The sequence below is a fragment of the Bufo gargarizans genome, chromosome 1 (assembly GCF_014858855.1).
Source record: "Bufo gargarizans isolate SCDJY-AF-19 chromosome 1, ASM1485885v1, whole genome shotgun sequence".
In the NCBI taxonomy this organism is placed as follows: domain Eukaryota; kingdom Metazoa; phylum Chordata; class Amphibia; order Anura; family Bufonidae; genus Bufo; species Bufo gargarizans.
Window position 1 is genome coordinate 695,780,080 of NC_058080.1, and position 72,089 is coordinate 695,852,168.

At 43.7% G+C, this 72,089-nt stretch overlaps 1 protein-coding gene across 2 annotated transcripts; it reads right to left on the reverse strand.

The window, feature by feature from the left end:
- Positions 1-11,289: 11,289 nt before the first annotated feature.
- Positions 11,290-31,143, reverse strand: LOC122936408 (granzyme A-like). Of its 2 annotated transcripts, none has more exons than XM_044292587.1 (5): positions 30,947-31,143; positions 20,301-20,439; positions 13,459-13,603; positions 13,105-13,371; positions 11,290-12,105 (listed from the first exon to the last, which is right to left on the reverse strand). In XM_044292587.1, the coding sequence occupies exons 1-5, from the start codon at positions 30,999-31,001 to the stop codon at positions 11,947-11,949; spliced, it is 765 nt and encodes a 254-aa protein (XP_044148522.1). In that variant the 5' UTR covers positions 31,002-31,143; the 3' UTR covers positions 11,290-11,946. The 2 variants fall into 2 exon arrangements, with proteins under 2 accessions (XP_044148522.1, XP_044148523.1); XM_044292588.1 differs by having other exon boundaries at positions 20,301-20,418; positions 30,947-31,092.
- Positions 31,144-72,089: the final 40,946 nt, after the last annotated feature.

The following is a 72,089-nucleotide window of genomic DNA, read 5'->3' on the forward strand; positions in this document are numbered from 1 at the left end:
ATATTCGATGAATAGTCTACAAAATATTCGCAAAATATTGCAAATTCGAATATAAACCCTGCCGCTCATCACTAGTCATCTGCAAAAATTGATACTTTACTATGCAAGCCTTCTACAATATCACTAATAACTATATTGAAGAGAATAGAGCCCAATACTGACCCCTGAGGTACCCCACTAGTGACAGTGACCCAATCTGAGTGTGTACTGTTAATAACCACCCTCTGTTTTCTATAATTGAGCCAGTTACTTACCCACATACAGACGTTTTCTCCCAGTCCTAGCATTCTCATTTTATATACTAACCTTTTGTGTGGTACAGTGTCAAATGCTTTGGAGAAGTCCAGATACACAACATCCATTGATTCGCTGCTGTCAAGTCTAGAACTTACCTCCTCATAGAAACTGATTAAATTATTTTGGCATGACCGATTCCTCATGAAGCCATGCTGATATGGCGTTATCAGTTTACCCACAACAGATGATAAACTTACCGGCCTATAGTTTCCAGGCTCTGTTTTTGGACCCTTTTTAAATATTTGCACCACATTTGCCATGAGCCAATGTGGGACATTCCCTGTCAGTATAGAGTCCGCAAATATCAGAAATAAGGGTCTGGCTATGACATTACTTAATTCTCTATTGATACGGGGGTGTATGCCATCCGGTCCTGGCGATTTGTCTATTTTAATCTTTTTAAGTCGCTGATGTACTTCTTCCTGGGTCAGACAGGACACTTTTAATGGGAAATTTATTTTTACATTCTGCATGTCATCTGACAGTTTATTTTTCTCAGTGAATACATTGGAGAAAGAAATATTTAACAGCTTTGCTTTCTCCTCATCGCTCTCTGCGACTCTCCCCTCATTACTCTTTAACCCCTTACGGACACATGACGTACCGTTACGGCATGTTTCACGAGTCCTTAAGGACACATGACGTACCGGTACGTCATGTGTTGTTCCGACACCGCCGCTCGGCCGCTCGGTGGGTGACCATATTTTTTATGGTCACCCACCAAATTGGCTGACAGACGCGCAATTTTATTTCTGTGTCACAGGTGCCAAGAAAGTGTTTTGCACGGCAAAAAATGGTTATAGGTCACCGACACAATAAACAGACAAATTTCCTCTCCTAATACAGTTAGACGGATGAAAAAGCAGTGCTCTTAATTTTAAAAAATTGGCTTAGTGTCACCGACACAATTAACAGATGGATTAACTATAGTATTTCTGTGTCAGAGGGGTACTTTAACCCCTTACGGACCCATGACGTACCGGTACGGCATGAATCCCGAGTCCTTAAGGACCCATGACGTACCGGTACGTCATGTATAGTTTCGATCACCACCGCCCGGCGGGCGGTGATCGGAACCTGGTGCCTGCTCAAATCATTGAGCAGGCACCTAGGCTAAATGCGCGAGGGGGTCCTGTGACCCTGTGACCCCCCCGTGACGGCGATCACCGTAAACCACAGCTCAATTCAGACCTGCGGTTTGCGGCTCTTTATTGTGCGGGCTGTGGGGGAGACCCGATGGCATGGAAGGCAGCGCGATGCCTAAGGAAGGCATCGCGCTGCCTTCCGGTGAAGAGCCTATGAGATCCAGCCCCCTGGATCTCACAGGCCGGAAGCTGTATGAGTAATACACACAGTATTACTCATACAGCCAATGCATTCCAATACAGAAGTATTGGAATGCATTGTAAAGGATTAGACCCCCAAAAGTTCAAGTCCCAAAGTGGGACAAAAATTTAAGTGAAAAAAAGTTTAAAAAATAAATTTCCCCCCCCCAAAAATTTAAAGTTTCAAGTAAAAATAAACTAAAACTTCATTTTCCCCAAATAAAGTAAAAAAAAATTGGTAAGAAATAGGGGGAAAAACAAAGTATACATATTAGGTATCGCCGTGTCCGTATCGACCGGCTCTATAAACATAGCACATGACCTAAGCCCTCAGATGAACACTGTGAAAAATAAAAAATAAAAACTGTGATAAATAAACCATTTTTTTGTCACAAAAAGTACAACAGCAAGCGATCAAAAAGGCGTTTGCCCACCAAAATAGTACCAATCTAACCTTCACCACATCCCGCAAAAAATTAGCCCCTACCTGAGACAATCGCCCAAAAAATAAAAAAAACTATGGCTCAGAATATGGAGACACTATAACACTTAATTTTTTTTGTTTTAAAAAAGCTGTTATTGTGTAAAACTTACATAAATAAATAAAAAGTATACATATTTGGTATCGCCGCGTTCGTATCGACCGGCTATATAAAACTATCACATGACCTAACCCTTCAAATGAACACCGTAAAAAATAAAAAATAAAAACTGTGCTAAACCATTTTTTGTCACCTTACATCACAAAAAGTGTAATTGCAAGCGATCAAAAAGTCACACGCACCCCAAAATAGTGCCAATAAAACCATCATCTCAACCTGCAAAAATCATATCCTACCCAAGGTAATCGCCCAAAAACTGAAAAAATTATGGCTCTCAGACTATGGAAACACTAAAACATGATTTTTTTTTTGCTTCAAAAAAGAAATCATTGTGTAAAACTTACATAAATAAAAAAAAGTACACATATTAGGTATAGCCGCATCCGTGACAACCTGGTCTATAAAAATATCACAAGATCTAACCTGGCAGATGAACGTTGTAAATAACAAAAATAAAAACAGTGCCAAAACAGCTATTTCTTGTTATCTTGCCTCACAAAATATAGATTAATATAGAGAAACCAAAAATCATATGTACCCTAAACTAGTACCAACAATACTGCCACCCTATCCTGTAGTTTCTAAAATGGGGCAATTTTTTTGGAGTTTCTTCTCTAGGGGTGCATCGGGGGGCTTCAAATGGGACATGGTGTCAAAAAAAAAACTGTCCAGCAAAATCTGCCTTACAAAAACCTTATGGCATTCCTTTCCTTCTGCACCCTGCCGTGTGCCCATACAGCTGTTTATGACCACATATGGGGTGTTTCTGTAAACTACAGAATCAGGGCCATAAATATTGATTTTTGTTTGGCTGTAAACTCTTGCTTTGTTACTGGGAAAAATGGATTAAAATGGAACATTTTCCCAAAAATTTAAATTCTGAAATTTCATCTCCATTTGCCAATAACTCTTGTGGAACACCTAAAGGGTTAACGACGTTTGAAAAATCTGTTTTGAATATCTTGAGGAGTGTAGTTTCTTAGATGGGGTCACTTTCATGGAGTTTCTACTCTAGGGTTGCATCAGGGGGGCTTCAAATGGGACATGGTGTCAAAAAAAAACAGTCCAGCAAAATTTGCCTTCCAAAAACCTTATGGCATTCCTTTCCTTCTGCGCCCTGCCGTTTGCCCGTACAGTAGTTTATGAGCACATATGGGGTGTTTCTGTAAACTACAGAATAAGGGCCATAAATATTGAGTTTGGTTTGGCTGTTAACCCTTGCTTTGTAACTGGAAAAAAAATATTAAAATGGAAAATCTGCCAGAAAAGTGAAATTTTGAAATTGTATCTCTATTTTCCATTAATTCTTGTGGAACACATAAAGGGTTAACAACGTTTGTAAAATCTGTTTAAATATCTTGAGGGGTGTAGTTTCTTAGATGGGGTCACTTTTATGGAGTTTCTACTCTAGGGTTGCATCAGGGGGGCTTCAAATGGGACATGGTGTCAAAAAAAAACAGTCCAGCAAAATCTGCCTTCCAAAAACCTTATGGCATTCCTTTCCTTCTGCGCCCTGCCGTTTTCCCGTACAGTAGTTTATGTCCACATATGGGGTGTTTCTGTAAACTACAGAATCAGGGCCATAAATATTGAGTTTGGTTTGGCTGTTAACCCTTGCTTTGTAACTGGAAAAAAAAATATTAAAATGGAAAATCTGCCAAAAAAGTGAAATTTTGAAATTGTATCTCTATTTTCCATTAATTCTTGTGGAACACCTAAAGGGTTAACAACGTTTGTAAAATCAGTTTTGAATACCTTGAGGGGTGTAGTTTATAGAATGGGGTCATTTTTGGGTGGTTTCTATTATGTAAGCCTCGCAAAGTGACTTCAGACCTGAACTGGTCCCTAAAAATTGGGTTTTTGAAAATTCCTGAAAAATTTCAAGATTTGCTTCTAAACTTCTAAGCCTTGTAACATCCCCAAAAAATAAAATATCATTCCCAAAATGATCCAAACATGAAGACATATGGGGAATGTAAAGTAATAACTATGTTTGCAGGTATTACTATGTATTATAGAAGTTGAGAAATTAAAACTTGGAAATTTGCAATTTGGTAAATTTTGTATTTTTTTATAAATAAAAATGAATTTTTTACTTCATTTTAACAGTGTCATGAAGTACAATATGTGACGAAAAAACAATCTCAGAATGCCCTGGATAAGTCAAAGCGTTTTAAAGTTATCAGCACAAAAAATGGCCAGGTCCGTAAGGTGAAATAGGGCCGAGTCCTTGAGGGGTTAAGTGTTTTGCACCTAATATATAGTTATGTGTCACCGACACAAATAACAGACGGATAAACTATTGTATTTCCGTGTCAGAGGGGTATTTTAAGTGTTTTGCAGCCAAAAAATAGACATGTGTCACTGACACAATTAACAGACGGATAAATTATTGTATTTCCGTGTCACAGGGGTAATAAAAGGGTTTTGCAGCTAAAAAAATTGCTATGTGTCACTGACATAATTAACAGACAAATTAACTTTAGTATTTCCATGTCACAGGGGTACTTTAAGTGTTTTGCACCTAAAATATAGCTATGTGTCACCAACACAATTAACAGATGGCTTAACTATAGCATTTCCCTGTCACAGGGGCAATGAAAGGGTTTTGACCCCCAAAAAATTGCGATGTGTCACTGACAAAATAAAAAGATGAATTAACTTTTGTATTTCCATGTCACAGGGGCAATAAAAGTGTTTTGCCCTCAGAAAAATAGCTTTGTGTCACCGACACAAATTAACAGATGGATTAACTATTGTATTTCCGTGCCAGAGGGGCAATTTAAAGAGGACCTTTCATCAGTTTTGACATAGGACTGCACACAGCCAGGGAGAAGGAGCTCAAGTTCTCGCGAGATTCTTTTCCTTTTTGTACTGAAAAAGGCCAGTAAACGCTTTTAGCAGTAATAAATGCACCAGTGAAGTGCGTATATTTTTTTCCTTTTTGTACTGAAATAGGCCACTAAACGCTTTCAACACAAATAACCGCCAAAGTGAACTGAGAATATATTTTTCTTTTTGTACTGAAATACAAAATAACACATATTTCTGCCGCACTGACTGACTGCTACTGCCACTACTTCCATGAACCCCTGCACCACTACTTCCCGGGCAGGTAGGCTGTTGCGAAGCAGGTGGTCTACCCTGGGCACGTTTGGCTCCTGATCTCCCACTGTTGCCACCCTGCTGATTCCCAGCCCTGCTTTCGACACGTATAACCACCGACATGAACTGAGAATATATTATTCTTTTTGTACTGAAATAGGCCAGTAAACGCTTTCAGCAGAAATAAATGCACCAGTGAAGCGCGTATATATTTTTCTTTCTGTACTGAAATAGGCCACTAAACCCTTTTTCCACAAATAAGTGTACCAGTGAAGTCCGTATATTTTTTTCTTTCTGTACTAAAATAGGCAACTAAACGCTTTTGCCACAAATAAGTGCACCAGTGAAGTGTGTATTTTTTTTCTTTCTATAATGAAATAGGCCACTAAACCCTTTTACCACAAATAAGTGCACCAGTGAAGTGTGCATTTTTTTCTTTCAATAGTGAAATAGGCCACTAAACTCTTTTGCCACAAATAAGTGCACCAGTGAAGTGCGTATATTTTTTATTTCTATAATGGAATAGGCCACTAAACCCTTTTGCCACAAATAAGTGAAACCAGTGAAGTGTATATATTTTTTTCTTTCTATAAATTTTTCTTTCTATAAATTTTTTTCTTTGTATAAATATATCAGGGGTCAGTACAGAGATCTATCCAATCATCTATTCATTCCCAGGACGATGACTGTGACGAGGGGACATCCTTTGCGTCTGGAGGAAAGAAGGTTTGTACACAAACATAGAAGAGGATTCTTTACGGTAAGAGCAGTGAGACTATGGAACTCTCTGCCTGAGGAGGTGGTGATGGTGAGTACAATAAAGGAATTCAAGAGGGGCCTGGATGTATTTCTGGAGCGTAATAATATTACAGGCTATAGCTACTAGAGAGAGATCGATGATCCAGGGATTTATTCTGATTGCCTGATTGGAGTTGGGAAGGAATTTTTATTCCCCTAAAGTGAGGAAAATTGGCTTCTACCTCACAGGGTTTTTTTGCCTTCCTCTGGATCAACTTGCAGGATGACAGGCCGAACTGGATGGACAAATGTCTTTTTTCGGCCTTATGTACTATGTTACTATGTACAGGGAGTGCAGAATTATTAGGCAAGTTGTATTTTTGAGGATTAATTTTATTATTGAACAACAACCATGTTCTCAATGAACCCAAAAAACTCATTAATATCAAAGCTGAATATTTTTGGAAGTAGTTTTTAGTTTGTTTTTAGTTTTAGCTATTTTAGGGGGATATCTGTGTGTGCAGGTGACTATTACTGTGCATAATTATTAGGCAACTTAACAAAAAACTAATATATACCCATTTCAATTATTTATTTTTACCAGTGAAACCAATATAACATCTCAACATTCACAAATATACATTTCTGACATTCAAAAACAAAACAAAAACAAATCAGTGACCAATATAGCCACCTTTCTTTGCAAGGACACTCAAAAGCTTGCCATCCATGGATTCTGTCAGTGTTTTGATTTGTTCACCATCAACATTGCGTGCAGCAGCAACCACAGCCTCCCAGACACAGTTCAGAGAGGTGTACTGTTTTCCCTCCTTGTAAATCTCACATTTGATGATGGACCACAGGTTCTCAATGGGGTTCAGATCAGGTGAACAAGGAGGCCATGTCATTAGATTTTCTTCTTTTATACCCTTTCTTGCCAGCCACGCTGTGGAGTACTTGGACGCGTGTGATGGAGCATTGTCCTGCATGAAAATCATGTTTTTCTTGAAGGATGCAGACTTCTTCCTGTACCACTGCTTGAAGAAGGTGTCTTCCAGAAACTGGCAGTAGGACTGGGAGTTGAGCTTGACTCCATCCTCAACCCGAAAAGGCCCCACAAGCTCATCTTTGATGATACCAGCCCAAACCAGTACTCCACCTCCACCTTGCTGGCGTCTGAGTCGGACTGGAGCTCTCTGCCCTTTACCAATCCAGCCACGGGCCCATCCATCTGGCCCATCAAGACTCACTCTCATTTCATCAGTCCATAAAACCTTAGAAAAATCAGTCTTGAGATATTTCTTGGCCCAGTCTTGACGTTTCATCTTGTGTGTCTTGCTCAGTGGTGGTCGTCTTTCAGCCTTTCTTACCTTGGCCATGTCTCTGAGTATTGCACACCTTGTGCTTTTGGGCACTCCAGTGATGTTGCAGCTCTGAAATATGGCCAAACTGGTGGCAAGTGGCATCTTGGCAGCTGCACGCTTGACTTTTCTCAGTTCATGGGCAGTTATTTTGCGCCTTGGTTTTTCCACACGCTTCTTGCGACCCTGTTGACTATTTTGAATGAAACGCTTAATTGTTCGATGATCACGCTTCAGAAGCTTTGCAATTTTAAGAGTGCTGCATCCCTCTGCAAGATATCTCACTATTTTTGACTTTTCTGAGCCTGTCAAGTCCTTCTTTTGACCCATTTTGCCAAAGGAAAGGAAGTTGCCTAATAATTATGCACACCTGATATAGGGTGTTGATGTCATTAGACCACACCCCTTCTCATTACAGAGATGCACATCACCTAATATGCTTAATTGGTAGTAGGCTTTCGAGCCTATACAGCTTGGAGTAAGACAACATGCATAAAGAGGATGATGTGGTCAAAATACTCATTTGCCTAATAATTCTGCACTCCCTGTATAATGAAATGGGCCACTAAACGCTTTTGCCACGAATAAGTGCATTAGTAAAGTGCATATATTTTTTTCTATCTATAGTGAAATAGGCCACTAAACCCTTTTGCCACTAATAATTGCACCAGTGAAGTGCATATATATATATTTTTTATATTGAAATAGGGCGCTAGACCCTTTTACCACAAATAAGTGCACCAGTGAAGTGTGTATATTATTTTCTCTCTATAATTATATAGGCCACTAAACGCTTTTGCCACAAATAAGTGCACCAGTGAAGTGCATATATTTTTTTCTTTCTGTACGCTTTCAACACATATAACCGCTGACGTGAACTGAGAATATATTTTTCTTTTTGTACTGAAATAGGCCAGTAAACGCTTTCACCAGAATGAACTGCAGAAATGCAGAGAGAATATATTTTTCTTGTTGTACCGAAACACAACCCTATACGCTTTGAGCAGGAAAAAGTTAAAGAGTGAAGTGAGTATATATTTTTCTTGTAGTACTGAAATATGCCCCTATACGCTTTCACCAGAAATAACTGCAACAGTGCAGTGCGTATATTTTTTCTTTTTTTACTGAAATACGCCCCTATACGCTTTCAACAGAAATAACTGCAGAAGTGAACTGAGAATATATTTTTCTTGTAGTACTAAAATAGTACTAAAATACGACACTATACGCTTTCACCAGAAATAACTGCAACAGTGCAGTGCATATATATTTTCCTTTTTTACTGTAATACGACCCTATACGCTTTCAACAGAAATAACTCCAGAAGTAAAATGCGTATATATATTTTTCTTGTACTACTTTTATAACATACTAAAGATATAAGCCACCGAAGGCTTTTGAACATAGCACTTGCAGATAGATAACAAATAGCTGGAATGACAGAGCTGTCTAATAGCTATTTGGATGCCCAAATAATAATTTCCTGCACTTGCAAATCGCTTTCCTATCAATGTCCCTAGCGACTTCAGACGTCTCTCCCTGCACTAAGATGCTGTGAAATTATTCCTCCCTATCCTTTCTCTGCACTTGTAAATCGCTTTTTTGCACTGTCCCTTGCGCCTTCTCACATCTCTCCCTGCACTAAGATGCTGTGAAATGATTCCTCCCTATCATTTCCCTGCACTTGTAAATTGCTTTTCTAGCACTGTCCATAGAGCCTTCTGACGTCTCTCCCTGCACTAAGATGCTGTGAAATGATTCCTCCCTATCCTTTCCCTGCACTTGTAAATTGCTTTTCTAGCACTGTCCATAGAGCCTTCTGACGTCTCTCCCTGCACTAAGATGCTGTGAAATTATTCCTCCCCAGTCTTTCCCTGCACTTATAAATAGTTTTTTTCTACAATAAGGTTCTCCAATTGCTGTCCCTAGTGCCTTCACACGTCTGTTACTGCACTCTGAATGCTGGAAAATGTCTGACTGTAAGATAGCCACCATATTTATTGGGATGTGACATCACAGGGCTGGCTGCTGATTGGCTGCATGCAGGCATGTTAATCTGGGTGATCCCGCCTTCCCAGAGTTCCTTGCCCCATGTCCTCAGTCCTCACATGTGTAGCCGCCATCTTAGGAAAATTGCGATTCGTTACCACGAAGCGCAAGGAAATTCGCATTCATTGTGAATCAAAATTTTTCCTAAATTCAGATTAAATTCCACTTCGTCATCTATCACAGATGGTCTAATTGTGGCTGCACAGGTCTAGCCTGATATCTCACATACAGATTGACTGATAAAAGAAACCCATGTAATTGGCAAACAGTAGAAGTAGAGTCTGGAAGAGGAAGTAGGAGGAGCTAGGCTGCACGGGATCTGCCTTTGATACACTTAACTGCTCATTTGCATGTGAATTAAAAGATATCATTACATTCAGCTAGTCCAACAAGGGATTGTGCTTGGTTTATCAGTGAATTTCCTGGTGACAGACCCTCTTAAAAAGTTTTTTTAAATGCCTGAATTATAATTTTTTTAATCGGCCCCCAGAAAAAGTTTAAAAAAATTCCATCCCACAAAAATCAAGATCCTATATAGCTACATCGAAGGAAAAATAAAAATAAAATGTATAGCTTTCAGAATCAAATGGATACACCACTTATTTGTTTTGGTGCAAGTTGTAGCATTTTAAGACATGCCTCTTTTCCACTAAACCACGCCCTTTCCCCTCTAAACCACACCCCCTATAAATTAAGGCACAAAAACTTTCTGAAACACATACTAAACATAATGGAAGGCCTGAATTCTGTCTGTAAATCATTGTCTTGTGCATGTTGGGCTCTTCTGTAACTACCTACTCTAAGTACAGTAACTACCCCAAAGACCAGTGATGGCTAACCTTGGCACTCCAGCTGTGGTAAAACTACAACTCCCAAGATCCCCCCCTTGCTTGGCTGCTCTCAGAACTCTATAGAAATAAATGGAGCATGCTGGGAATCGCAGTTTCACCACAACTGGAGTGCCGAGGTTAGCCATCACTGCCATAGACACTCCTATGTAATTATTTTATTCTCACTGCTAGATGTCTTGCACAACTGTGTAAAATTATGTGTGGTGTCCACAATGGTATGAGTAATTCCATGTGGATCAACTGGGCATCACTAGGTCTACCTCTTAAGGCCTCATGCACACGACCGTTTTTTTTTAAGGTCCGCAAAAACGGGGTCCGTAGGTCTGTGATCCGTGACCGTTTTTTCATCCGTGGGTCTTCCTTGATTTTTGGAGGATCCACGGACATGAAAAATGAAAAAAAAATCTAAGTCAAGTTTGCCATTGAAATGATAGGAAAAAACGGACACGGATCACGGACACTGATCACGGACGCGGATGACAATCTTGTGTGCATCCGTGATTTTCACGGACCCATTGACTTGAATGGGTCCGTGAACCGTTGGCCGTGAAAAAAATAGGCCAGGTCATATTTTTTTCACGGCCAGGAAACACGGATCACGGACGCGGCTGCCAAACGGTGCAGCTTCCGATTTTTCCAGGGACCCATTGAAAGTCAATGGGTCCGCGAAAAAAAACGGAAAACGGCACAACGGCCACGGATGCACACAACGGTCGTGTGCATGAGGCCTAACACTGAAAGCACACAATTGGAGGTTGGTTTAGGGGAGGGTAAGGCCAGTTAAACATGCCTCCATGATTGGGATATTGAATGGTAGCTAAAAATTATTGTGGCTCTCAAGATTGTATGTTGGCCACCATCTCAGCCACCCACCACCAGCGCATCTCAGTAGTTATTGTAGCAGAAGATAACCCCATTTAGAGCCTCTAGGGTTTATTTCTTACAAGATGGGACCAGACAGTTCAACACATTTAATAATTTCTTATTTTATTGCAACAGGAATGCACAGGCATCATCTTCAATGACATAATTAAAGATGATAAAACTAAAGAGTAGAAGAAAACTACTGTAGATGTGAGTAGCATAATCCAAGATAGTTAAAGAGTTATTCTAGTTAGATCAAGTTGTCCCTACTTAATAGGGTACAACTGTTAGAAAAATGGGGATCCGACCAATTGGACTCCATTGTTCACGAGAATGGGGGTTCTTTGCCCCTGTATTAATAGGTGCCACAAGGGTGTCATGAGCTGCACATTCCTGAGAAAAGGGCTTCAGGAATGCCCCTGTATGAATGGATTAATCGGTGAAGCATGCGCACTGCCACTCTATTAATCTCTATGGGACTGCCAGAAAGATAGCCGAGTACAGCCTTTGCCCATCTCCAGTAGTCCCTTACACTTTCAGTGGAGCAGCAATGAGCAAGCTTGACCATCGCTCCATTTAAACAGGAGACACAGGACCTGAGTTCTCATAGTTGGGGGGGAGTCCCAGTAGTTAGACCCCCATCGATCTAACAGGTGTTCTGCATTCAATGGATCAGGGATAGCTTGTTCTAACCTTTGAGGTTCTTAAAACAAGAAAACACTGGTACAGTCTCACATCCCAAAAAAATGAAAAGCTATAGCATTCCCTTGGTCTTTTTTTTAATCCATTTCATGTAGTCTTTAGTAAGACGGGTGTAGACATCAGCTCCACTTGAAGTCCCGCACAGCATGGGTCCAAAAGAAATAATACCTTTTAGGAAGCCTCCGCAGATAATTGGTCCTCCGGCATCACCCTACAGTGTAGAGATTCAGAAACATAAGCTAAAGAATATAACAGATTGTGTGCGTTTTTAAAACAATTAGATCAATTGTAAAAATTTTAGTTTAATCATTTTATGGCCCCGTGTAAAACAAGATGCTGATGGGGATATACAGTATATATATATATATACTCTGTGTTCTGTTTTAGCAGTACCAGTGCAGGATGTGGACTTTATCCACTGCGCCTTCTCATCAATATTGGATCAGTGGGGCCCAAAACCCTGCACCCCCACTGATCAGATGTTTCAGGCAGGCACCAGTGCCAGAAACTATACGATGAAAGGAAATGGAAGCAGACATCTCTGTACAGTGTAGTGGCTGTGCCAGTGTATGTATCCTTCTGCTTCCCCTCCACTGTATAGTTCTGGTGCTGCAACTGCCTGAAACAACTGATTGGTATGAAACAACTGATTGGTAGTGGTGCCGGGTGTTGGACCTCTACCGGTCTGATATTGATCATCTATCAGTATCAGTAGTTTGGTCTCAACTATCAAGACTGCACTGCACCCCTATGCTTGGAAGGCTCTCAGTCACATCAATTAATGTATCCCTGATGATGGAGAACATTTGAGGTTGTCTCGTGTGCCAAAGATCACCTACAATGCTATGGAGGCTCATCCCCGTCGTGGCCTGCTATTGGCTGCCTTCAATCCCCCTCCAAACAACACCCTCCAACATCGCTGGATGTTTTGATCCACACGACGGGGAGATGCAGCCGTGGGGGCAACAGAAGCGACTCAGGTGCAGGGGAGAGGTAGAAGTATGAGGGGCATGGATATTAGGGGGGGCATTATAGTGGTTGAATAACCCCTTTAAGAGCTGGGAACCCAAAACAGAAGCACGCACAGAAAGTTGTACCTGAGTGCCATGCCATTTGTTCCAAGATGGAGTTTGAAATGTTAGGAAGGAATTCCTAGATTGGTATTGAAGTTAACATGAATGATTTACCCACACATAAACCCGACACTTACATTGCAGAAACCCCTTACAGCACCCTTCTCATTGGTGCACATCATGTCCTTTGTAATCTTCACGCTTGGTTTCCACTGGGAAGCACACGTCTTCCTGTCTATGACGGTCACTCTAGCCTCCATCAGCTTGTCGGCAGGGTTGGGTTTTTTATTGTCAGTCCTGCCCCATCCAGCGATGGTACAGACACTGCCCGGCTTAACTTCAGCAAATTTCTCAGGAAAAAGGACCGTGTTGACAGCCTTGGTTATATTCACTTTACCTAAAAGCTGAATTCAGACAAAAGTCATTCTGGTAAATCTGCTCGTTGCAGCATTGTGAAGAATGGACTCAAAAACACTGTACGGAATATTTACCTTCAAAAGCTGGAGGTTATTAACATGCTTTTCTTTATTAAATTTCTCATGTGCGATTATTTTCACAACTTTAAATTGCTGTCTTTGATTGTCTTTTATATTCTTGATAGAGCGAACCCCAAGATCAACAGTTGTCGTCTTATCTCTACATAGATGGAATTGAAATGTTATTAAAGCTAAAGAACGCCATTTGATGATTCAGCGATAGGACATTTACAACTGAAAACCTTCATGTATAGATCTTTAAAGGGGTTTGTCCGTTGGGTAAAAGCTATTCCAGTGCATTGAGGGAGAACAGGAAGGAGAAACCAGCAAAGGATCCAGGAAGCATTGGAATGGGCACCATGGGGGATTAGTGAGGTCAGTATTACGTCTTTAAATTTTTTTGTTAACGCATTCTGAGCCTATTATTTTTGTAACTCATTCTGAAAAAGTGACATATGATGTAAATCAGTATTTACTTAATTTTTGTTGGTGATTTTTTAATGGGAGGATCCACATAAAATATCCTGAGTTTTCACACTGACCACTGGAGTACACACAATAGGCTGATATGTTCTGTGTTTTTGCAGATCATACTTCAGCTTTGTTGTGTAGACTGGTACACATTTAACAGAGAGCAGGTGGGATAATGACAACCCAATTGTACTGCCTATATAGCAGATGACGATGTATGTCTTTTCCACAAATGGATAGAACGTGTCCTCAATAAAGTCAACGGACCGCATCCGTATTTTGTGGATCCGTGATTCGCTGACCGCCAAACAGATACAGTTGTGTTCATGGGGCCTTTATGTGTGTTGTGTATAGAAAAGAGATTTTATAAGGCTAGGGATATAGCTATAGGGATGTGTTACATATATTATAAATAGTATAAGAAGAAAAGTGGCAGCGCAAAAAATCTCACAAAAAGTGAGAGGAAAGAAAAATACTTTATTCACCCATGTGGTCACAACGTTTCAGCTCACCCATAGAGCCTTTCTCAAGGCCTGCTGTGCTGCCATTGTCTTCATAAATATTAGGTAGGGAACTGTTACCTGTTGTCCACCATACATGTCGGGTTCTAATGCAAAGTGTAAATGAAATTTTAGAAAATCTCATTCACTTACACATAACATCTGGAGGTTGAATTTTTTTTCCACTGCACATAAATACAATAGAAAAAGGGCTAAAGTATGTGAACTACAAGTTATGGAATACGGGAGTAATTATGATTATAAAAATATAATTTGCAATTGCTTTATGTGCTTTTCCCTCTATCCCCTGGTGTACAACCATAGGTTTACCTTTTAGTTTCCTGAAAGTGAAGCTACTCACCTCAGTATACAGTATATATGGCTGTAGACCTGTGCACACAAATGTCACTAGCAGGTTGACAAGGTGTAGATGTTCTGGGGGCTGATTTGTTTTTGAGGTGAACATGTTTACTGTGTGGGTGTGAGCTTTTCTTCACACTTGTAGCAGGAAACTTCACACGTACAGTTGTGCTATTATTCTGCTCTACACAAGGCAGTGAAGAGACGTTATTGACCTTGATTACATTTTTACATTTCAGAGGGTAATAGTAAGAGCCTAAGGGTATGGCCACATATTCAGGTATCTTGATGCAGTTTTGGAAGTCAAAATCAGGATCATAAAAGGTATAAAAAGTATAAAAGACTTCTCATTTTTATTTTATTTTTTTATTCACTCCTGGTTTTGGCTTCCAAAAGTGCATCAAGAAACCTGAATATGTGGCCGTGCCCTAAAGATGCTGCTTCTGGTTCATCAGATGATGTCTAGGAGAACTCTAATAGAGTACTATTTATTGGTAAAAGCTTGATTTAGTTTGAAACAACAGGTTTGGACTGGGTTTTCTTTCTCTTGTTCATCATCCTGTGACCCAGAGCCAGCACCTCCATGTTCTTACTTTCATCCTCCAGAATTCTACAGTAAGACAGACCACAAGGAATATTAGGATGGATCCACGGCAGCAGCTTCCATCTAATATGTGACAGTTTTTTTCCCCAAGGATGATGCACTCCCATATGTCAGAACTCAAAAGACCCTAAGTTAGCGGAGTCCATCATGTCCCAGTGGTGTCCATCGTATGACAGATTTGGCATTGCATTGCTGATTCCGTTATAAATGGAATAGATCCTAGTCCTAACTATCAAAACCACTGTATGACCCTGGAGGATGAATAGGGCTAGTAAATGCCTTTATGGCAACAAATACCCTAGTATTAATAAAAGCACCCATCTAATTAAACTTAAAGAGGACCTGTCACCTCTCCTGACATGTCTGTTTTAGCAAGTTCATTCCCCATGGAATACCAAATTTGGACCATCTATTGTTGTGACTTTGATACACCATTCCTTTAATATTCCTTCTAGAAGTTAAGAATAAATTGTCTGTAGTTTGCAATAAGTTCCACATGGGTGTTACCAGTTGGCGGTGTGTCACTGCACAGTCTGACACTATCTGTGAGGCCTCATGCACATGGCCGCAAATCAAGGATCCTGGCTGAGAGCATGCCACCTTCATGCAGAGGTCAGGTCAGGCAGTGAAGGGTCAGAAGGTGCCTTAAAGGGGTTTTCTGAGAGTTTTTTACTGATGACTTATCCTCTGGCACCCGGCACTCCCACTGATCTGCTGTTTGATAAGGCACCAGCGGTCACAGTAGCACTGCGGCCTTCTTTCAGCTTTTCCTTGTCCATGTAACATCACGTTCATTGGTCACAAGGCCTAGGCACAGCTCAGCCCCATAGATGTGAAAGGGGCTGAGCTGCAGTTCCAAGCACAGCCACTGTACAATCTACTGTGCGCACCGATGCCTTCTCAATGACCTATCAGGGGTTATAAGGTCCGTAAGAATAAAGCTGTAGCCTTCTCTCCCTGCATTCATTGGAAGCCACCTGGCAGCAGGAGAGGTATAGAGTGGGCTCAGCATGCATGTTGGTACCTGCATTCCCTGGATGAAATGGGGGCTATTATGGCACAAAAAATGGTAAAAGGCAGAGTGGACCCAGCATGCATGTGGAACCTGCATTCCCTAAATTTTATGGTGGCCTGTATGGCACATAACAGGTAGTATCCAGTGTTAGGTTCCTGTCTTATAGAGATCCCCTTGACGCCGGCAGACGGGCCCAAATAATTTTGTACAAAATTTATTTGCCAAGTAAGCGTAGCATTAGCTCCAGAATATTTTCTATAACTATGGCATTATTGTACGTTATTTGTGTTTGTAGAGTGCTGTTGCATTGTGTGTTTTTTTCTTCATGTTTCTAGCCATGGCGGCATGCACCTGTGCATTGGGATGTGCTGACTGACCCCTTTTTCTTGCAGTTCTATCAGGGGATAGGCCATCAGTAGGAAACTCTCAGAAAAGACCTTTAAGTACCTTGAGGCTGCCATACTTCAGAAATGTTATTACATGGAGAATGCAAGTAGTTATTAAAACAGACAATCAGACATGTCAGGAGAGGTGACGGGACCTCTTTAACTTTTAATGAGCTAAATAAATTCAAATGTAATCATAGTGCAGATAGAAATCAAAGTGAAGTGAAAGCACAAGGGACCTCCCTGAAAGTGTGCAACCTACCTCCTGCAGGGGACAGGGAAAGTAGTATATTTAAGTGACTCTGATTACATAGGCACTAATGGTCACAAGTATATAGAAGTAGAAATTAACTCAAATATGTCACGGGTGGCTGCAGTCCATTCCATCCCTGTTATCATTAAAGGGCATGTGTCAGCAGATTTGTGCCCATGAAGCTGTCTGAACTGTGCATTCTGCACTTTGATAGACGTAATGCCATTTTCACTGCTTGGCTCCAGTGGCGTAGCTATAGGGGTCGCAGAGGTCACAATTGCCAGAGGGGTCCCACCCAACAGACCTATCTATCATGATCAATGGCTGCACACTCTCCCCAGTCAACAAAGCCCGCTGCCTTGGAGTGACCCTAGATTCTGCCCTTTCCTTCCGACCGCACATCCAACCCCTTTTCACCACCTGCCGCCTCCAACTCAAAAACATCTCCTGCATCCGCGCTTTCCTTAACTTTGAATCTGCGAAAATGCTTGTACATGCCCTCATCATCTCCCGCCTAGACTACTGCAACATTCTCCTCTGTGGCCTTCCATCTAGCACTCTCGCACCCCTCCAATTTATCCTCAACTCTGCTGCCCGACTAATCCACCTCTCACCCTATTACTCCTCTGCCTCTCCTCTCTGCCAATCCCTTCACTGGCTCCCCATTGCCCAGCAAATTCACTTCAAAGTACTAACAAATACATACAAGGCCGTCCATAACCTGTCCCCTCCCTACATCTCTGAGCTACTTTCCCGATACACCCCCACACTCACTTTCCGATCCTCACATCGCCTCTTCCCACAATCGACTCCAAGATTTCTCCCGTGCATCCCCCATACTCTGGAACTCGCTACCCCAACATATCAGACTCTCATATACAGTGGAATCCTTCAAAAGAAACCTGAAAACCCACCTCTTCAGACAAGCCTACAACCAGTGACCCTGCTGCCTCTATACCGCCATAACCAACTTCACCCGCACCTACTGTGTCCTTCTCCCATACCATGTAGATTGTAAGCCCTCACAGGCAGAGCCCTCTCTCCTTCTGTACCAGTTTGTAGCTCGTCTTGTTTATGATTAGTGCAATTGTTTGTATTATGTATGTGCACCCCTTATCATATGTACAGCGCTATGGAATGAATAGCGCTTTAATAATAAATAATAATAATGCGTCTTATTAGGCAACTTTCACTCTAGCGTTTTTTGAGGATCTGCAAAAATTTTTCCGTTACAATAATACAACCACATGCATTCGTCATGAACGGATCCGGTTGTATTATGTCTTCTATAGCCAGGCTGGAACACCATTGAAAGTCAATGGGGGACTGATCCGTTTTCTATTGTGCCAGATTGTGTCAGAGAAAACCCCGTCCCCATTGACTTATATTGTGTGCCAGGACGAATTCGTTTGGCTCTGCTTCGTCAGATGGACAGCAAAATGCTGCAGGCAGCGTTTTGGTGTCCGCCTGCAGAGCGGAATAGTGACTAAAGGGAGGCAAACTGATGCATTCTGAGCTTTTGAGAGCCCTGAACAGATCTCACAAACGAAAAGCCAAAACGCTAGTGTGAAAGTGAAGTGAATACTAGTGAGTACTTCTATTATGGTCTGATCTGAGGTCTAAAACTGGATCTGATCTGAGGTCTGATATGGTGGTCTGAGGATCTGATATGGTGGTCCAATAGGAGGTGTAATAAGGGGGGGCAGGGTTGCCAAACAGAATTTTTCTTTTTTCTGGACAACTTATCCCAAAATTAGGGACATCTTTTTACGGACAAATTGGAAAACCATAATGAAAGGTAAAGATTATAAGTAATACATTTCTATAGCTCAATATACTGATAATAAGTAATTACCAGCATTTACTAATTATAATTACCACCAAAATAATAGAGTCAACTACCACCAGCCTCCAAAAAATCACGGACACATCTTTTTTCACGGACACAGGAAAAAAGTTGCCTATTTTTGTGCACTGTCCAGAAATTTCTGGACGGTTGGCAACCCTCATGGGAGGGGTTCTGATTTGAGATCTGATATAGGGGTCTGATCTGAGGATCTGATATGGGGGTCTGATCTGAGGTGTGATATGGGGGGCTGGTCTTAGGATCTGATCTGGGAGGCTGATTGAGCAATGATGGAGAACAATATAAAGGGTGATTTTTTGTACTGATGCACATTATAAGGGGGTATTTTTTGTACTGGCGCACATCATAATGGGGTATATTTTATACTGGTCCACATTATAAGAGGGTATTTTTGTACTGGCACACATTAAAAGGGGGTATTTTTGTACTGCCACACTTTATAAGGAGAAGTATTAGTACTGGGGGCTATGGGGAACATGATTACTATTATGTACTATGCACTTTGGCAGATAATTATTTATATTGGTGGGACTTTGGGGAGCACTATTACTGTGGGGGGCACCCTGGCACAGTATCAGCTTAGCACAATTATTTGTGTGTGGGGGGGGGGGGCATTATGTTTACACTATTAGTGTCAGGGGCCCGATTTGCAGTTATTTATTAGGGCACTGTGTGTTAATTATTGAAGGGGACATTATCTGTGGGGTACTAGTATTTTCAGGGGACTGTTTCTGCAGTATAGAATTGGGGAGCACAGCGGTCACAGTATTGGGGTGGCAGGATGATGGAAACTGAGATGTCTGTTTGTCAAACTCTGCAGAGATGTAGCTGAAAGAAATCATCATTGTGGTCTGGTCTGAATGGAGAAGATGAGGAAGGAGAACATCTATATCAGAGGAGACATCACTGGATGTAAGAGGTGTGCGGTGCTGTATTACCCTGTATGTTTTGTAGTGCAGTATATAATGTTACAAGTAATGTACAAGTTTAGGTACATTACTTGCATGGGGGGGGGGGGGGGGGGGGGGGTGTCACTTTTTACCTGGATTTGTTGCTGCAAAAGCAAATTGAAATTGTTTTTAATCCAAACTATATAGCCATTTTCTATCACTAGACTATGCCCTGTGACTCCAGACTACAGTTTAGTTACAGTGCTTACAGGGACTCTGAGCATAGTCTAAGACACGCCTGCTGCCTCATCATTATTTCAAGCTGCTGTTCTCTCCCTATACCCTGCACAGGATATAAAGGGAACTATCAATGCAGAAAAATCTGGTCTAAATCAAGGGCTGTCTTTTCAAAAAGGTAGATTTCTTAAAACTATCACTGTATATACATATATATCATGGACATTTCTACACCGCCATGCAGAAATCTAATAGTATAAGAAAAGTTACTCACACAAAACACTCTGCAGATGTTAATACCCAGTCAGGCTTAATCAATACGCCTCCACAAAAAGTTTTTCCAGGGGTTCTCACTAAAGCCATATACGGAGTTGAGCGAGCTTCCTCACCTCCTACAATACGAGCACAATCACCTGAAAGTCACAACAGTATGAACATTAATAATTACCTATATAACTGACATGAATATGGCTTAAATTAGTCTTTATGAGCTGTCAGGAGGTCAGGGATAAGTCCAGCCATCACAGCAGTTGCATTTTTTTTTTATAAAAATGATAGAAAAATGATTTTTTAGCACACAATTTGTAAAAGACAATGATAAAAAATAATTGACCCTGAACGTGTTCATAGGGGAGATTTATCAAAACTGGTGTAAAGGAAAACTGTCTTAGTTGCCCATATCAAACAATCAGATTGATCTTTTCATTTTCCACAGGAGCTCTGAAAAATGAAAGGAAGAATCTGATTGGTTGCTAGAGGCAACTAAGACAGTTTTCCTTTTCACCAGTTTTGATAAATCTCCTAATAATACCAATGGCACCCCAACTGCCACCAGGTTGGAGGCCAAACATCTGGCTGTGCCCCAAGGGGTGTGCCCTCCTATCACAACACGGCACTAGGGAACATTAGTGCGAGGCTTGCCACTATGTTCCATGTGCACAACTTTCATTGCGAGAGCCACTACTACTCCCATCCTTCTCTCACTTCTATGCACATAAAAGGTATCCTGTGGCTCATTTTTTTTGGGCTTGGTGGGTGTGCAATGAATATATCAAGGGGAGAAAAACAGAACTGGATCGCACATCCACAATGTTATGCATAGATCTAATTAAACTCGCTTCTCAGCGCAATATTAAAGTGCACAGGCCCCTATACTGCATGCTGTACAAGAGGCATTAGTGTACATTTTGATCAAAAGGCATAAGCCCACTCACCACGCTAAGGTTGCCTCTTTGAGTGGGACCTACTCTGACAAAAAGGCGCAGCACAATGCGGTGACAAAGCGGCACTGCCCTAGTAGGCGGCAGGACCCAGGAGTCAAACAGCAACCCTGCTGTCTGACAATGCCACCCATGGCACTGGGTCCCACCGACCCAAACAGCACAGCGCCACAAAAACAAAGGCCACCGCGCAGTACTGCACCATGTGAACAGTTGTCTAACACAACATGTCCATTGCTATCAGGAACTGCAGGTCAATCACCACTTATATGCAGACAGGGTGTGCAATGAACCTTCATCTTCCCTGAACACCAGTTCCCAATTGATCTAAAAAAAATGTATGTACAAGGGTGGACTCGGAATTTAACCTCTTGGGGACACAGGGCGTACAGGTATCTCAGGATGGCCAAGCGATTAGCAGAGTGTCAACACATTACTGACACTCTGCTTGAAACGGCTGACATCCCTGCTCACAGATGTCAGCTGTTTAACCCCTTCCATGCCGCGGTCCATAGGGACCGCTGTATGGAGGGAGTTAACAGGGAGGGAGCTCCCTCCCTCTCCCATCTGGGGCTGCTGTGCTGTTTCAGCCCCCGATTCTTGACGGGATCACACCCACTGCTCTGTTGTGGCAGTGGGTGATGGTTACCATGGCAACCGGATGCCTTCACAGGCTTCCGGCTTGCCACAGTAAGGCTAAGTCTGATCAGACTTCTGCTAAAGGCAGAAGTCTGATCAGACTAAGTATAAAGTGAAAATACTGTACAGTACACTATATAGTGTACTAAATTGTATTATACAGACATCGGACCCACTGAATCTTCAAGAACTAAGTCGGTCTGGGTCTAAAACACATTTATCACTGATTAAAAATGTAAAAAATAAAATGCACTACACTTATTAGGTATAGCCACGTCCGTAATAACCTGCTCTATAAAAATATCACATTACCTAACCCCTCAAGTGAATACCGTAAAAAAAACGGTGTAAAAAAAGCAATTTTTTGTCACCTTACATCACAAAAAGTGTAATAGCAAGCGATCAAAAAGTCATACGCACCCCAAAATAGTGCCAATCGTCATCTCATACAGCAAAAATCATATCCCACCCAAGATAATCGCCCAAAACCTGAAAAAACTATGTCTCTCAGACTATGGAAACTAGGGCTGCACGATATGGGAATTTTGTGCGATTGCGATTAGGCCCTAAAAATTGCCATAACGATATGCGATGCGATATTTTAAAGGAATTGTGCTAGAGGTCTATTTGCTTGGATTTTCCCATATGAGCCGCTGAGTATGACATAGTTATGGGGATCTGTGGAGGACGCTGTGTTGTGGGGGATCTGTGGATGACGCTGTGTTGTGGGGGATCTGTGGAGGGTGCTGTTATATGGGGGATCTGTGGAGGGTGCTGTTATATGGGGGATCTGTGGAGGACGCTGTGTTGTGGGGGATCTGTGGAGGGTGCTGTTATATGGGGGATCTGTGGAGGGTGCTGTTATATGGGGGATCTGTGGAGGACGCTGTGTTGTGGGGGATCTGTGGAGGACGCTGTGTTGTGGGGGATCTGTGGAGGACGCTGTGTTGTGGGGGATCTGTGGAGGACGCTGTTATATGGGGGATCTGTGGAGGACGCTGTTATATGGGGGATCTGTGGAGGACGCTGTTATGGGGGACCTGTGGAGGACACTTATGGGGGATCTGTGGAGGACGGTGTTATATGGGGGATCTGTGGAGGACGCTGTTATGGGGGACCTGTGGAGGACACTTATGGGGGACCTGTGGATGGCACTGTTATAGGGGATGTGTGGAGGACGCTGTTATATGAGGGATCTGTGGAGGGCACTGTTATATGGGGGATCTGTGGAGGACGCTGTTATACGGGGGATTTCTGGAGGACGCTGTTATATGGGGGATCTGTGGAGGACGCTGTTATATGGGGGATGTGTGGAGGATGCTGTTATATGGGGGATCTGTGGAGGGCGCTGTTATATGGGGGATCTGTGGAGGGCGCTGTTATATGGGGGATCTGTGGAGGGTGCTGTTATGGGGGACCTGTGGAGGACACTTATGGGGGATCTGTGGAGGGCGCTGTTATATGGGGGTTCTGTGGAGGACGCTGTTATGGGGGACCTGTGGAGGATGCTGTTATGGGGGATCTGTGGAGGACGCTGTTATGGGGGACCTGTGGAGGACACTTATGGGGGATCTGTGGAGGACGCTGTTATGGGGGATCCGTGGAGGACGCTGTTATGGGGGATATGTGGAGGACGCTGTTATGGGGGACCTGTGGAGGACACTTATGGGGGACCTGTGGATGGCACTGTTATAGGGGATGTGTGGAGGACGCTGTTATGGGGGATCTGTGGAGGGCGCTGTTATGAGGGACCTGTGGAGGACACTTATGGGGACCTGCGGATGGCACTGTTATAGGGGATGTGTGGAGGACGCTGTTATGGGGGATCCGTGGAGGACGCTGTTATGGGGGATCTGTGGAGGACGCTGTTATGGGGGATCTGTGGAGGACGCTGTTATGGGGGACCTGTGGAGGACACTTATGGGGGATCTGTGGAGGACGCTGTTATGGGGGATCCGTGGAGGACGCTGTTTTGGGGGATATGTGGAGGACGCTGTTATGGGGGACCTGTGGAGGACACGTATGGGGGACCTGTGGATGGCACTGTTATAGGGGATCCGTGGAGGACGCTGTTATGGGGGATCTTATGCTGGTCCTCCTCATGTGTCCTAAACTGGGCACATAACTGCCTTTTGCATGTAAAGTGTTTTACTAGTGTGAGTGGGTGAAACAATCTCTCTCCTAACAGGTCCGGCCTCTGTACTCACTATGAATGCAATGCTCTGCAGCGAGCGGCAGCGAGGTGGCCGGCCGGCGCGTGACTGACGTCGCTTAGTAACGCTCCTGCTTCCTGAAGTGGGAGGAGCGTTACCCACACACACACTAGTAAAACACTTTACATGCAAAAGGCAGTTATGTGCGCGGGGCCCCTTTTATATATAATCACGGCATTTTCGGGTCGGCCAAATCGCCATATCGCATTTGGCGATTATCGCGATTCGATTATTTTTTCGATTTATCGTGCAGCCCTAATGGAAACACTAAAACATGATTTTTTTTTTTATATGTATGGACAATGTAACCTCACAAAGTTGTAACAACTTATAATAAGTGTAACTTGTCAGCTTGGGAGGAATATGCTGGGTGTGGTTCTATTGTCCCATTGTGTGTTTAAATGGTGATGTCTGTCCTGTTGTCTCCACATGTGTATTAGCGATCTCCCCTTTGTCCTGAGAGATAATTGGATTGTCTTCGGTCGTCTCCCAGGTAGAGAGGAGGAAACCATGATGCATTGTGGGGATATGTTGTATCTGTCCTGTGTCGCAGTCTCCCTTCTGGTCCTCTAGGGGGCGGGAACGATTGGTTGCTGTATTTACATTGTGTGTGTTGTGAATTACTGATTGGTTGGATTTCAAAACCCTGTGGGCAGTACTATGTTTGGTTTTTATCAATAAAAGAGGCTGTACTTGAAGTACAGTCAGATCACTGCTGACCCTCAAGACAGAGCCTTGTCTCGTTATTGGGGGGATTCCCTGTATGCTGTTAGAGACTGATTGCCAGGAGTGTAAGCTGATTGGATCCTTTTCCTGTTTGTCTGCTGACAGCTATTTGTGAGGTTCCAGTTTGGAGTGCTATTTTGTATCCAGTTCGGGAGGTTGGTGTTCTGCAGTAGCTGTGCCTGTCTCTCGGAAAGGGGCATATCGCCTAAACAGATTTTAACCCCTTGTCTGCTGAAACGGTCCGTTACATTGGTGGCAAGCGGCGGGATCGTTCCTACAGCCAGAAGGACAGCTACAGGAGACACCATTTCTTTGGATTCTACAATTTAAGGGCAACGCATGTCCCAGTACAGCGACCCTAAAAGCACCAGGATGGAACCAGCAGTGTTATACGAGGAGGAGGACCCGGACTGGAGGGATGCAGACAGAAAGGAAGTCTGGTATGATGCCCTGGAAAATGCCCAGCGGCGGCGAGGTGAGAGTCTCCCCAGTTATGAGCAGCGGCTACAAAAGCGTGTGGCGATGCGGATGGGTCTCTTGGGAGAGCAGCCCCTGGATGACTGGGTAACAGAGCTCCAGAACCTGGTATGTAAGGAGCTTTGGCTAGAGGACGCTTACCAGGCCCTAAGGTGGCATGTCATTCAACATTCCCCCTGGATGGCTGAGCACGACAGACCCGAGGGTGAGGATTATGATGGACCTGGGTTACTATGGGATGCCTTGGAGGAGGACATTGATCTTGGCAGCACGGAGGAGTCTAGGTTTTGGGACATCTACGACTACCGGATGGGCATGCATGATTATGCTGACGAAAGGGAGGTGAGCAAAGACATGATCCACCTGGTAACAAGGGAGTGGGAGCTGGAGCAGACCTACCAACACCTGCTCAGCTCTGTTCATCCCCAACCTACTCGACAAGTAGAGCCAGATCTGCCCTCCTACAACTGGGAAGACTTGCCGGCGATACCCCCTGCTTCCCTACCAACTCCCAAAGTAGGGAACTTCATTGACTGGTTCTGGGAAGACGTCCCGACGGCAGGTAGAGATGGGACCGAAGTCTCTCCACCGGCCCTACAGGGATGCTGGGTAGCCGGCCCAGATCCCCAACTACAACCAGCATTACTAGGAGTGGAGATGGTCGCACCCACTACCCAGCACCAGGCAGCGTTACAGAGAGTTGAGACAGTCGGTCTGACTCCCCAGCAGCAGTGTGTTGTAAAGAGAGAAGAGACAACCGGTCTCTATCCCCAACCACAGGGGGACAGCACCCCTAACTTCGATGGTGCAGATGGGACCGCGGTCTCTGCACCAGGCCTACCAGGATACTGGACGGCCGGTTCAGATACCCCACCAACCCTGCAGGAATGCCTGGAGGAGGAGGTAAGCGATTCCTCCTCTCCACAGCCGATCTGCAACAAGGTCCTGGGGATAGGATTTCCTGATCCCATCCCAGCGGAAGAGCTGGCATCTGGGCAGAGCGCAGTCGGCCTCTGCCCACCAAGTACCTACAGCTCCAAGCTAGAGAACCACAAGGCAGCAAGGAGTCGCAGATGCCCACTCAACAGCTGGGGACATACGGAACAGAGCCAGGCCCCAAAATTCAACAGGTCCAGTATGGGGTTGTGGTTGGACTGCCAGACTAACTCAGGTACTGACCGTGAGGTCAGGTATCTGGTTAGTCTTCCCTGGAAGGGGGAGATGTGTGACGAAACCAACCTCGCCACTGTGTTTTGGAGGGGGCTGGTTGCTAGCCTCTTGCCTCAGGATTATGGCCCATAGTAACTTTTAAACCCCTGAACCTATTCCAGGGAATTTTGGATAGGTTTGTCCCCCAAGTTATACTGTTTAAATTGATGTAAGTTATATGTATGGACAATGTAACCTCACAAAGTTGTAACAACTTATAATAAGTGTAACTTGTCAGCTTGGGAGGAATATGCTGGGTGTGGTTCTATTGTCCCATTGTGTGTTTAAATGGTGATGTCTGTCCTGTTGTCTCCACATGTGTATTAGCGATCTCCCCTTTGTCCTGAGAGATAATTGGATTGTCTTCGGTCGTCTCCCAGGTAGAGAGGAGGAAACCATGATGCATTGTGGGGATATGTTGTATCTGTCCTGTGTCGCAGTCTCCCTTCTGGTCCTCTAGGGGGCGGGAACGATTGGTTGCTGTATTTACATTGTGTGTGTTGTGAATTACTGATTGGTTGGATTTCAAAACCCTGTGGGCAGTACTATGTTTGGTTTTTATCAATAAAAGAGGCTGTACTTGAAGTACAGTCAGATCACTGCTGACCCTCAAGACAGAGCCTTGTCTCGTTATTGGGGGGATTCCCTGTATGCTGTTAGAGACTGATTGCCAGGAGTGTAAGCTGATTGGATCCTTTTCCTGTTCGTCTGCTGACAGCTATTTGTGAGGTTCCAGTTTGGAGTGCTATTTTGTATCCAGTTCGGGAGGTTGGTGTTCTGCAGTAGCTGTGCCTGTCTCTCGGAAAGGGGCATATCGCCTAAACGGATTTTAACCCCTTGTCTGCTGAAACGGTGCCGTTACAGTACCCTAAAATAGTACCAACAAAACTGCCACACTATCCCATAGTTACCAAAATCGGGTCACTTTTTTGGAGTTTCTACTCTAGGGGTGCATCAGGGGGGCTTCAAATGGGACATGGTGTCAAAAAACCAGTCCAGCAAAATTTGCCTTCCAAAAATCGTAAGGCATTTCTTTCCTTCTGCGCCCTGCAGCAGTTTACAACCACATATGGGGTGTTTCTGTAAGCTACAGAATCAGGGCCATAAATATTGAGTTTTGTTTGGCTGTTAACCCTTGCTTTGTAACTGGAAAAAATGGATTCAAATAGAAAATCTGCCAAAAAAGTGAAATTTTGAAATTGTATCTCTATTTTCCAATAATTCTTGTGGAACACATAAAGGGTTAACAAAGTTTGTAAAATCAGTTTTGAATACTTTGAGGGGTGTAGTTTGTAAAATGGGGTCATTTTGGGGTGGTTTCTATTATGTAAGCTTCACAAAGGGACTTCAGACCTGAACTGGTCCTGAAAAAGTGGGTTTTAGAAATGTTCTGAAAAAATTTCAAGATTTGCTTCTAAACTTCTAATCCTTCTAACGTCCCGAAAAAATAAAATGGCATTCACAAAATGATCCAAACATGAAGTAGACATATGGGAAATGTAAATTAATAACTATTGTTGGAGGTATTACTATGTATTATAGAAGTAGAGAAATTGAAATTTAGAAATTAGCTAATTTTTCTAAATTATGGGTACATTTGGAATTTTTTTATAAATAAAAATTTTGTTTTTTGACTCCATTTTACCAGTGTCATGAAGTATAATATGTGCCTAAAAAACAATCTCACAATGGCCTGGATAAGTAAAAGCGTTTTAAAGTTATTCATGGCCTGGTCCTTAAGGTACAAATGAGCCCGGTCCTTAAGGGGTTAAAGTGGTCATGGAATTTTTTTTTTATAGGGGCTCCAATGTTGTAGGTGGGTCAAAATTGACAGAAGGTGGGGCAACATAAGTAGATGGGCCATTACAAGTTGGCAGGGTAAGTAATACTATAGTGCAGCACAGAATGCCATCACACAGAACCAAATACCACGGTGCAGAACAAAATACCTCCCCAGAAGCTGGCCCTCTTTAGTGGCCATCAAAAGCTTCCACGTTCTGTTCTTCTCCAATTGTCTGTAATATGGATAGGGAGCAGTGGGCTTAGGTGAGATGTGGGCCACAGCACCAAGCCAGTCTTACCTTCAGCATGCTGCCTGGTCTTCCTCTAATAACGACCCTTAGACTGGATTCACACGTCCGTGGAACACGGTCCGTGTGATACCGGCCTGGATTTTTTCTGAGTGCAGGAGCGCACGGCATCATTGGTTGCTTTGACGACGTGCGCTTCCTGCTGCCGCCGCAGTACGCTAATACACTGATATGATCTATACCAGTGTAATACTGTACTGCGGCAGCAGGAAGCGCACAGCGTCATCGCAACCAATGACGCCGTGCGCTCCTGAATTCAGACGAAATCCAGGCCGGTATCACACGGACCGTGTTCCACGGATGTGTGATCTAGCCTTATACTTCTATACTTCCCCCAGTAGTATGTACTACGACATCGGCCCCACCAGGAAAATTCCCTGCAGGGTCTGTGGCCAGCCCACCCCTGTTTATATAACATCCAACAGACAAATACTTCATATATTTTTTTTATTTCCTTAAAATTTGCACTGTATACATCATCCTCTGACATGGTCATGCAGACGAAGGATCTGTTATAGCACACAAGGGAGACAGGACAGAAATATCATTCTTCTGTCAGCAATAAAACTTGAGACTGAAGATCATAAGGGAACATTTATTAAGATCATCTTTTTTAAGAGTAAAAAAAGACTGGTGTATTTGAAAAGCCTGTAAATTACCTCAAATTTATGATCTCTTAATAAATCAGCTTAATTGTATTTAAGGCTGACCTCTAGTGGTTGTTTTCTGGTAGTCACTAAAACTTGTTTCATTGGTTTGACCATGAAAAAATTGAGCAAGTGACCGTAAAAAGATGCAACGCTATCTCTTTCAATGCAAAAAAATAGGTTCCCCCTCAAAACAGATGGGAACAATAAGTCTGGTCAGGAGTGGAGCAGAAATAACACTGTTTATGCGCCTAATTCATGAGCAAAAAGGATGCACCTTTTTCGGAAATAATGCGCAAAACAAAGACAACTCCAAAATGAGTCCCAAAATAATAATTAGATGAACAAGGTGCAAAATAAGTTGGTAAATGAGTCTTAAAAAATAAGAAAGCTTTTTTACTCCTGAAAACAGGCACAGGCACTATAGTAAGGGCTCTTTCACACAAGCGGGTGCCGTGCGTGGAGTCCGCTGCGTGAAAGACAGACAGCTCCGTCCCGGACAGCAGAGGATCCGTCCCGGAGCGTTAAAGAGGATCTTTCATCTGGCAAAAAATTGTGAACTAAGTGTCATGATCTGTAGAGCGTTCTCCCGCTATGCCCTCCGGTATGTTCGGTCACTTAGTTATAGTAGGTGGAGACTTAGGGGACTTGGTTATAGTAGGAGGAGACTGCCCTTGTTCTCCTGGGCGTTTTTTTTCTCCCAGGCTGTGAGCTCTGTGCTGCGATTGGCCAGCGCTACAGCCTAGGAGAAGGAGACGCCCAGGAGAACAAGGGCAGTCTCCTCCTACTATAACCAAGTCCCCTAAGTCTCCGCCTACTATAACCAAGTGACCGAACATGCCGGAGGGCATAACGGGAGAACGGAGCGGCGCCCAGGGATAATAGTAAGTGCAGTGAGATCCCTGGGCGCCGCTCTACAGATCATGACGCTTAGTTCACAATTTTGTGCCAGATGAAAGGTCCTCTGTAACATGATGCTCTTTGCTTCTCTTTGATCTTTTTACTACAAAATCAATGTGACAACTTTATCTCACTGTGATTTTGTAGTAAAAAGGTCACAGAGAGGCACAAGGCATTATCAATCATGTTAAAGCAGAGCGGGGCTTGGCTCTCTTTCACACAGCGGATTCCACGCATGGCATCCGCTTGTGAGAAAGAGCCCTAAATGTACCCCATAGTCCTCTTCGCTGTGCTGCTTCCTTCTACATGCCTGTGTCTATCTGAAATGTCTCCGACTGATAAGGCCCAGAGGCCAGACTACCTGGTAGTACTAAATGACCATTAAGTACTACTAATCCTACTATTCCTACTACTCCTACTACAAAACCGTGGCACAGAATAGCAATATAGTCATCATCAATACACCTTCACACATTTCCATGATTTAAAATCAGTTCCATCCACCTGATTGGGGGTTGGAGAAATCCATGTGCTTGCCTCCCTATTCAAATGAATGCAACTGATTTTCCAAAGGCGGAAAATTCCTCAACAAAATCCGCATTGTGTGAAGGCACCCTAATGGTTCTGGTATTGTAGTACAGTCAGTGTTACCATTGTTCTAAAATGCAATTTAACATTAATACTACCAAGTATGTATCTGCATTATTTCCTGGGTGCTATGATTATCATAATCCTATAACTGATGGTTAGTCTTAGATGACGGCAAAGCATGGAGACGACCTGGATGTAGAATACTTACAATTTTTCCTCTGCAGAATGACTGCCAGAAATATTAGGTTCCACATAGCAAGCATTGTCCCGGAGACTTGAATCCTTGCTGAGAAATGTGTTGGAGGCAGAAACCACCTGGTGTAAGAATATAATTGTTTGCCAAGTTGTGGTTTTTAGTGCAGTGAGAGCTTCTGTTTAACAAGCCGTGTTAATGATATTCCAATTTCTGTTCGTCACCCAGGGTGGTCACACCTCATGCTGTTTGATTTAGGTTTTGCACAGGAAACTGCATTTATGTTGTCTGTATGCCATTTATTACACTCATGAACACTATGATTTGCACTAGACATTCTAAACGACTCAAATTTGTCATAAATTTCACAGAAATTCTCCTTATAAATGAATCCAAAGTTTGGGCGATTTTGTAACGCGCCAGAGAGGCATTACAACCTTTGCACCTCGCTACTATCTTAAATAGGCTAGTTAGTATAATGTCATCCTATGTATTTATTTTCAGGTCCTGCAAAAGGTGTATTCATAATCTTGTTATGTAACTGTTCAAGTGTAATGTGCCTGGTTCACTAGCAGATGGCAGCGTAAATGGCAGAGCTATTTTACAGAGAATGGAGCTTTCTATTCCATTCTAACACCCCCCTCTGTGGTGTGGTGGGCATTTCCGACTTGTTGCAGGGAGAGTGGAGTTCTAGTTAGGAGTCAGTGGAGAGGACCCCCTGATAGGGGAAGGCAGCAGGAGCACATCCCTGTTGGACGAGCCATGTCTGTACCAGCTAGAGCATCTTCAGCTAAGCTGGACATGGAGGCAGATGCCTGAATCCTCAGAAGCCAGGAGTAAAGTTTTCCCTGGACAAATCTAGAGTCAGACTAAAGAAAGAAGTTGCAGCCTACAGTTAAATGTACTTTCACACTAGCGTTGTGAGAATCCGGCAGGCAGTTCCATTGCCGGGCCTGCCTGCCGGATCCTGCAAACCGTATACAAACAGATATAGTTTTTTTCCGGATCTGTTAGACAATATATCGGATCCTTCTCATCCGGTATCATCTAGAATAACGGATCCGGTATTTAATTTTTTTCAAAGATCAAAAGCAAAAATAGCTGCTCCTATATACCGGCGCAGGCGCAGACCGGAAAACCAGATCCAGCAATGCAGCAATTTTCTGAACACTTAATACTGGATCCGGCATTAGTACATCTCTATAGCAAGTGCGGTAGTGTTCTGAGATTTTGGCCAGAAAAAATACTACAGCAAGCTGCGGTATTTTGTCAGGTCAAATACCGTACACGGGACAGAACGGATGCATACTAAACGGATTGCTTTCCATTCAGAATGCATTAGGACAAAACTGATGCATTTTTTTCAGGTATTGAGACCCTTTACCGGATTTCAATACCGGAAAAGAATAACGCTAGTGTGAAAGTACCCTAAAGCGGATTTTTATAGCCAGCCTGTTAGCACAGCAGAGCCAGAGAGCAAGAGACGTATTAGAGAGGAGTTTGCCTGCCACAGTTAATGCCAAATCCAGCTGGAACCAAGATAAAGCCTGTAAATCCTTTGGAAAAAGTTTATTCAAGTAAAGCTGTTTTCAACTTCATCACAAGGTCTGGACTCAACTTATTCTTTATCCCCTAGTGCTACTACCCCCCTTTTTCTGCTTTCAGAGGGCAACGCCTGGGGTCCATATTATCCAGGTGTAGGAGCACAGTGACACGTGCACAAAACATAAAAGGGCATTTAGGCCACCCTACACCACTCTGTTCTTCCTGCACCTGGGTACCATCTACTACATCACTAAAAGGGGCCCTGTGCCCTTGTTGCTTCACTGCAACTAGCGTCACGACAAATATGTACTTCAAGGGACCTCTTGCCTTGCACCCGATGACTGCATTTGCCGTCAAGAACAGAATCCGAACAGGATAAATCTGTGTGCCTTTGGATTATACTGCCTATAGGAATTACAAAAAAAATCTTTAAAAATTACTTTATTTAATTTTTTGCAGAGCGACAGGTGCAAAACTGTGTGCGCCTGCGTTTAAAGGGTTAATCGGCCATCTTTAACTCTTCTTGCACAGGCAGCGCTGGAAAGTAAAGGAATGCCCCAAGCTAGAGCGCGAAAATCCAGCCCTACTCACAGGGAACAACATCCTAGCAAAGTGAAGGGAAGTGGAAGTTCCTCCCCTAAAGCCCATCCTCTTTCACCAGTTAGTATTGCTCGTCGAGGAAGCAAGATGGCGCTTCCTCAACAGCCCGACTGGAACGGTATGTGCTGGGGAGGTGAATTACCTGAGATGCGGGCATCCATAGAGGAGATACGTGTCACGGCCATGGCTATGACCGTGACTCCTGAACCGAATGCGGTTGTCAGCGGTTTTGTTTGGTTGTCAATCACAGGTGAGGGCTTTGGTTTTTGCCTCACCTGTGGTTGCCGCTGGCAACAGTTTTTATGTGGCAGCATTGCAGCCTGAGTTGTGTCGTGGCTGCTTGCTGTGTTATGCGTGCGGTTCCACTTGGCAACTTGTGTGTTTGGTGTGCACTCCCCATGTTTGGTGTGCACGTGTTCACTTCCCCTTTAAGTTGCTGTTTTCCCTTCCCTGGTGGTGGAAGGGTTAACTCCCTTTCTGTGTGTGTGAGACACTGGGTGTGTCTGTGTGGGTGTGGCCACTTTGGCCTATATAGCCTCTGTGTTTGGCATGTCTCAGTGGGTTGCTTCAGCCATGCTTAGCTGGAGCAGCCTGCTGTGAATACCATCTGCCAGTGAGGACCACCCTCGTGGTCATAAATGTAAAACTAACTGTGACTCTTAAGTTTATGTTGATGTCCATTTGATGTTTTCCTTTATGTTATGCACCTATGGATCTGGCTTCCTGTGTGTTTGTGTGTGTGCTGTGTCCATCTGTGTTTGGGTGTGGACACTTGCTGTCTTGCACGGGATCTAGTCTGAGTGTCTGTGGCAGGTAGGTGTGGAAGTGCTTTTCAGCCTCCTGCCATATCCATAGGCTGTTTATGTTCCTTTCCCTGCAGCTTGGCCAGTGAGACTCCTGTTCATTCGTGTCCAGAAAGAACAGGTCGTCTTACCCTGATCCTTGTTCCAGGGCAATCCTGAGGGCTAGTAGGGACCCCTAGGCATCCGGTGTATGAGTCCTCCCACCTTCAGGGTTGACTCATATGGATAGGAGTCAGGGTCAGTTTAGGGACGCGATAGGAAGTGACCTGCTCCCTAATACTGTCGTCCTGGTCAAGCAGCGCGTAACATCTTTTGGCATCGCACGGCTGAGGGTTTTCCCCATCCTCAGCCGTGACAGTATGACCACAGAGGCTCCTCACGTGGTCCTTCCTCGAAAGAGGGTGAAGCATGTACCGCCATCTGCGGATGGGGTGCATGCGCGTTCTCCGGAGGGAGAGCGTTGTGGGGGTTTCGTCGCTGACGGCGCGGTGAGTGGCGTTTCCCCGCCATCCCTTCACCATGCTCTGTCTTGGCGTCCACTGATTTTTATTGCACCGTGGTGTTTGTTTGGTGTGCGGGTGCACACCTTCGAAAGAGGGTGCAGCATGCAGTGCCATCCGCTTGCGGCCTGCATGCGCATTCTCCAGAGGGAGAGCGTTAAGGGGGATCACCATTAACGGCACGGTTGGTGGCTTATTCCCCGCCACCTTACCTTCCGTGTCCGTGTTGGTGATCCCTCGTCCCTCTCCATGTTCCCATCTCTGGTCGTTTGCTGGCAGCATTCCGTTAGTGGTCCGGCTGCGTGCTGGTTAGGAGTGTCTGCTGGCAGCGACTGGAGTGGGGACGTGAGTGGAGAGTCCCCTTGTCCACCTCTCAGTGGTTCTCTCCCCTGTGTCGGTGTGGCTGGCTGCAGGCCTCGTTGGACTGGCTTAGTGTGTGCTGGGAGAGGATGCAGCTGGCAGCGACTTTCTGGGAACCATTTCTTGAGAGTGGATGTTCCCTTCCCCTATCCCCTTTTATGTATCTTTCACCAGTTTCCTTTTTTTTGGTGGGGGGGCTTTGAGGGGTGGGAGTGTCACGGCCATGGCTATGACCGTGACTCCTGAACCGCATGCGGTTGTCAGCGGTTTTGTTTGGTTGTCAATCACAGGTGAGGGCTTTGGTTTTTGCCTCACCTGTGGTTGCTGCTGGCAACAGTTTTTATGTGGCAGCATTGCAGCCTGAGTTGTGTCGTGGCTGCTTGCTGTGTTATGCGTGCGGTTCCACTTGGCAACTTGTGTGTTTGGTGTGCACTTCCCATGTTTGGTGTGCACGGGGTTGTTTGTCTGTTCACTTCCCCTTTAAGTTGCTGTTTTCCCTTCCCTGGTGGTGGAAGGGTTAACTCCCTTTCTGTGTGTGTAAGACACTAGGTGTGTCTGTGTGGGTGTGGCCACTTTGGCCTATATAGCCTCTGTGTTTGGCATGTCTCAGTGGGTTGCTTCAGCCATGCTTAGCTGGAGCAGCCTCCTGTGAATACCATCTGCCAGTGAGGGCCACCCTTGTGGCCATAAATGTAAAACTAACTGTGACTCTTAAGTTTATGTTGATGTCCATTTGATGTTTTCCTTTGTTATGTTATGCACCTATGGATCTGGCTTCCTGTGTGTTTGTGTGTGTGCTGTGTCCATCTGTGTTTGGGTGTGGACACTTGCTGTCTTGCACGGGATCCAGTCTGAGTGTCTGTGGCAGGTAGGTGTGGAAGTGCTTTTCAGCCTCCTGCCATATCCATAGGCAGTTTATGTTCCTTTCCCTGCAGCTTGGCCAGTGAGACTCCTGTTCATTTGTGTCCAGAAAGAACAGGTCATCTTACCCTGCTCCTTGTTCCAGGGCAATCCTGAGGGCTAGTAGGGACCCCTAGGCATCCGGTGTATGAGTCCTCCCACCTTCAGGGTTGACTCATATGGATAGGAGTCAGGGTCAGTTTAGGGACGCGATAGGAGGTGACCTGCTCCCTAATACTGTCGTCCTGGTCAAGCAGCGCGTAACATCTTTTGGCATCGCACGGCTGAGGGTTTTCCCCATCCTCAGCCGTGACAATACGCGTCTTCCAAGTAATGCGACCCCCACCAGAGCAACCAAGAATTACCACTCCGTCCCCCAAGAAGAGCGGGACTACCGGGACTTATGACAGCCTTAGTCCCATTGTGCGCCTCACAGTTACGGCCCACCTGACAAATACTTGGGACTAAAGATGAGCGAATCGAAGCTGACGAAGTCGAATTCGTTCCGAATTCCAGGAAAAATTAAATTCTGAACGAATGCGAATTTCCTCGCGATTCGTGGTAACGAATCACAATTTTTCCTAACATGTCGGCTAGCCAGCTACAATGGCGGCTAATATGGCGGCTACACGTGGGAGGATATGGGGCAAGGAGCTCTGGGAAGGCGAGATGACCCATAATGCCATGCATGCAACCAATCAGCAGCCGGCCAGCCCGGTGATGTCACAGCCCTATAAATACGGCGGCCATCTTAGAGTCTGCCATTTACTATCGTACTTTGTTCTGAGACAGACGTGTATGCAGGCGCTAGGGAGAGTGAAAGAAAAACTAATTGTTAAAAAAAAAATAAAAATGCGATTTACTAGTGCAGGGAAAGGGTAGTGAGAGGAATCATTTCACAGGCAGAGAGAGACGTGTGCAGATGCTAGGGAGAGTCATAGGAAAATCCTCATTGTGAAAAAAAGCTATTTACAAGTGCAGGGAAACATTACTTGGGGATCCAGATAGTCTCATAACACAGCTCTGTCATTCCAGCAATTAGTTATTGGGGTGTAAGTGCTATGTTGAAAAGACTTTAGTGGCTTTTATCTGTGGAAAAAGATAAATATATAAACAGGTTACTTTTGCTGTTAACTGCGCTGATATCATTTAGTGGCCTATTTCAATACAATACGAGAAATATTTACGCAGGTCACTTTTGTTATTTTAGAACCGAAAAAAGAAGAAAAAAGGCCTCACTATAATACCGTAAGTAAGGGCAACCAGAGAACCAATCATATAAACCTATAAATGCTGCTATAAAAACAACCATAGAATGCCCATTAGAAATATAAATACTTTATTAGATCATCAATGGATCACAAAAATTCATAAAATATTTTTTACACAGATATGCTATGGAGAATAATCAGCAAGACAGACTGGAAACAATAGTCCCCCCCGTCGGTGCCTCAAACACCCACCAAGCAGATGGAAAACATGTCAGTGTGATGTGCAGTGAGGTGATTCACCAGTAGAGAGTGTCAGTAAACATCCACTACAAGTGTCTGTGATATTCAACTCACTGCACAACCCAGGGAGAGGTTATTGTGTGAAAAAATACAGCAAAAAATGATAATACAATGGAGCACAAAGTCACATAACATCCATCAGATACGTCTAGATGCAGTCTGCCCATATACAGTGAATCAAGGATACCAGGCTGTACCATCAAACTCCCACACAAAAGATATCCACTGGGGACGTGAACATACCCACAGACATGATGGAGGGTGGAAGCACCGAACACAGGGCTAGAAGGAACCCCGACGCGCGTTTCGCCTCAGCTTCGTCGGGGTTCCTTCTAGCCCTGTGTTCGGTCCTTCCACCCTCCATCATGTCTGTGGGTATGTTCACGTCCCCAGTGGATATCTTTTGTGTGGGAGTTTGATGGTACAGCCTGGTATCCTTGATTCACTGTATATGGGCAGACTGCATCTAGACGTATCTGATGGATGTTATGTGACTTTGTGCTCCATTGTATTATCATTTTTTGCTGTATTTTTTCACACAATAACCTCTCCCTGGGTTGTGCAGTGAGTTGAATATCACAGACACTTGTAGTGGATGTTTACTGACACTCTCTACTGGTGAATCACCTCACTGCACATCACACTGACATGTTTTCCATCTGCTTGGTGGGTGTTTGAGGCACCGACGGGGGGGACTATTGTTTCCAGTCTGTCTTGCTGATTATTCTCCATAGCATATCTGTGTAAAAAATATTTTATGAATTTTTGTGATCCATTGATGATCTAATAAAGTATTTATATTTCTAATGGGCATTCTATGGTTGTTTTTATAGCAGCATTTATAGGTTTACACTTTTGTTATTTGCGCTAAATGAGTTTACTGCCAAATTTCTAGAGAAAAATAGACTAAGTTCATATTTGCTGCTATTTGCGCTAAAAAAGCGTTTCTTGTCGTATTTCACTACAATATGAGAAAAATTGACTAAGTTCATATTTGCTGTTATTTGCGCTAAAAGCGTTTCTTATATTTACCTACAACACGAGAAAAATAGACGCAGTTCACCTTTGGTGTTATTTGCGTTAAAAGCTTTTCTTATCATATTTCACTCCAATACGATAAAAATAGACGCAGTTCACATTTGGTGTTATTTGCGCTAAAAGCATTTATTGTCATATTTCTAGTGAAAAAGAGAAAAATAGACTAAGTTCGTATTTGCTGTTATGTGCGCTAAAAGCGTTTCTTGTCGTATTTCACTACAATATGAGAAAAATAGACGCAGTTCACATTTGGTGCTATTTGCACTAAAAGCGTTTATTGTCATATTTCTAGTGAAAAATAGAAAAATAGACTAAGTTTATATTTGCTGTTATGTGCGCTCAAAGTGTTTCCTGTCGTATTTCACTACAATACGAGAAAAATAGACGCAGTTCACATTTGGTGTTATTTGCGCTAAAAGCATTTATTGCCATATTTCTAGAAAAAAAGAGAAAAATAGCCTAAGTTCATATTTGCTGTTATGTGCGCTAAAAGCGTTTCTTATCATATTTCCCTACAACACGAGAAAAATAGACGCAGTTCACATTTGGTGCTATTTGCGCTAAAAGCGTTTATTGTCATATTTCTAGTGAAAAAGAGAAAAATAGACTAAGTTTATATTTGCTGTTATGTGCGCTAAAAGTGTTTCCTGTCGTATTTCACTACAATACGAGAAAAATAGAAACAGTTCACATTTGGTGTTATTTGCGATAAAAGCATTTATTGCCATATTTCTAGAAAAAAAGAGAAAAACAGACGGTTCATATTTGCTGTTATGTGCGCTAAAAGCGTTTCTTGTCGTATTTCACTACAATATGATAAAAATAGACGCAGTTCACATTTGGTGCTATTTGCACTAAAAGCGTTTATTGTCATATTTCTAGTGAAAAAGAGAAAAATAGACTAAGTTTATATTTGCTGTTATGTGCACTAAAAGTGTTTCCTGTCGTATTTCACTACAATACGAGAAAAATAGACGCAGTTCACATTTGGTGTTATTTGCGCTAAAAGCATTTATTGCCATATTTCTAGAGAAAAAGAGAAAAACAGACGGTTCATATTTGGTGTTATTTGCACTAAAAGCGTTTCTTGTCATATTTCACTCCAATACGAGAAAAATAGACGCAGTTCACATTTGGGGTTATTTGCACTAAAATCATTTATTGCCATATTTCTAGAGAAAAAGAGAAAATTAGAATTAGTTCATATTTGGTGTTATTTGCGCTAAAAGCGTTTCTTGTCATATTTTACTACATTACGAGAAAAATAAACGCAGTTCACATTTGGTGTTATTTGCGGTAAAAGGTCTGTGCATGACGCACTGTCATGTGGGGGATCTCTGGATGACACTGCTATATATGTGTCATCCACAGATCCCCCTCATAACAGTGTCCCTCAATACACCGGCCCTCCGCTCACCGCAGCATTTATAAATCTTAATCCTTAACCTGTTAATAAGTTTAACTAAAGCTGCGCTCTTCCCTGTTCCCCTGTATCAGCACTTACTAACAAGCTTCCATAGCAGGCAGAGCGGATGGCAGCAGTAACGTCATTCACTTACGTTGCGCGCCTGCTTCATTCATAAAGTGGGAGGAGCAGGCACGTGACCTCAGTGAGTGACGTGACTGCTGCCGTCCGCTCTGTCTGCTATGGAAGCTTGTTAGTAAGTGCTGTACTGATACAGGGGAACAGGGGAGAGTGCAGCTTTAGTTAAACTTATTAACAGGTTAAGGATTAATGTCTAGAAATACTGCGGTGAGCGGCGGGGCCCGATGTAAGAGTACAGTGACTGCACCGCATCCCGCCACTAGTTCCGGAGTCCAGACCCTCCTCTCTCCCCGCTCATACATCGCAGGCTGCAGATGTAAAATGTAAGCAATCGCCTCATAAGACGCAGGAGCATTTCCCCCCCCACTTTTGGGGGGAAAAGTGCGTCTTAGGCCTCATGCACACGACCGTTGTGTGCATCCGCGTCCGTTCTGTCATTTTTCACAGTTTAGCGGAGGTCCCATTCATTTCTATGGAGCTGTGAAAAAAAACTGATAGTCCTCAGTTTTTTCTCCGCATCCGTGATCCGTGATTCCAGTCCGTCAAAAAAATATAACCTGTCCTATTCTTGTCAGTGGAAAACGGAGGACAGACCCATTCAAGTCAATGGGTCCGTCAAAAAAAACTGATGCACAACTGGTATGTCATCCGTGTCCGTTTTTTCTACAAGACCTTGGTGCAATAAAATTACACCAAGGTCTTGTGTAAAACGGAGGACTATCATTTTTTTTTCACAGCTCCATAGAAATAAATGGGACCTCCACTAAACTGTGAAAAATGACGGAACGGACGCGGATGCACACAACGGTCGTGTGCATGAGGCCTTAGGCGCATTCCCACTCTGACAGACAGAATAAAATGAAAAAAACAGGAAATCACATTGTATGATTTTTAAAGAATGTATTTGTCTTGCACGGCTGAACATAAGAATTTGAACAGCTGAGAAACAGCAAGAATTGTGTCTCTCAAAGACCTATTACTGTGCCTTTAAAAAGTCCACCTCTACTCCACTACTCCATTAATCTAACTTAGTAGCACCTGTCTGAGCTCTTTAAAGATACCTGTCCACCCCACAGTCAGACGCCAACTACTACCATTGGCAAGACCAAAGATCTGTCAAAAGACACCAGAGACAAAATTCTGGTGAACCGCCCGAATCTAATTTTTGAGAAATTCGTTAATTTCTACTTGGGACTATCAAAGGGCTATCGAAAACTGGGTGATTCGGTTGCTGGAACTGTTGCTGTTATGTGCACTAAAAGTGTTTCCTGTCGTATTTCACTACAATACGAGAAAAATAGACGCAGTTCACATTTGGTGTTATTTGCGCTAAAAGCATTTATTGCCATATTTCTAGAGAAAAACAGACGGTTCATATTTGGTGTTATTTGCACTAAAAGCGTTTCTTGTCATATTTCACTCCAATACGAGAAAAATAGACGCAGTTCACATTTGGGGTTATTTGCACTAAAATCATTTATTGCCATATTTCTAGAGAAAAAGAGAAAATTAGAATTAGTTCATATTTGGTGTTATTTGCGCTAAAAGCGTTTCTTGTCTTATTTTACTACATTACGAGAAAAATAAACGCAGTTCACATTTGGTGTTATTTGCGGTAAAAGGTCTGTGCATGACGCACTGTCATGTGGGGGATCTCTGGATGACACTGCTATATATGTGTCATCCACAGATCCCCCTCATAACAGTGTCCCTCAATACACCGGCCCTCCGCTCACCGCAGCATTTATAAATCTTAATCCTTAACCTGTTAATAAGTTTAACTAAAGCTGCGCTCTTCCCTGTTCCCCTGTATCAGCACTTACTAACAAGCTTCCATAGCAGGCAGAGCGGATGGCAGCAGTAACGTCATTCACTTACGTTGCGCGCCTGCTTCATTCATAAAGTGGGAGGAGCAGGCACGTGACCTCAGTGAGTGACGTGACTGCTGCCGTCCGCTCTGTCTGCTATGGAAGCTTGTTAGTAAGTGCTGTACTGATACAGGGGAACAGGGGAGAGTGCAGCTTTAGTTAAACTTATTAACAGGTTAAGGATTAATGTCTAGAAATACTGCGGTGAGCGGCGGGGCCCGATGTAAGAGTACAGTGACTGCACCGCATCCCGCCACTAGTTCCGGAGTCCAGACCCTCCTCTCTCCCCGCTCATACATCGCAGGCTGCAGATGTAAAATGTAAGCAATCGCCTCATAAGACGCAGGAGCATTTCCCCCCCCACTTTTGGGGGGAAAAGTGCGTCTTAGGCCTCATGCACACGACCGTTGTGTGCATCCGCGTCCGTTCTGTCATTTTCCACAGTTTAGCGGAGGTCCCATTCATTTCTATGGAGCTGTGAAAAAAAACTGATAGTCCTCAGTTTTTTCTCCGCATCCGTGATCCGTGATTCCAGTCCGTCAAAAAAATATAACCTGTCCTATTCTTGTCAGTGGAAAACGGAGGACAGACCCATTCAAGTCAATGGGTCCGTCAAAAAAAACTGATGCACAACTGGTATGTCATCCGTGTCCGTTTTTTCTACAAGACCTTGGTGCAATAAAATTACACCAAGGTCTTGTGTAAAACGGAGGACTATCATTTTTTTTTCACAGCTCCATAGAAATAAATGGGACCTCCACTAAACTGTGAAAAATGACGGAACGGACGCGGATGCACACAACGGTCGTGTGCATGAGGCCTTAGGCTCATTCCCACTCTGACAGACAGAATAAAATGAAAAAAACAGGAAATCACATTGTATGATTTTTAAAGAATGTATTTGTCTTGCACGGCTGAACATAAGAATTTGAACAGCTGAGAAACAGCAAGAATTGTGTCTCTCAAAGACCTATTACTGTGCCTTTAAAAAGTCCACCTCTACTCCACTACTCCATTAATCTAACTTAGTAGCACCTGTCTGAGCTCTTTAAAGATACCTGTCCACCCCACAGTCAGACGCCAACTACTACCATTGGCAAGACCAAAGATCTGTCAAAAGACACCAGAGACAAAATTCTGGTGAACCGCCCGAATCTAATTTTTGAGAAATTCGTTAATTTCTACTTGGGACTATCAAAGGGCTATCGAAAACTGGGTGATTCGGTTGCTGGAACGACCTCTGCCTCATGACCCAGTACTGGAGAAAAGAACCGGGACCGTCATCTGGTTTAATGTGGAACGAGGCACCGAGGCACGAGGTTCATACGGGATGATGAGTCCAGGACCGAGTTGTTTGTCAACCGGCGCTAGACACAGCTTATACAAAGGGGAGCAAGTGGAATATACTCCTATGCGGTCCTCAAAAGGCCTCTTTGCTGCGGGGGTGAGTCTTCTGGAAAAGCCCCTTGTCCCAGTGTCCACACTGGCAGGGTCCTCTTAGCACTGGCAGGAGAACCCAGCTGCCCGAGGAAGTGTTGGATGCTTGCAGGAAGCAAAAGACGGAGTTCTGCGCTTTGGAAATAAACCCCAACTGGAGACAGAGCCTCTTATACCGGGACTGCCTGCACCCCCAACAATTGGTCAGCAGTTGGGAAGTATGACCAGCACTTCCTTTGTATTTAGTCCCACAGTGGTGGCATACCAGCTGCCGTGGAAGTCGGAGCCACTGTTGAGGAGAGTCACCGCAGAGCTATCCCTATGACCACCCAAGGAGGAAACCTACTTACCAGCCCCTATGCAGCCGGAGGTACTGGACCCTCTCATGATGGCAGGAGCATCCACTCATGTGAAGCAGAAGGTCACGGCAGCAATGAGGAGCATGACAACCAGGACCTTGCTGCGATCTGACAGCAGTGTCGCAAGAACACCATGGTTGCTGCAAGGGTTGACTATCAGAGGCAGGACAGACCTCTCATTCAACTCAGCAGCAGTTGTAGCAGCGAGGAGGATTTGAGGTCCTTCCTCTGAAGAGTTACTCTTCTTTAGTCTTCATTTAAAAGAACCATTGACTTCTGGGAGCCACTTCGTGGACTGGACCTGAAGAGTGAGGGCCTGTTGGGATTGTTTTATGATTGTGTTGCCCTTGTTTTTAGTCCTCACCTGGACGGCCATGTTAGTAAGGACTCCCCCAGCTACCAAAATACCACCAAGTTGCGCTCAACAGCGCCCATTCCTTTTCCCCCCTTTTCAGGTTATTTTGGAACCACCTTTACTAAAAAGGTTCTCATAACCCGTGCTGCTATTCATATACCCATTTGGATTACAAATGACTTTGTTACCTCATATGGATTACAAATAATGATATTATGTTATTTCCCATTGATTACAAAAGACTCTTTTGCACTTTTGTTCCTGTTCGGTGAACTTTATCTACCAGCATTGTCGAAATGGACTCTAATGTGATTTTATGCATTATTGCACTACCTGCTTGCATTGAATATGTGCCTTATATGTTTGCCTTACCTATTTGCACTATCCTTTAAAATTTTCAGCAACGTTCAAATGTACTGTGCCTATTGTGTGTATTCTCTTGCAGGTGCCGCAATATGATATTATGCACCTTTTATATGGACTTTGCATTTTACATAATTAGCCAGATAGTCAGCACCTTACTTCTTTGCTTATTATGGACCGCCTCTGAGGGCATCTGGTACGTCACAAGCAAGTCCTACATCATCATTGCGCAAGGTAAGGAGAGGCTGGGCGGCACAACCTGAATCCCCTGGTCAATCCCTGCAGCACGAGCAACACAGGTGCGGAGGTACAAACGTTATCAAATGGAGCTGCCAAACAGGTGGTGCAACGGGTCTATAAAGAACCTATGCAATATGACTATGACCCTGTTTTCATGAAAGAATGGAAGGCGCTGCATGCAAATTTTTCTCTACAGATACTGGACGCAGTGCTGCAAAGGGATGAGATAGAATATGACACCATAAAAGAGGAATTAAAAAAAGCAAAGGAGGAGTTGCAAACCAGGTTAAACGAGACCCAGATGTGTGATTTCAATAAAAGATTAAATAAGAGATTGGTGGTCACCCAAGCTGAAGTGATCGAGAGAAAAAAGGATACGTTCCTGAGGGACAAACAGGATTATGATATGGATCGTGTATTTGATTGGAATAAAAGTAAACAACGAGTCAGAAAGAGATACCAACGACGCAGCAAGAGCGACTTCTGGACAACAGACTCAGATTCCAGTCTCTCGGAGGAATCCAGCAATCGGAGGGCACCTGCAGGAACGACCCACACCCAGGACCCTTCAGAAGGAGTGTCAGAAGGGGAAGGGGAAAGAAAAAGAGATGTCAGGAAGTCCTCACGCAGGAGGAAGCAGGTGTCCTTGATACGGTAACCCCGCTTCCAGCATATGGACTCCCCCCCGAGACTGAGAACCTGGTTATCAACCTTACTGATACTTACCCTCGGGCTGTGTCCAGGTCCTTACCAGGGGCCTTGGGTACAGCCTCGTGGAGCAGTTTAATCCTGTCACTTTTGAAATAGATATGTTTAAGTTGATACGTAATTTGTTTCTTTTCGAGATGTTTAAGGATGTACCCAAGAAACTTTGCACTACTAGACAGGGCGAGATATGTGTTGCACCTACCCCGTTCACCTTCAACATATCTACCAACTTCAGTGACATGGAAATATCCTGTTTAGAATTCCTCACTAACAGTGACCTGTCTGAAATGTCCCATGAGGATAGCACTGAGGCTAGATTTGATGGTGGTGTTCTATCCACTTTTTGTCCCCCTATGCCTATGGGCAGTTCTATCGACATCTCTTTCCACAGTGTCATTAGAGACATTAAGACTCTCATTTACCCTATGGTTCCTGAGAACATCAGTAGGGAGGAGAAATCAGCGTTAAGCTGGCTCAGGTCTCCTGGTGACATTGTGGTAAAACCTGCCGACAAAGGGGGCAATGTTGTTCTAATGACCAAGGAATATAATGCTTCTGAAGCCCTCAGGCAATTGCAAGATAACGCTGTGTACGTGCCTTTGTGGGAGTGCCCCATGCCTGCCATTCAACAACATTTGAGAAGTATGTTGCAAAAATATGTGTCGCTGGATGTTATTTCCAGTAATAAGGCTGATAGCCTGATACCACTTGTTGATAGTTTTTGCCCAAGGTGCACAAGTCACTGAGCCAACCCCCTGGACGCCCTATTGCGGCGGGGATTGGCTCAGTGACTGAACCCTTGTCAAAGTACTTGGATTGGCTATTGAGACCTGTGCTCACTAGTGCCCCTGCTTATCTTCGGGACACTGGCGACCTCCTCAGGACACTGAACAAGTTTCAGTGGCAGGAATGGTTTCAGTTAGTCTCCCTGGACGCCGAGAGCCTTTACGAACCCCTATTTATGCCACATTAAGTTATTTTTAAGATTCGTGGACGATATCTTTTTGATATGGTCTGGCTCCAGGGAACAATGCACAGAGTTTGTTGCCCATCTCAATACCACTAATGAGATGGGCATGTTCTTCACTATGGATTTTGGAGGTTCAAAGCTTGACTTTTTGGATGTGGCTGTCCGGGTGGTTGGCGACAAAATGGTCACCAGTGGACACCTTAAGCCCACGGCAACGAACTCCTTGCTCCACCATAACAGCTTCCATCCATATACAGTGAAAAAGTCAGTCCCATAAGGGCAGTTTATGAGATTCAGGCGCATTAATAGCACTAATGAGGGCTTTGAGAAACAGGCTGCGGAGTTAACCGAGAGATTAAGGAAAAGGGGTTACCCCCAAGAGATGTTGAAAATAGCCCTCCAGAAAGCGAGTGGGTTCTCCCAGAATGATCTCCTCATGAATAAGAGTAGAACCCTAGAGGCAAATAAGCCGAGAAGTTCAGGCCAGATTAAGGCCTCATGCACACGGACGTTTTTTTTCACGGTCCGCAAAACGGGGTTCCGTTGGTCCGTGATCCGTGACCGTTTTTCCGTCCGTGGGTCTTCCTTGATTTTTGGAGGATCCACGGACATGAAAAAAAAGTCATTTTGGTGTCCGCCTGGCCGTGCGGAGCCAAACGGATCCGTCCTGAATTACAATGCAAGTCAATGGGGACGGATCCGTTTGATATTGACACAATATGGTGCCATTTCAAACGGATCCGTCCCCATTGACTTTCAATGTAAAGTCTGGAGTTCTGTTATACCATCGGATTGGAGTTTTCTCCAATCCGATGGTATATTTTAACTTGTAGCGTCCCCATCACCATGGGAACGCCTCTATGTTAGAATATACTGTCGGATATGAGCTACATCGTGAAACTCATTTCCGACAGTATATTCTAACACAGAGGCGTTCCCATGGTGATGGAGACGCTTCAGGTTAGAATATACAAAAAAACTGTGTACATGACTGTCCCCTGCTGCCTGGCAGGTGCTGCCAGGCAGCAGGGGGCAGACCCCCCCCCCCCCCTGTTTTTAACTCATTGGTGGCCAGTGGGCCCCCCCTCCCCTGTTGTTAACTCGTTGGTGGCCAGTGTGCGCACCCCCCTCCCTCCCTCCCTCTATTGTTTTAATACATTGGGGCCAGTGTGCGCGCGCCCCCCCAACCCCCCCCCCTCCCTCCCTCTATTGTTTGAATACATTGGGGCCAGTGTGCGCGCGCCCCCCCAACCCCCCCTCCCTCTATTGTTTGAATACATTGGGGCCAGTGTGCGCGCGCCCCCCCAACCCCCCCCCCCCCCCCTCCCTCCCTCTATTGTAATCATCATCGGTGGCAGCGGAGTGGAAGATTTTCATACTTACCTGGCTGCTGGCTGCTGCGATCTCTGTGTCCGGCCGGGAGCTCCTCCTACTGGTAAGTGACAGGTCTGTGCGGCGCATTGCTGTCACTTACCAGTAGGAGGAGCTCCCGGCCGGACGCAGACATCGCAGCAGCCAGCAGCCAGGTAAGTATGAAAATCTTCCACTCCGCTGCCAACGATGATGATTACAATAGAGGGAGGGAGGGGGGGGGGGGGGTTGGGGGGGCGTGCGCACACTGGCCCCAATGTATTCAAACAATAGAGGGAGGGAGGGGGGGTTGGGGGGGCGCGCGCACACTGGCCCCAATGTATTAAAACAATAGAGGGAGGGAGGGAGGGGGGTGCACACACTGGCCACCAACGAGTTAACAACAGGGGGGGGGGGGGCCGCACAATGATATTCAAACTGGGGAGGGGGGGGGGGGGGGTCTGCCCCCTGCTGCCTGGCAGCCCTGATCTCTTACAGGGGGATATGATGGGGTTAATTGTACTATCATATCCCCCTGTAAGAGATCGGGTGCTGCCAGGCAGCAGGGGGCAGTCTTGTACAAAGTTTGCAGTGTATTCTAACTAGAAGCGTCCCCATCACCATGGGAACGCTTCTGTGTTAGAATATACTGTCGGAAATGAGTTTTCACAAAGTGAAAACTTAGATCAGAAAAAGCTTTTATGCAGACGGATCTTCTGATCCGTCTGTATGAAAGCAACCTACGGCCACGGATCACGGACACGGATGCCAATCTTGTGTGCATCCGTGTTCTTTCACGGACCCATTGACTTGAATGGGCCCGTGAACCGTTGGCCGTGAAAAAAATAGGACAGGTCATATTTTTTTCACGGCCAGGAAACACGGCTCACGGATGCGGCTGCCAAACGGTGCATTTTCCGATTTTTCCACGGACCCATTGAAAGTCAATGGGTCCGCAAAAAAAAACGGAAAACGGCACAACGGCCACGGATGCACACAACGGTCGTGTGCATGAGGCCTAAGAAGAAGAGGTTTGTGTTCTACTTTAAGTTCAGCCTGATGGCGGAGGCTATAAAAAAAACTATATACAAGCATTAGGAGGTTGTCAGAAGGGATGAGGCGCTCGCAGAATATGTAGACAGACCATCGATAACCTTCAGAAAGAGTCACACCATTAGAGACAGGCTGGTGAGGAGTCGCTTCACTATGGATAAAAACCGCAGTTGGTTATATGAGAGACGCCCTAAGGGTAATTATAGGTGAGGTAACTGCTCCTTCTGTAGATATAATTCTTAGAGGAGTATTCTCACTTTTGGTGGTGTACAGCATAGGGTGACAGATTTTATTACCTGCAGAAGCACCTTTGTTGTGTACGTGATCTCATGTGGCTGCGGAAACTTCTATATAGGCAAGACTATCAGATGCCTTTTTGAAAGGATAAGAGAGTACATGGATTCCATAAAATTAGGTAAAGGATGCCCTCGGCTCATAAAACATGTAAGGGAAACACACAATGGGGATTGTAAAACCTTAGAATTTGCTGGTATTGAAATAGTGCCAACCCACCTGCGGGAGGGGACAGGCACAAGTTCTTATTACAGAAGGAGGCTAGATGGATCCTGCGTGCGAATGCCCTAGGTCAGGCATGCTCAACCTGCGGCCCTCCAGCTGTTGCAAAACTACAACTCCCAGCATGCCCGAAAGGCCTACAGCTATCATCCTACAGCAGGGCATGGTGGGAGTTGTAGGGCCACAACAGCTTGGAGGGCCACAGGTTGAGCATGCCTGCCCTAGGTGAACTAGGATTAAATGAGCGTAATGATCTTAGTGTGTTCTTATGAGGTCCTTGCTATCTGTATTATGTTTGCTTTTAATTATAGACGTTCTGTCTCTTTAAGGAATTTCACCTGTAGTAGGGGGTGGAGCGTCATGTGATGTCATGGCAACTCCCCCCTGGGTTAGTTTAAAAGAGAGCATGGTTTCATGTTCCCACGTCAGCGGCCTGAAGAAGCGCAGCCTTGCGCGAAATGGCCGTCGCCGCTGTGCATACTTGATGAACATCCGCCCCTGTATGCCCTGACAGGCATCTTACCTGTATCCCGGATGAAATAAAGGACTTTTGTACGTACTGCTAGGTGAGTGCCGCCTATAATCTTCTCCTAACCTGTGGCCTACATCATCATTGCTCATATAGACTGCCTCTGAGGACATTAAATACTAATGGTTCTTATGTGACCTTGTGTTAGCTAGATAGTCTAGGTATACATTGTATTGTATTGCTACACAGGGAGAACCAAGTGGTAAGTCACAAGCAGATCTAAGACCGTCAAGGGTAACCCGCTGCTTATATGTGTCTGGAGAGATTGGAGAGCACTGCCTCATCCTCCTAGTTTATATATGTTAGGGCCTTTTGCTTTGCCAAGGTTACTTATGTCCTAAGGCCTTGTGCACCGCCTTAAAGAAATGTAAAAGCTACCTGTTCTGACATCAAGGTGACAAAGCGTAAAGCATTACTAGACCTTGGTGCTAGGAAGGGAATACAGGATGAAGCCACCCTTCTTTTTGCGAGCGTATCATAGCATGTGGAGGGATTATAGTATATGACACCCCCCACGCTCCATATACGACTTTGGCCACATCGAGGAGTATTGAGCGCTTAGTGCAGTATTTGGTTGGTTGGTTCACTGTGAGAGTGAAAACCGTGGTTAGACACCCTACTCAGACAGGAACCCATAGCCGTCTTATATGTCAGTCTATGTATGTGTATCTTCATGCAGCACTTACATTTTTCCCAGTTACCCTTAGAGCATATATATATATATATATATATATATATGTACCCTAAGCACAAACCAATGGCGGTTTGGTTTTTAAGTAAGGGGTTATGTAACGCCTCAGAGAGCCATTACCACCTTTGCACCTCTGTCACGGATTAGAGTAGGGGTAACTGTAATCCGTGTGATGTTAGCATAAGTGGAAGCTGCTTGACCAGGACAACAGAGTTTGGGAGCAGGTCACCTCCTAGCACATCCCTAATCTGACCCTGACTCCTAGCTGTATGAGCCGACCTTGATGGTAGGAGGGCTCATACTCAGGAACCTCGGATCCCTACTAACCCTCTGCAGATCCCTGGGCTAGGAGCTGGGTAGACAACCTGTTCCTCCTGGACACAGAGAAACAGGAGTTTAAACTGGGCAAGCTGCAAGGGGATAGAAACATAAACAGCCTATGGATATGGCAGAAGGGTGAAAAGCACTTCCACACCTACCTGCCACAGACACACTGACTGGATCCCGTGCTCACAAGCTGGTGTCCACACCCAAACATAAAAGGACACAGCACACACACAGGAACCCAGATCCATAGGCTGTTTATGTTTCTATCCCCTTGCAGCTTGGCCAGTTTAGACTCCTGTTTCTCCACATCCAGGAGGAACAGGTTGTCTACCCAGCTCCTATCTCAGGGATCTGCCGAGGGTTAGTAGGGATCCGAGGTTCCTGAGTATGAGCCCTCCTACCATCAAGGTTGGCTCATACAGCTAGGAGTCAGGGTCAGATTAGGGATGCGCTAGGAGGTGACCTGCTCCCTAACTCTGTTGTCCTGGTCAAGCAGCTTCCACTTACACTAACATCACACGGATTAGAGTTACCCCTACTCTAATCCGTGACAGTATGACCACAAGGGTGGCCCGCACTGGCAGATGGTAAAGACCAGGAGGATGTCTCCAGCTTACAAACAAGGCTGGAGTACCCCTCAGAGTTCTGATCTTAACTTAGGCTAAATAGCCCATATAGCCACACCCACACACAGGCACACCCAGTGTTCACACACTAAGGAGGGAGTTAACCCTTCCTACACCAGGCAGAGGAAGAAAGCCACTAAAAGGGGAAGTTCACACATAACTTAAACCCCGTGCACACCAGACAGGGAAAGTGCACACATACATAACCAGAGGCAACCGCACGCATCAACAGTGAGACGCCTAGCAACCAGCTCAGGCTGCTACACTGCCAATAACACCTGTTGTCCGCGGAAACCGCACTTGAGGCGAACTACTAACAGCCCCCAGCTGCGGTTGACAAAACACCCAGACCGCGGGTAACTGCAAGCGGTTCCCAAGGAGTCACGACCATAAACATGGGCGTGACAACCTCGCTACTATCTTTAATTGGCTAGTATAATATCATCCTATGTATTTATTTCCAGTTCTTGCAAAAGGTGTAATTAATAATCTTGTTATGTAACTGTTCAAGTGTAATGTGCCTGGCTCACCAGCAGAAGGCAGCATAAATGGCAGAGCTATCTTACAGAGAATGGAGATTTCTATTCTATTCTAACACCCCTCTCTGTTGTGTGGTGGGCGTGTCCCACTCGCTGCAGGGAGAGTTATGTTCTAGTTAGGAGTGAGTCTACCCCCTGCTAGGGGAAGGCAGCAGAAGCACGTCCCTGTTGGACGAGCCCTGTCTGGACCAGCTAGAGCACCTTCAGCTCAGCGGGACATGGAGGCAGAAGTCTGAAGCCTCAGAAGCCAGGACTAAAGTTTTCCCTGGACAAATCTAGAGTCATAATAAAAAAAAGAAGTTGCAGCCTACAGCTAAAGAATAAACCACTACAAACAGTATTAAATCACTGTTAGGTAATGATACATCTTTAAGATCTGGTCTGAGTAGTACCTTTTCTGCAATGGAAGATAAACAATCATGAGGTTCTCTGTCCTGTGGTGTAGGTACGTGTGGCCGGGTTTAATGTAGTACATCTTTGTATAATCAGATGAGGTTGTGAGAGTAATAGTGTCATACAAGATAAATGTCGAGATGGTGATAGATTGTGTTCTGAAGCAAAATAATAGATACTGCATGAGGAACGTTTACTGGTAATGAGTGAAACAACACTAATGAGGCTGAAGTTTTGACAGCTTCTGCAGCAGCAACTACTGCTTGTACAGGGAGGTAATACTCTGGCTACTGGATCAAGTCTTGAATAATAATAGGCCACAGGTCTATTTTTACCTCCATATTCCTGTGTTAACACTGATGTCGTGTACCCATCTTTACAGTCTACGGTTTGAATGAAGGGTTTAGAGTAGTCTGGTAATCCAAGCACTGAAGAGCCAACAAGGGTTTGTTTTAATTGATAAAATGCCTCTTCAGCTTCAGGAGTCCTGGACTGCAAGTGGTTCATCATAGATGAGAGAGATCAAAGGACTTATGATAGCAGCATAGTTAGCTATCCAGCTTCTACAGAAATTTGTCATTCCAAGGAAGGACATCATCTGTCTTTTCGTTATTGGCTTCAGTGCCTGGAGTATGGCCATCTTCCTGTCTTCATCCAAATATTTCCCTTTTTGGGATAGATTATATCCCAAGTACCTGACAACTGTCTGCCACAATGCTTTTGTGTCTGCTTTGCAGGCTTCTTCAGTAGGTGATGCCATTAAAATGTCATCCACATACAGAAGAACCTAACTACCATTCGGGGGTTCAAACTTGGCCAAATTGAGAGACATCGCTTGGGAAAATATTGTTGGTGACTCAAAGTACCCCTGAGGGATTCTAGTAAATGTATACCTTCTTCCTTTATAGGTAAATGCAAACCAAAACTGACAATCTGGATGTATAGGGATACTGAAAAAAGCATTACTGACGTCAACAACAGTGAAATATTTGCTTTCTGGATGTAGTTCATTTAGGAGTGTATGTGGATCTGGCACAGTAGGAGCTCTTGGTATTATGGCCTTGTTTACTGCGTGTAGGTCCAAGACCATTCTCCACCGCTCAGAGGGAGGACCCTTCTTGACAGGACACAAAGGAGCATTACATGGAGAATCTGGGCATGTGATAATTATTCCAGATGTCATCAGATCCTCAATAATTGGTTCAATACCTTTTTCTGCTTCTGGTTTGAGTGGATACTGTCTCTGATGTGGCCTAAAAGTAGACTTAGGTGTTATCATCACTGGTTCCACTCCTTTCATTAGGCCCACATCTGCTGGCCCTTGAGACCACAAGGAGCCAGGGTATTCCTTGAGTTTCTAATTCTGCTCCTCTGTCAGAACCAACAGCGGTCAACTTATTTTGGAAGTTTGTCCGAGATGTGCACTAGGGACAGATATTGTAAGCCAATTTAATGGTTTTGAATAAGCCTCCAATTTTAGATTGAATCTTATCCATTCAAGAGGAGGCTCCCAAGATACACTGCCCAGGCACTTCTCCACAAATTCTCCTATATTAATCCAATCACTGTTTTTGTGCTTTGTTACCGAGACATGGAGACAAGTACCTCGAAAAGCTTTTTTCTTACTTTCAGATAATTTACAACTCACTCCACAGTTTCCTTTTTTATCACAATAGAGAGTTTTAAGAAATAACCTGGAAGATGACTCTTTAAATAATTTTTCTTCATACCTTTTATATGGGCCCATAGTGTACCTATAATGCACGGTACAATGAAGTTCATCTGGTGGGTGGAATTCATCTTTTCTCATGCTTCCTCCAGCAGTTCTTTTGTTACTGCGGAGGGCCCTTTTGTGACCAAATCTAAGCTATAATAATATCTTGGCTCATTCATTTCCTGTACCACCATGTTCTCAGCCATGCACTTTGCTTGTACCCCTTTCTTTGTAGGGACAACTTCTATCTCTAAGTGATGCATCATATCCCTGCCTAAAAGATTACATGGACAGACTTCTGATAAGACAATCTGACAATTACCCTTTCTTCCTGTCTCTAAGTCCACTATGTCAACAGGGGCAGAAAGGGGTTCACTATGAGCATTGCCATTTTCTTTTTTAATAACTATGAACTACATCATCAGGGTAAATCAATGTACGGGTTGCACCAGAGTCAACCAAAAAAGTCCCCTTATGAGGGCCTACCTGCAGAGTTATTTCAGGTAAATGAACCTTTTGGAGAAGAACATGAATGTCCGCTAAGTTTATCAGGTCAGGAATTGCTGCTCATCTAGAGTATTAAAATCCATATTGTCTGGTGGTGTCAATCCACTATGGCAGTCAAAAATCTCTTTTAATCTATGAAAATACTGATCCACCTCCTCATCATCTTTCTGAATACATCTCTTTATCTCTATCCAGTTAGGAGCACCTGTATAACGATTTCTAACCCTTCCCATCAGGTTGTCAAGCTCTTGATTTAAGGCAGCTGTATCATACAGTAATGGAGTGGGGGGGATTATTGTTATTTAATCCCTTAAAATCTCCTGCAGTCACACACCAATCTACCCCCAAAATTTGCCTCATTGCTCTTTCTAGTTCTGTGCCATTTAGCCTGATACTCTGATATAAGCCTCTCACTAATCTCTCAAATTCCTGTACTTTTACTTTTGGGTGAGGAATGCCTTCAGTGGCTTTGCTAACAACCTCAGCTGTCCATGGTCAGTAGACATACATTGTTGGTCCCCTTATTATGCCATTTATTACTTGCCCAGCTTGAGGATCTGGAACTTCAACCATAGGCAAAATCTCTTCTCTCTCTCCTCCCCCCAATAACACAGGTGATCTGGGTACTATAGCCCAGTTTCCATGTAGCATTCCACTCCTAGTAATAAGACCAGACTGTTTCTGCAATCTTATACTTTCAGTTGTCTCGGGGGATAAAGAATTTTCAGTTCCATCTGGAGAGGCTATAGCTGACATAGGCGCAGAAGGTGTTTGTATAAGAGAATTCTGTGAGGGTTGAGCTTGAGATATGACATGTTGCTGGCAGGGAGGAGGTCTGGATAGTATTAAGAAATTCTCATCCTTTTTATCACACAGAGGCAACATTTCCTGTCTCCTCTGTCTGCCTTGTTCCCTTTGTTGAGAGACTTGCAACCATTTTCTTGCACAATCAATCCCATACTTTATTCTCCTTTTCTCATCAGACCTTTCAATTTCCTTCACTAATTTGTCACATCCAACCACACTAAGCTTCCCTTCAAACTCAAACTTTTTTCGCCACTTATCCACATACTTTACATTCTCTGGATCTAATTTGTGCATCTACGGATGTAGCAGGGTTAACGCTTTATGAGACATGTTATCTAAACTAAATGCAACTAAATGCGTTAAGCAATTGCTTTTCAATAGCTTTTGTTTCAAGATAACGCGATGAGTTAAGAAATTGGAGTTAAGAGTGTGTGTGTTACCCCTGCTACATCTGTTCTTAATATCACCTTTTAAAGATTCATTCTTCTGACAGCAAGAAAAACTTCCACACCCTAAAGCTTTCCTTGATATGTTACTGTAACGGACTGTTTCAGCAGACAAGGGGTTAAAATCCGTTTAGGCGATATGCCCCTTTCTGAGAGACAGGCACAGCTACTGCAGAACACCAAACTCCCGAACTGGATACAAAATAGCACTCCAAACTGGAACCTCGCGAATAGCTGCTAGCAGACGAACAGGAAAAGCATACAATCAGCTTACACTCCCGGCAATCAGTCTCTAACAGCATACAGGGAATCCCCCCAAGAACGAGACAAGGCTCCGTGTTGAGGGTCAAGCAGTGGTCTGACTGTACTTCAAGTACAGCCTCTTTTATTCACAAAAAACAAACATAGTACTGCCCACAGGGTTTTGAAATACAACCAATCAGTATATTACAACACATACAATGTAAGTACAGCAACCAATCGTTCACGCCCCCAGAGGACCAGAAGGGAGACTGCGACACAGGACAGATACAACATATCCCCACAATGCATCATGGTTTCCTCCTCTCTGTCCCGGAGACAACCGAGGAGCAATCCAATTATCTCTCAGGACAAAGGGAAATCGCCAATACACATGTGGAGACAACAGGACAAACATCACCATTTTAAACACACAATGGCACAATGGGACAATAGAAACACACTCAGCATATTCCTCCCAAGCTGACAAGTTACACTTATTATAAATTGTTACAACTTTGTGAGTTTACATTGTCCATACATATAACTTACATCAATTTAAACAGTATAACTTGGGGACAAACCTATCCAAAATTCACTTGAATAGGTTCAGGGGTTTAAAAGTTAATATGGGCCATAATCCTGAGGCAAGAGGCTTTTAAACAGGCCTCTTCAAAAACCCAGTGGCGAGGTTGGTTTCGCCACACATCTTCCCCCCCCCCCCCAGGGAAGACTAACTAGATACCTGACCTCACTCCGGTCGGTACCTGAGTTAGTCTGGCAGGCCACCCACAACCAAATACTGGACCTGTTGAATTTAGTAGCCTGTCTCTGTCCAGTGAATCCACCAAGGTTATATTGGTAGCTGGTACTCCCGGTCTCTGAGTTGCTTTGTGGGCAGGGATTAGCGGTACTCTGCCCTGGTACCAGCGCTACGATGGAAGAAGCCTAGTTGGAGTCTGGTTGTTGAAGGGGGAAACTGACTGTCTCCCCTTTGGCTAAACAGCCCTGTTGCTGGGGGACAGGACCGACTGTCCCTACCCTCTGTGCTGTAAGTGCAGAGACCACGGTCCCATCTGCACTGTTATGGGGCTTACTGTCTCCCCCTGGTGCGTTAAGCTGCCGCTGGGGAGAGGGGGTAACAAGCTCCTCTCCCATACATACTTCCAGCCGCTGGGGAGGGGGCGACTGACCGCCTCCACTCCCAATACAGTGTCCTGCTGCTGGGGAATGGAGACTGGGCTCCCAATTCCCTGCAATTCACACGGCCAATAGGGAGAGGGGGTAATTAGCTCCTCTCCTATACATACTTCCAACCTCTGGGGTGGGAGACCGACTGTTTCCACTCCCAATACAGTGTCCTGTTGCTGGGGAAAGGAGACTGGGCTCTCTATTCCCTGCTGGACACTCTGCCGCTGGGGAATGGAGACTGGGCTCCCAATTCCCGGCACATCACTCGGCCGCTGGGGAATGGAGACTGGGCTCCCAATTCCCAAAAAATCATGCTGCTGCTGGGGGGGCAGGAACAACTACCTCTGCCCCCTGTAACTCAGTCTGCCGCTGGGGAGGGAGGACGCTGCTTTCCTCTCCCTGCATTTCACACTGCCGCTGGGGAATGGAGACTGGGCTCCCAATTCCCTGCAGGACCGGTGGAGAGACCTCGGTCCCATCTCTACTGGCCACCTGGGGTCCTTCCCAGTAACGCTCTACAATATCTGCCCAGCTGAATGGGTCTGGATCTGGGTCTGTCACCTTACTGTCCTGCTGAGCCTTCCCAATGGAGTGGAACAGACCTCGGTAGTCCTGCTCCAGTTCCCACTCCAGGGTTGCTAGGTGAGCCAGGTCTTGCTCTACCTCATGGGGGTCATCCCACTCATGCCTAGCCTCCCTCTCATAGAAAATGTCCTGAAGTCTGGTTTGCGCAGGGCTCCCAAAGCCAGGCTCTGCAAAGGACTCCCATAACAAGCCAGGACCATCAAACGCCTCTCCCTCTGGCTTGTCATGTTCAGCTGTCCAGGGTATATACTGTGCCATATACCACCAGAGCGCCTGGTAGGCATCTTCCAGCCATAGCTCCTGCCATACCCGGTGCTCTAGTTCCTTCTCCCATTCCTCCAGGGGCTGCTCTCCCAGGAAGGGCATCCGCAGGGCCACTTGCTTCTGCAACCGCTGCTCTTCACTGGGGAGACTCTCACCCCTCTGGTATTGTACATTATCCAGGGCCTGGTACCAGATGCCTTTCCTTAATGCATCCCGGCCATCCAGGTCCTCCTCCTCGTATAACACTGCTGGTTCCATCCTGTTGCTTTTAGGGTCGCTGTACTGGGACATACGTTGCCCTTAAATTGTAGAATCCACAGAAATGGTGTCTCCTGTAGCTGTGCTTCTGGCTGTAGGAACGATCCCGCCGCTTGCCACCAATTGTAACGGCATACAAGGGAATGCTCCAAACTCCAAACGGAACCTCACGAATAGCTGCTAGCAGACGAACAGGAAAAGCATACAATCAGCTTACACTCCTGGCAATCAGTTTCTAACAGCATACAGGGAATCCCCCCAAGAACGAGACAAGGCTCCGTGTTGAGGGTCAAGCAGTGGTCTGACTGTACTTCAAGTACAGCCTCTTTTATTCACAAAAAACAAACATAGTACTGCCCACAGGGTTTTGAAATACAACCAATCAGTATATTACAACACATACAATGTAAGTACAGCAACCAATCGTTCACGCCCCCAGAGGACCAGAAGGGAGACTGCGACACAGGACAGATACAACATATCCCCACAATGCATCATGGTTTCCTCCTCTCTGTCCCGGAGACAACCGAGGAGCAATCCAATTATCTCTCAGGACAAAGGGAAATCGCCAATACACATGTGGAGACAACAGGACAAACATCACCATTTTAAACACACAATGGCACAATGGGACAATATAAACACACCCAGCATATTCCTCCCAAGCTGACAAGTTACACTTATTATAAATTGTTACAACTTTGTGAGTTTACATTGTCCATACATATAACTTACATCAATTTAAACAGTATAACTTGGGGACAAACCTATCCAAAATTCACTTGAATAGGTTCAGGGGTTTAAAAGTTAGTATGGGCCATAATCCTGAGGCAAGAGGCTTTTAAACAGGCCTCTTCAAAACCCAGTGGTGAGGTTGGTTTCGCCACAGTTACCCATGGTAGTTTAAAGATAAAACTCCTGACCAGTCTGTTTTTTTTTAAATATCCTTGATTCTATTAGTATCTATCCACACTATTTTCAAGTAATTATAACTTGCCTTAAATGATGAAAGAAATTCTCTACAATTGTTGGTTCTGTTATAAACACATATATTTAACCTATACACTATAAAAATTAGGTATTCAGGTAGTTACAGGACTGTATTCAGTATATATTTTACAGTACCCTTTGGCTACAATTTACACAATCCTCCATGCTTCTAAAGAAATGCCTAGCATTGACCCAAATTTACACTCTAGGCAGGATATTTAAAGTAATGCAGTGGGTGGAAGATTTTAATTTAGATTTCTGATGACAAGAAAGCTCAAATATATAGTGAATGCCAATAGTCCTATGATTATTAGAACAGTTCATTCAGTACAGTGGGCATTGACCCACTTAAACTGAGAGAGACAGGACTCAGTTATATTCATTAATAATCGGGATCCAAATTGTCATCAGAAATAATACTACTCTCTGTCTTTCTATTTCCACCCACCTATTTCCTAAGGAAAAGGGAATTACCTTGTGTCAACAAAAGGTAATTGTAACCAGATGTCTCCAATAAATTAAAGGGTTTATGAAAAATTTGGTTACTTACAGATTTGAAGATTTCTTAATCAAAGTTATAGTACAAATACACAACACTCACCACACGATGGTAGTCTCAACCAAAGCCACAGCACAAATACACCTTTCACAACACTCATTACACAATGGTAGACACTTTGACATAGGATGGGTGATAAATATTTGGGAAATGTGCCTGGATATGTTCTTTTACAGTTTTTTCTACCTCCAAACAATGGCCTCAGACCACACCTAATTGAACTCTTTTATCCATTCATGGTTTTATTTATTTAACCCTCATACATTCACACAAATCATTCAAGGAGTTTCATATGTATACACAAAACATATATTTTATGGCCAGGTGGGATGACTCAAAGAGTTGTAAGTAACAGTGCTTGCTGCACTATGATTTGGGCATGAATCAAAGCCGCTTTTTAGAACGTTACCCTCCCGGGACTGTAATGTTTGCTGCACTCTGGATGCCCAGAGCCGCTAGTCTAAATACAGTCCTCAGACAGTAATGTCGCTCACCCAAGGTGACCACGACTGGTATTTGTAAGAGACTGTCTTAACTCTTACTTTTGCAACACTTAGACATACAAAATAGACAACATACATATAGTACAAACAAATTAAACAATTACATAAAGATACTTAGACAATAGTTAGTTACATAAACACAGTTACATGTTGCATATCCCTACCTACCAGGTACCTCATATTTTTTACATGTGCATGGAGTTATTTATTTCCTGTAGCCCTCTCACATAGGCTATGGCCTAATCCCCCTTGAGAATCCTATCTCAAGTGCTCAAGACTCTACTCTTAAGATTTCGTCTTCACTAAATCTAATCTTCCTAAAACCACAAGACCCCGTCTTGTATTGGTAACTACAGTAATAACTATATCTATATACTGTATTAACAGAAATAATTACCTATATTCAGATGAAAATGGATCCTCTATCCTCCATCATATGTTCTTTAAATCCATCACTCCTCCTCGTTCTTCCACCTGCCGGCATCTTTTTAACAGCAATTCAGCTGGAGGGTTTTCCATCGACGATATTCAGCCACTGATGAACAGAGGTTTTAGGAGATTTTGGATTCCGGCTCGAAGGACCAATTTGTCAGTAGAATTTTCTTTACCAAGGAAGGATCCCGATTTACATCTGAATATTAAGGTTAAAAGAGGAAATTCTTCTTGTTCTTATATAAGAATGAGACTCACTCTGGATGGAGGCTTCACAGAAAATGTCTGTCTTTCTTTATTCTGCCACAGGTTATATAGACTTTAGGAAAACATAGTAAGACTGGTTTAAACCAGTCTTAACAGCCTATTCACATATATGGATAAAATCACAACACTGGCGCTATTCATCAATGAGGAGACTGGGACCAAAATGTGCTCAGGATGTCATCTAGTATGCTTTTCTTCAGTTACAGGATGTCAATGATCTGTGTAGCCATGGCCCTAAGTAGTGATGTCGCGAACATAAAATTTTCCGTTCGCGAACGGCGAACGCGAATTTCCGCAAATGTTCGCGAACGTGCGAACCGGACGACCCGCAATAGACATCAATAGGAAGGCGAATTTGAAAACCCACAGGTACTCTTTGTGGCCACAATAGTGATGGAAAAGTTGTTTCAAGGGGACTAACACCTGGACTGTGGCATGCCGGAGGGGGATCCATGGCAAAACACCCATGGAAAATTACGTAGTTGACGCAGAGTATGGTAAGTTGCAATGCGATTTATAGAACTTGAATTAATCGCATTGCGATTTCAACTTTCTCAAATCCGACAGTACATTCTAGCATGGAGTCGTTCCCATGGTGATAGGGGCGCTCCATGAGCACGGAAGTCAGCAGAAGTTCTGTCGAAATCGCAATGTGATTTATAGAACTTGAATTAATCGCATTGCGATTTCAACTTAGAGCTTCTGCCGACTTCCGTGCTCATGGAGCGTCCCCATCACCATGGGAACGGCTCCATGCTAGAATGTACTGTCGGATTTGAGAAAGTTGTAATCGCAATGCGATTATTTTAATCGCATTGCGGTTATTTTAATCGCATTGCGAATTCAACTTAGAGCTGCTGGGTTCCTAATGGTTGTATTGCTAGTATATAACAAAGATTGAGAATATAGTGCTATATTTGTTATATTTGTCAATTCTAGCAATGCAACCATTAGGAACTTAGCTTGCATTCGCTAGCTTGAATTCGCAATGCGATTAATATTAGTGATGAGCGGCAGGTGCCATATTCGATTTCGACGAAATTCGCAAATATTCGATAGAATATTAGTTTTATATTCGTCGAAATTGAATACTCGTCATTATTCTAGTTATCGCGATTAATATGCGATTTAAATACTCACGTATTGCGATTTTTACTTAAAGGCTACTCTCCTATTGAAATAGCAATGCGATTAATTCAAGTTATAATAATCGACTTTCGATTTCAACTTAGCACTGCTATATTCCAAATTCGTTAATTCCAGCCTAATATGGAATATAGCAGTGCTAAGCTGAAATCGCAATTCGATTAATTCAAGTTATAATAATCGAATTGCAATTTCAACTTGAACCTGGTTTACTATGGTTGGCTTGGTAGAATTAGCGAATATGACTAATGTATTCGTCATATTCCACAAAACGAATATAACAAAGTATTCGCCATATTCCACAAAACGAAGATAACGAATGTATTCGTCTTATTCCACAAAACGAAGATAATGAAGTATTCTCCATCTTCGTTTTAGCTACCTATTCATCAACTTCGCTAATTCTAGCAATCATATAGGAAAGTTTACTATAGAGACACCTAAGTTTAATTCACTATGCGATTATATTACTTTGCTTTTTTTTATAAATAGAATAATTATAATAATTATCAGGTATTATAATTATTCTATTTATTTAAAGAAAAAGCAAAGTAATATAATCGCATAGCGAATTAAACTTAGCTGTCTCTAAACTTTCCTATATGATTGCTAGAATTAGCGAAGTTGACGAATAGGTAGCTAAAACGAAGATGCAGAATACTTCGTTATCTTCGTTTTGTGGAATATAACGAATATATTCGTCATATTTGCTAATTCTACCAAGCCAACCATAGTAAACCAGGTCCAAGTTGAAATCGCAATGTGATTAATATAACTCGAAGTAATCGCATGGCGATTTCAACTTAGTAATGCTATATTCCATATTCGTTAATTCTAGCCTAATATGGAATATAGCAGTGCTAAGTTGAAATCGCAATTCGATAAATTCAAGTTAAAATAATCGAATTGCGATTTCAAATTAACACTGTACCTCACAGTCTGCTGACTGTGAGGTACAGGGTCAAAGTTTGCTCAATGATGACGTATAGAAGGCGGACCGAACATCGCATATGTTCGCCCGCAGCGGCGAACGCGAACAAGCTATGTTCGCCGGGAACTATTCACCGGCGAATAGTTCGGGACATCTCTAGCCCTAAGGCATTTATTGAAAAGATCATTGCCCCCTGAAATTACTTCAAGTAATTTACAACATATGCCCTCTTATATAGAACAGTAATATAGTGTATATATATATATATATATATATACAGTGGGATGCTAAAGTTTGGGCAACCTTGTTAATCGTCATGATTTTCCTGTATAAATCGTTGGTTGTTACGATAAAAAATGTCAGTTAAATATATCATATAGGAGACACACACATATATATGATATTTGAGAAGTGAAATGAAGTTTATTGGATTTACAGAAAGTGTGCTATAATTGTTTAAACAAAATTAGGCAGGTGCATAAATTTGGGCACCACAAAAAAAGAAAATAAATCAATATATAGTAGATCCTCCTTTTGCAGAAATTACAGCCTCTAAACGCTTCCTGTAGGTTCCAATGAGAGTCTGGATTCTGGTTGAAGGTATTTTGGACCATTCCTCTTTACAAAACATCTTTAGTTCATTCAGGTTTGATGGCTTCCGAGCATGGACAGCTCTCTTTAAGTCACACCACAGATTTTCAATTATATTCAGGTCTGGGACTGAGATGGCCATTCCAGAACGTTGTACTTGTTCCTCTGCATTAATGCCTTAGTGGATTTTGAACAGTGTTTGTCACTGATTCCTGGACATTGGTCTCCAGAATCTGCTGATACTTAGTGGAATCAATGCGTCCCTCAACCTTGACAAGATTCCCAGTCCCTGCACTGACCACACAGCCCCACAGCATGATGGAACCACCACCATATTTTACTGTAGGTAGCAGGTGTTTTTCTTGGAATGCTGTGTTCTTTTTCCTCCATGCATAACGCCCCTTGTTATGGCCAAATAACTCAATTTTAGTTTCATCAGTCCACAGCACCTTATTCCAAAATGAAGCTGGCTTCTCCAAATGTGCTTTAGCCCACCTCAAGCGGCACTTTTTGTGCTGGGGCGGAGAAAAGGCTTCCTCTGCATCACTCTCGCATACAGCATCTCCTTGTGTAAAGTGCGCCGAATGGTTGAACGATGCACAGTGACTCCATCTGCAGCAAGATGATGTTGTAGGTCTTTGGTGCTGGTCTGTGGGTTGACTCCGACTGTTCTCACCATTTGTTGCTTCTGTCTATCTGAGATTTTTCTTGGTCTGCCACTTTGAGCCTTAACTTGAACTGAGCCTGTGGTCTTCCATTTCCTCAATATGTTCCTAACTGTGGAAACAGACAGCTGAAATCTCTGAGACAGCTTTCTGTATCCTTCCCCTAAACCATGATGGTGAACAATCTTTGTCTTCAGGTCATTTGAGAGTTGTTTTGAGACCCCCATGTTGCTACTCTTCAGAGAAAATTAAAAGAGGAGGGAAACTTACAATTGACCCCCTTAAATACTCTTTCTCATAATTGGATTCACCTCTGTATGTAGGTCAGGGGTCACTGAGCTTACCAAGCCAATTTGAGTTCCAATAATTAGTTCTAAAGGTTTTGGAATCATTAAATGATAACAGTGCCCAAATTTATGCACCTGCCTAATTTTGTTTAAACAATTATAGTACACTTTTTGTAAATCCAATAAACTTCATTTCTCTTCTCAAATATCACTGTGTGTGTCTCCTATATGATATATTTAACTGACATTTTTTATCGTAACAACCAACGATTTATACAGGAAAATCATGACGATTAACAAGGTTGCCCAAACTTTAGCATCCCACTGTATATATATATATATATATATGTAGAGTAGTGATATAGTAGATATATTCCAGGAACCACGATAAATTTACATTTTAAAATGTCTAATACAGGCCGCTCCACCAACAAACAACCAGGGAACCAGGTGCACTATCCAAAACTTCCCCAACAATTTAAACCAATGTGATAAAAATAAAAATAAATCTGGGACATGATGTCAATAGTATGGCATACCACATTGTAACCAATTAAAGTGGAATGGTATTTGGTTTGCATAGAATGTCACCATATTGTATGGAGCCCAGATGCAATAATAATAATAATAATGTAAAATCAGTAATGTAGCATAATTTCTTGTTTTAAATTGAGAATTGAATTGTGGGTTTGAAGACCCTCTCTATGCCCATGACTCTGAACGCTCTAGTCGATCTGTCATGTGCCTGAACAAAATGGTAGGATGCATTAGATATATTCCTGAAGTATTCTTATTAGAAATGTTCCAGGATGCAGGTTTTTAATTTTCTGGAGGTGGACCCTATGTAGCATATCTGACAGCCCACACATTTGATCATATATATCACATACTCAGAATTGCAATTGATATATGACTTTATAGGAAAAGTACATTTTCCTTCTGAATCATAAAAAGAAGCGACCGATGTGTGTGAACTGCCGACTCTACATGGGTGTGAACCGCACCTAAAAAGAAAACGTTCTGCTTCAACCACATGACAGATTTATTGCGACCTTTATTAGAAGGGAATAGGCTGGATGAAAGAATATCACCGAAAGATGGTGGGCATCTGTAGACCACCTGGCAGCCCTTTTTGAAAATATGATACACAATATCATCAATACGGGAAGGTATTTGTATGTAATATTTTTTATCTTTTGCAGTTTTAGTGAAAATCAGAGTGGCTCTGCATGAAACAGAATGGATCCCTTTCGTGTCCTCTACTCGTCACCGTGGTACTTAGCAGGTATACATGCGGTATAAGCGCTGCCGGAGGTGCTCTGTCCAACATGTAACCAGGCAGTTACAGCTTCAATAATATTGCACAGATTAGAGACAAAAGGACGGCACTCACCCATGTGCGCTGAAACAATTTCCTTTATTCCTGGTAGAGAGCGGACAACATACATGCGTGCTCCAGCTGAGTTAGGCGACGGCCGTTTCGCACCTCAGTGCTTCGTCTGGCCCATAATCAGGTGAAACAGCTCACCTGCTCTTAAGAGGCTCAAGCTGTGACGCGGTTCTCTCTGCGCTCCACAGGCAACACGCTAATACGGCACTTACCTGTGTGCGTCAGAGTGGAACGCGTCAGTGAAAGACAATCAATAAAACACACATTTAAAACAGTACCATAACCTTCTAACTGTTTGTGCAACATATTGCTGAGAGGAGAAGGGCACCTATAAGAATATACCCATGTCAATTCTGTCGTTTAGACCTAAAGGTCCCATTGCGTCTGCACGTAGGATCCACCTGCTTTCTCTCCTAAGGAGAGCCTTATGTCTGTCTCCTCCTTGTGGTAGACTTTGTGAGGGTCAGATAGTTACCTGCGTGCTCCTTCCTCACATGTTCAATCAGCCACTTCGTGATGGTCCACGTCATCCAGTCACCACATTCCCACTTAGTGCTCGCTCCCCTAACATAACATATCAGCAGGCTAAACACTTCCTAGGTGGTTCTTGCTGAATTCCTATCCAGTTACACAGTATAACATTCAACTTTTTTTTAAACTGTTCAAAACACAGCAGGTGTCTTTCCCAACACCCCCACAATCTTATAGTGCCCAATGGCAATCTGATTAAAGTTCAGAAGGGGCCATCTATAAGTAGACCACTGATACATTTTCCTGGTATCTCAAAAAAAGAAGGAAATGTGATCAATAAGCTGTATTTTCCAGAATGAACACTAGATGGCAGGATTCTATATGGTACAATTGATATTTCTAAAACTCAAGAAGCACATTGCAAGCTGTCAGCTATACATGGCAATACCATTTAGACTAGGACTACATGGCTAACTTGGCTACAACGCCCATTGCACGACCAATCTGTATGTAGCTCTGTAGCCATACAAATGTATGGGATCACAGCTCATCTCGCAAGCTGACACAACTATGACTCAATAATCAGAAAAAAAAAATCCAACCATGATTTTTTTGACATCCTAAGTTTGTGTTCACAGCAACTTGCCCTGCGACCCCATCCATTTCTATTGTTGCAGCGCTGGATCATGTCTGTTAGTGCATCATAAGGTCTTCAGCTGCTCCAGATCACAAAAGTCAGTGTTCATGAAGAATCCGTATAACAATTATTTGGATAAAAATGTTAAACTTCTAGGCCTGCACCCTACTTTTTCTTGTGCATTTCTTATTTAGTAAATATATGCTATGTCCAGCCAGCAGGTGGCAGCATCACCTTCAGATAGACTCTGCTGCTCTGTTAGGAATGCTCCTCCTGTCTGCCTAGAAGCTTGAGAAAGAATCAGATATGGTTCAGAAAGCCTCAGTTATTTGGTGAATAAAATAATTATCTTTTCTGTTGCAAGACTGGTGTCCACATGATAAGCTGTACAGGATGGGCCATTTATATGGATACACCTTAATAAAATGGGAATGGTTGGTGATATTAACTTCCTGTTTGTGGCACATTAGTATATGTGAGGGGGGGGGGGGGGAACTTTCAAGATGGGTGGTGACCATGGCGGCCATTTTGAATCCAACTTTTGTTTTTTCAATAGAAAGAGGGTCATGTGACGCATCAAACTTATTGGGAATTTCACAAGAAAAACAATGGTGTGCTTGGTTTTAACTTTATTCTTTCATGAGTTATTTACAAGTTTATGACCACTTATAAAATGTGTTCAATGTGCTGCCCATTGTGTTGGATTGTCAATGCAACCCTCTTCTCCCACTCTTCACACACTGATAGCAACACCGCAGGAGAAATGCTAGCACAGGCTTCCAGTATCCGTAGTTTCAGGTGCTGCACATCTCGTATCTTCACAGCATATTGTGCAGCACCTGAAACTACGGATACTGGAAGCTTGTGCTAGCATTTCTCCTGCGGTGTTGCATTGACAATCCAACACAATGGGCAGCACATTGAACACATTTTATAAGTGGTCAGAATAAAGTTACGTTAAAACCAAGCACACCATTGTTTTTCTTGTGAAATTCCCAATAAGTTTGATGTCACATGACCCTCTTCCTATTGTAAAAACAAAAATTGGATTCAAAATGTCCGACTTCAAAATGGCCGCCATGGTCACCACCCATCTTGAAAAGTTCCCCCCTCACATATACTAATGTGGCAAAAAAAAAGGAAGTTAATATCACCAACCATTCCCATTTTATTAAGGTGTATCCATATAAATGTCCCACCCTGTATAGTATTGACACGTGTAAGCCTGGGGGTTCTATTCAAGTATTTAGACATCTGAGTTGCTCTGGTAGAAAAATAAGTCAAAATCAGGCAATGTCATCCGCCCTTGTGCCTCTGCAGAGCGGCGATGCTCATTTTCTGTCTGTTAATGTTAGGGTTGCCACCTGGCCGGTATACCAGACGGACAGTACCAGTATTTTTCAGCCCTTTGACTTGCTGGTATTTTCTCTGCTTGGGAGTCCCTGCTGTGACTCCATATATGACTTAGGAACTTAGGAGTCCGTGTTCTTTGTCCATATATGGCTTAGGTGTCCCTGCTGTGACTCTATATATGGCTTAGGAGTTCCTGCTCTGTCTATATATGAAGCCAGTGCTATGACCCTGAAGGGTCAGTATGCCTGGGGACACCCTTGTGTATTTAACTCTCATTCTGTCTCTATTTTCAAATTGTCTCTGCCAGGACTCCAGCCAACAACCATTTGCATTAAAGGCAAAAACTCTAACCACTGAGCTATAGAGCTGAATGCTAGGAAAGGGAAAATGTTCTATGGCTAAAAACCTCAGTAGTGATTTTTTCCCCCATATATAATGTATTCTGATGTACAATGTACTGGAATATACATTAAATCAGGTCTATCCCGGCCTGCAGTTAAACTTGAGAGTGTATCTCGGTGTACATTAGTGTGCTTTGTACCAACATGCATAGCTAATCCTTTCTGTTAGCGAAACAGTTACTGTGCATCAAAATGACAGGCAGGTCACATATATGGACGTGCGCATCATCGTGCAGGCCACCAACATTTCTAGCTAATCCCTTCTGTTAAACAAAAAGAAAAACATACAGTAGCCTTCAGTAAAGCAAAGAAAAGCTGCTCGCCCCTACAGGTGTCCAAATGACTTTTTGAGTGCAACAAAATAAAGACATGGAGGCAGCGCCAATAAAGTAGTGGAGAAAGAAAAGGTTCTTTTAATCCATGTTGTGGCAGTGCAAACACATGCTTTCTGAAAGGCCTCATGCACACGACCGTTGTTTCATTCCGTGTCCGTTGTTCCATTTTTCGTGATTTTCTGCGGACCCATTGACTTTCAATTGGTCCATTGAAAACTTGGCTAATGCGTCGTTTGTCATCTGCGTCCGTGGTTTCAGTCCGTCAAAAAATATAACCTGTCCATTTTTTTCACGGAAAACAGTTTGCGGACCCATTCAAGTCAATGGGACCGTGAAAAAACATGGAGGCACACAAGATTGTCATCCGCGTCCGCGCGTCCGCCTCCCTTTTTTTTCCTATCATTTGCATGGCAAACTTGACTTAGATTTTTTTTTACTTTCCTTCATGTCTGGAGATCCTCCAAAAATAAAGGAAGACACAGGGAAACAAAAACGGAAACGGATCACGGAACAACGGAACCCCTTTTTGAAGACCGCAAAAAAATACTGTCGTGTGCATGAGGCCTAAGCTGTAGAATGACTGTGCATCACTATTAGGCTCAGTTCACACCTCAATTATTTCTCATTATTTATTATCAACCAAAAGCAGGTGCTGGTCAAACCCACAGAACAATTGTAGATTTATTAATTATACCTAATCCAAGAGTAGGCTTGACTCCTGAATTTGGCTCACAAAAATTGATGGAAATAACTCACCAAATAACTGAAGTGTGAACTCAGCCTTACAGCTCAATTGGTGTGTTTAATAAATTACTTTTTATCTTCAGAGTTGCGGCCCAATTGTGGTATTTCTTTATCTGGTTGTGTTCAACTCAGCCTTACAGGTCAATGTTAGCATCAGGTTTAATTTGTCAGCGTGGACTGAACCGTGCAGTGGCTCAAGATTCAAATAGTGGTCCAATGAGTATGGAGGATTACAGCAGTAAGGTTGTATCTTCAATGTTTAATTTTTCCTTCTGATCTTTTAGAAGAGCTTCCAAAAAGGTTGATCCTGTATTTTTAGTGTCCTCCTTAACATGGTTAGTATTTGGTCAGCATTTGATCTGTTCTGTGTTTTGGACCCACTCCTGCTTTTGGCTTCCATATAATGATCAAATCCTAATTCAAAATACTGACCGTGTGATAGAGGCTTCTGTTTAGATGGAAAAGAAGTCCTGCATGCAGAACTTTAATGACCTTTATCACACGGTCAGTATTTGGCCAGTTTTTTGTGTCAGTATTTAATCAGTTTTGGTAAGGCAAAAATAGGAGTGGGTCCAAAACAGAGATAAAATGTGATGAATATATTTGCATGTCTTATGTGCATCTTTTGGACCCACTCCTTCCTTTGGCTGACCATGTGATAAAGGCTTTATGGGCGCTCAAACAACACTTTTTTTTCTCCGTTTTCTGTTCTTCTGACAGATCAGAAGAATGGAAAAATAAACGGTGAGTTCAATACAGCTGTCACGGTCCCTCAGGTGACTGATGTCAGGAAATCAAGGAGATTGGCTAAGTTTGGAGGAATCTAACAGCCTCCTTGATGTCTCTTGATTCAGTGTTGATAGGGTTAATGACCACTTCCCTTTTCTCAACTGTTGCTCAGTGGTCATCACTTCTACCCTTTATAGTCTGACCCCACCCTTCTAATTATTATGCAGTAGATAGCTTCATTTGGGTTTGGCTGAGCTGGTGTGAGTTTATCTCTGGTGTTCCTGCTCGTCCATCTCTACAAGTTAAGTGTTGCGTTTGTTTGTGCTTGTTATATTCCCTGTTGTTTGTATCTGGGCCTGAGCCTGAGACTTCAATTCGTCCATCTGGGGAGGAATGGGTTGTCTCTGGTCCTAATTTGGTATACTGCATATGAATATTCCTATCTTTAAGGTCTATTCATATTGATAGATAGTTAGGGCCCGGAATAGAGTTGTCTAGGAGGTGACCTGTTTCTTTCCAAGGTTCCAGGCCCAGTTACTGTTCCCCTTCCCTCCTGTGTTCAGTGTGGAGCCCCCCCCCCACTGATCATGACATTATCTACCGCCATATAAATCGCCATTTTGTTCAGGTCAGTGCAGCTATGGATCGTATGTCTGTACTGGTTGAACAGCTGCAGGGACTGTCTTTGGAGGTAGCTGACCTCCGCGCGACAGTCTTACGGATTCAGAGACCACAGGCGGCTGGTTCCCGATGGTGAGTACCAGGCCTGCCCGGAACCTAAGGTTGACCTCCCGGCCAGATTTTCTGGGGGTAGTGACAATTTCATTCGGTTCAGGGAATCATGTAAGTTGTACTTTAAGCTGCGTGCATACTCTTCTGGGGATGAGTGCCAACATGTGGGTATGGTCATTTCTTTGCTTAAGGATGATGCACAGTCTTGGGCTTTTTCTCTGCCGACCGGATCACTGTCCCTCCAGTTGGTAGATGAATGTTTTAGAGCCTTGGGTCTTATTTATGATGACCCGGATCGGATCTCTCAGGCTGAAACCAAGTTTTGTGGTTTACAGCAGGGAGAGCGCTCAGCGGAAATCTACTGCTCTGAATTTAGCAGATGGGTTGCGGATACTGAGTTGAATGATCCGGCTCTCCGTAGCCAGTTCTGTCAGGGTCTATCTGAGAGGCTGCAGGACATTTAGTGAATATTTGTCTGTACATTCAGCATCAAGGTGTAAAAAAACAACAACACTTAATCCCCAAATTACTATTGGTGGTGTGAGTGGGGAGCAAGAAAACTTACTTTTGTCATTAACTGGTAGTACCCAATTTCTCCTGTCTGCCGAGGTGGCACTGGAGTCCAAAACAGTGGATCGACAGTGGGGCTGGGGTTAACCTGATTTATGGACAGTTTGTTCGTATTTATGGGTTTATGTCACGGCTGAGGATGGGGAAAATCCTCAGCCGTGCGATGCCAGATGATGTTAACCCCTGCTCGGCCAGGACGACAGAATTAGGGAGCAGGTCACCTCCTAATCGCATCCCTAATCTGACCCTAACTCCTAGCTGCATGGGCCGACCTTTAAGGTAGGAG

Coding starts and splice junctions, on each gene's coding strand:
- LOC122936408 (XM_044292587.1), bottom strand. CDS start 31,001: ATGCTTGCTATGTGGAACCTAATATTTCTGGCAGTCATTCTGCAGAGG. Junction 20,440..30,946: donor CATTCTGCAGAGGAAAAATT/GTAAGTATTCTA, acceptor TGTGACTTTCAG/GTGATTGTGCTCGTATTGTA. Junction 13,604..20,300: donor ACATCTGCAGAGTGTTTTGT/GTGAGTAACTTT, acceptor CCATCTATGTAG/AGATAAGACGACAACTGTTG.